This window comes from Microcebus murinus, chromosome 10, assembly GCF_040939455.1.
Source record: "Microcebus murinus isolate Inina chromosome 10, M.murinus_Inina_mat1.0, whole genome shotgun sequence".
NCBI lineage: Eukaryota > Metazoa > Chordata > Mammalia > Primates > Cheirogaleidae > Microcebus > Microcebus murinus.
In genome coordinates this window covers 53,003,076-53,073,784 of record NC_134113.1, presented here as the reverse complement: position 1 = coordinate 53,073,784, position 70,709 = coordinate 53,003,076, and the positions used below count along the sequence as shown (strand labels likewise).

Sequence of the window (70,709 nt, the reverse complement as noted above, 5' to 3'; positions counted from 1 at the left end):
GATTGCTTGAGCCCAGGAGTTTGAGGTTGCTGTGAGCTAGGCTAACGCCACAGCACTCACTCTAGCCTGGGCAACAAAGTGAGACTCTGTCTTAAAAATATATATATATATTTATTTTATATTATGTCTGAAAATTTCAATATCTGAAGATTTTGTGGGTCTGTTTCTACTGATTCTCACTCATTATGATGTATTTTCATGTGTGTTTTATGACTTTATGAGCTGTAATTATCCTTGACATTTCTTCTGTGGAGAGTCTTTGAGTACTGGGATGATGGTAAGAGTTCCTGCAGAGATTTACATTTGATTCTGCTGGTTACCTGAGCAGTAGCAAACTGGGATCATTTTAAATTAAATTTTATGCTTTGGTTTTTTCTTTTTGAATCACATAGCATATGATGTGCATATAATAACATATAATGTGGACTATAAACCTGGATAAACACTGGCTTGTGGTTGTGAATTTTAAGGGGATATTTATTATTTTTTCTACCATTCAAAATGACCCAGGTGAGTTTCCTTGCTGTCTGCTTCTGTATGAAAGTGTTGTTTTTTTTTTTTTTTTTTTTTTTTTTTGAGACAGAGTCTCACTTTGTTGTCCAGGCTAGAGTGAGTGCCGTGGCGTCAGCCTAGCTCACAGCAACCTCAAACTCCTGGGCTCAAGCAATCCTGTCTCAGCCTCCGGAGTAGCTGGGACTAGAGGCATGTGCCACCATGCCCGGCTAATTTTTTCTATATACATTAGTTAGCCAATTAATTTCTTTCTATTTATAGTAGAGATGGGGTCTCGCTCTTGCTCAGGCTGATTTCGAACTCCTGACCTGGAGCAATCCGTCCGCCTCGGCCTTCCAGAGTGCTAGGATTACAGGCGTGAGCCACCGCGCCTGGCCTGTATGAAAGTTTATTTCTCTTTCTCCTTATAAAGAGAGTCCTGGGATGTACCCTTTGAAGGCTAACTTCATGTGGAATGATCCTTTGGTTTTATCTCCTGTCCCCATGCCTTGTGAAGCCATTAAAGTAAAACAAAGCTCAAAATTCCCAGGGTCAGGTGAGCTTTGGTTCGGGTTACCAACCTGTGTTCCTACTTTCACTTCATTTTGAGTTCTGCAGATTTCTTTCTTTAGTGCCAGCTTGGTGATACATTTAAGATTTTAATAAACTGTTGTTGCAAATGGGAGGATCATTCAGGGCGCCTAATTCACTGTACTGTTCGAAATCTTTTTCAAGGCTGGGTTAAAAGGAAGGTGACGCAACCTTGACATATCTTTGTCGGTTGTTCTGGTTCCAACACCACTGGTTCCCAAATGCCCTGTACTTAAAGAGTAGATGCTATTTGGGAGAAAGAAACACAGCCATAAATCCTTAATTACTGCAGATCAAATGTTAACAAATCCTCTAACACAGTAAGATAAGAGTTTAGAGAGGAGACGATTATTAACTACAAAGCAGGAATTGTGTCTCCTCACATTCGGAGCTTTGACAAGGAAGTAAACTGGCCACAGGCACCAAATCAGCCTCTCTCCCAGGCCAGATTGCATTGTCACAATCAACGGGGTATATCGCGTCAGTCCAAAGTTTAAGACTCTTGGAATGGGCGCGAAGGTGGGGGAGGGAAAGATTATGTAGAAACACTTGATTCTCTAGCCGTCCAGCCCCCAGCAAGGTAGAAACTGTTGAATTACTTCAATTGTCTCTAGGAAGCAACTGTGGACATTTTGACATTTCCTCCAGGATTCACTTCTAATTCTTGTCAAGATCAAGCATAGAGTTCCTGGGAAGAGGAAAAGAGAACAGGGAACTGGGATATTTAGAATACTTCAAGGATATAGAAAAAATATTGAGTTGTTTTCATTCCTTGTGTGAGTCCAGCACTCTGCTCAGAGCCTCCACCCCAGCCCTGCCAGCACCTGACAGCTGGTGTTTTCATGACCGGGCACCTGAACCACTTGCACAAATGTTCTCTCTCTCTGCTCTTCACCCATATGTTAGGTGTCCCTTCAGGGAGAGGAAGGAGAGTTTGTGAGCAGTGTTGGCAACTGGTATTTTATCCTCCTATGTGGGCAGGTCCAAGTCCTAGGCTCACTGACATCAGCTCTGGTGGCCCTTCAACTCCTCACCACCGGACAGATGAGGAGCCCGGGGAGGAAGGGGCAGAGGCACATGAGGTATGCTGGGCAGAGGGAGGGCAGGGAAGAGAGCTCTAAGAGGGAGTGCTTGGCTTGTCTGCATAGAGCAGGAGGGCGGAGAAGAACGTCAAGGTCATCAGTCAACCGAGGTGAGGCTGTGAGGAAGATGGAAACCCCTGGTGGTTTGGGCCTCATCACCACATTCTTTCTAGACTTGGTAGCTGCCACCCAGAGGTCAGCTACACTGGACACCCCTCCTTCCCAGGTCCCAAGAACCCCAACTGAGGGACAGCTGTCCTTGAGAATATGTGTTGAAGGAAGGTCCTTGGTGGTGGACAAGGTAAGAATTGAAAGGTTACTCTCCTAATAACCTGAAAGGGGCTGCCACACCCTCTCCTGCTTGTGGCCACTGCCGGGAGAGCCTGTCCTATTTGTGTCTCTGGTTTAACCTGGTCAGGGACCCGTGGCACCAGACTCTTACTATTATTAATAGTCTCAGATATAGACCGCAGTTTGAATGCTCTCAGATCCTGCCTTAGCTTCTACTTAAATAAGCCAAGCGGGCCAAAGAATCTGGTCTCTGAGGTTTCAGTTCCTTCAGCTGTCCTGAAGAGGATCTTGACCTCGAAGTTATCTGTGGAGGCCACACTATGCACACGCATTGTCTCAGGCACTGCAGGATACAAAGACATGGTGCTTTCCCTAAAGGAGCTTCTGACCGGCTGTTGATACGCCAGTCATTACCCGCTAGTTCTCCTCACAGGAGGCAGCCCGGCTCCTTGTGCTGCCTCTGTGGAGCGGGCCACTCTGAACATCCGTTTTCCCATCTGTAAAATGAGAGTATAAGGAAAATTGTGGAGTCAGAAAGCAGCAGGAGGTGAATGTTTTATTGAAGCATCACATACTGTGAAAAGTGCACAAATCCTAAGTGCAGACCTATGCCCTCTCCCAGTCATGATCTCCAGTCCCCTTCTCGAAAGTAAGCATAGTTGTGCTTCTAACCACAGAAATGTATGTACTAGATTTTAAATGGAACCTGCAGGATGATGTGAGTTGGTATATGCCAAGCAGGGCACAGAGTCAAAGGGTGCCGTGATTCTAATTTGGTGTGATTCCTTTAATTCTGGAGCTACAGCTCCAAAGCAGATGTTCCTAGGGGCACTTCAGGAAGTTGTGAGGCGTTCTCCCAAAGAATTTGAACATCTATGAGAGCCCATTCGAACATCTGAGAGCCAGAGGACCAGACTGCAGCACGGAGGAGAGGCAGTCCAGGTCTGTGGCGTTGTGGACGCGGGCATCCTGACCTCCACGAGAAGCCGTGAGTGCCGCCTGGTTCTGCTCACACCACCAGCCCACCACTGGGAGCTCCTCCCGTCCCTGGCGTGTCCCGCAGTTGCCGCCCAGAGCTGCTGAAAGTGTGATGTGCCTTTTGGTGGAACTGGGCAATAGAAGGTAAAAGTCTTCACTCTGATAAGCCCAGGCTACAGCAAACTGGCTCTGCTATCAAAGAGAAGGACTCCCACTGCCGGAGGGGGTCCGTCTTGAGAAGGAAGTAGTCTGAGCCTTGGATGCTAACTGAATAGGTCCTGCAGCCTCCCCAGATGGCTTTTTAAGTCCTAATTGATGCTTATCTGTGACCTTCAAAAAGCAATCTGAACACAGTCTTTACCGAGTTGGAAGAAAACATCTTTTTTCTGCTATACAAACCACACTTCATATATCCTAAGGTCTTCAGTTAACTTTCGTCTGCACATGCAAAATGGGGATATAAACGCCATTCACCTCATGTAATCAAGAGATAAGGTCCCCAAAGGGCAGGATCCTTCCTGGATAAAGAGTACAGTTAGCATAAAGCACAAAACATTATTATCTCTAAAAATGCTCCTGATTTGGTAGCCCCAGTGCATACAGCTCCCATTGTTGGGTTTGACTCTGTGCCCCAAATGGCAATGGGCAACCCAGACCCCAGAGGGCTTACAGACCTCCTGAGACACACGAGAGATACAGTCTTGGAGATTCTTTCTAGTTGAGTCTCTTCTTGGTTTTGTGAGATGGATTTAACTCCCTTTCCTGGTGTCTCTCGCAAAAAGGAAGTGACCTGTCCAGGTCTGTGGCGTTGTGGACTCGGGCATCCTGACCTCCACGAGAAGCCGTGAGTGCCGCCTGGTTCTGCTCACACCACCAGCCCACCTGTTGGAGGCAATCAGCAAAGGCATCATAATGTCAATGTCCCACAAGACCTCAGAGTCTGCAGTCCACTGGTTCTCTCAGATGATCAAAGGGTCCCACCTCAAGCCAAGGACCTCCAAGAATTTAGACCAAGTCTAAAATATACTGGGCAAAAGGCAAAAATAACTCAGGTTTGTATATCAGGGGTAAGGTCCTTTCAAGAATAGGTGGCAATATTGCTGATAGACCTACAAATATTTTACAAATCCCAGTAAGGCTAAGCACTTCTTTTCTCTATACCTCTCATATTTTCTTTCTTTTCTTCCTCCCTTCTATCCTTACTTTCTTCCTAATCAGAGAGATAAGAATTAAAGACCAAGGTTAAGGGTAATATCCTGTTGAGACTCCAGGGGCCATGACAGTTTTAAGGGGCTTTGCTAATGACTACAATGAATAGCTATTAGCTATTATATACTTATTATATGCCAGGCGCAGTGCTGAAGGATTTACATAGGTTATTTCACCTCATCTCCTCAGCAACAATATGACGTTAATGACCCTGTGACTGTTATTTATCCCCATTTCACTGAAGCCAAAACCAAAGCTTGGAGAGATTAAGGAATTTACCCAGCCACTCGGCCAATAAGCAGTACAAGCCCACACTCTTTACCACCACGCTATAAACTTGACATGCTGTCCCCACTCTCCTGCAGTTTCAATCCCTGGAACTTTGTGAAAACATGACAGGGATGTTGTTGGGTACGTGGAGGCCACCAATCCAAATTCCTTTATATTTCAAACCCCATTGTACGTAGGCCATACTAAAGACAGAACCTTCAGCCAGGCCATACTCAATACAGAAGCTACAACTCCCAGAGGGAGAACTTCCAGAGAGGAAGAGAATGGAATATGGTGTCTCTGAGCCAGTCTAATTCCCTTCCCTAAGACAGATGCTTCCATGACATGGAAGCCATTCGTTAATGTTGACATGGATGGCACCCTAACATGTGGTGTGACTGGAGATGTTAGCTAATGACAGTACTTTAAAAATATTATTCCTATAGGAATATTGTTTATTTTTTGCCAGTAGGGTTTTAAAATCCAAACCATTTAAAGACCACTTCTTGGCTGCAGGCCATGTGGATGGCACAAAGCAACACAACACCGCTACCATTCAGTCCAGAATAGATCCAGTTGGAAGTGGAGGTGGACACCAGAAACAGCAGTTTTAACAATGATAACATCTTTAATGACATAGGACAAGGAGGCAAATATAGCAGAAGGGGCAGCCATGCTTTATAGAAGGTTTGTCTCAGGCCAGAGGCCAAAGGCAAAGGAGAAAAGCTGTCAACAGCCACATCTTTCTGGAGTTGGGGCCCCAGGGGAGAGTTGTTTAATGCATTCCTGGGCTGCTTACGGAATGTCCTTCCTGTTCAGGACAAACAAGCAGGCGTGCCCACGATGAGGCTTGCAGGGCTTCTGCTTGGTATGAAGAAAAGGAGATCATTGCCCAATCATCTTCCCTGGAGCCTTTCTTCAGGGGAAGGGGGGCTTCTTTTGAAAAGAGTCAGCTTGTCCCTGCTGACCTCTTCAGCAGCAATGTGGCACTGACTCCATTCTCACCTCCTCCCAAGACACTCCCATGCCACAGAGCCTCTCCATTTATCTCCATCACTAGGCTCTTCCACGGGGCACTCTTCCCTAGACGAGTGAAATAAGAATTCCCCAAAGCATCGGGGATGAGGTTCGCTTTATCTCCTACAAGAGTAATCAAGGTGGTTGCAAAACTCACAGCCATAGACAGTTGTAGATGGGAAAGGACCCTGAGCCTCTACTCTATTTTGCTGCTATCAATGTTTAAATGGTTGGGGTTGGAGCTTGCAGAAGAGTCATCATTGTTTTCTGGGGTTTGGACAGGAGCCCAGCAAATACCTGGGAGCCTGGGAGAGCTCTGAGCTGCCTTTGCTTGGAGGTGCAGGTGGGAGTCTGAGCCTTTCTTCGTCCGGCCCCAAGGCTCTGCTTTGCCATGCCAGCAGACTCTACGTTGGGGGCCAGCAGGCTGGTAGCCTGGGGCTTGAGGATGTGGGAGCAGGTGAGAAAGAAAAATGCTGAAAGCCCTGAGGATGGAGACATGAGCTGGGCTACTGGGAATGGAGCCCCAGAGCCAGATGGATTTGGAGTAAATAACTGGTGGTGCCCTACTCTTTCTAGGGCAGGCTGAGTCTGCAGGCATTCACTTCTCACGGCATTGCACATGACTCCCCAGAACTGTCTGTTCTGGAGAAGTCAGGATTTCTAAGATGCCACAAAGCACCCAGAGGTTAAAGAGCCCTCCAAAGCTGGAAAATGCAGGAGAGTGGTAAGATATCAGCTGAATTAAGGCCACAAAGGCAACCATTGGGTGGATACATGTTGCCTCAGTGACCTACCTCTGACCATGTGATTTTTGAGGTAGGATCACCAACCCCCTGAATCCACCATGAGCCACTATGGGATTCTGAGGATGCTACGTGTAAACCATAGCTGGTGTCTCAAATGCCTTTCTGAGAATCTCATGTTGCAGGTGCTAAATGATGGGATCCCATGGTGAGAGGGGCTTGCTCATGTCACTCAGGAAGGCAAGATGGAGTTTTCTGTCTAACGCTTACTCAAACGATCAAGTCAGCCTAGCCCATGACCTAGGACAGGATTTTTAATGCTGTACTTTGGGTCACAATCCATAAATAGGTTATGAAATAAGAGAAAGAAAAAAGAAAAGAAGGAAGGAAGAAAGGAAGGAAGGGAGGAAGGGGGAGAAGGAAAGAAAGAAGGAAGGGAGGATACAGAAAATTATAGAAAGCATCACAGAACGTCTCTTTCTTTCATGAAACTTACATATGTGCATGAGCACACTAGGTCATGAGAAAAACTTATTTCTTATTATGGGTTTCAATTCAAAATATGAAAAACACTATCCTGGAAAGACCCTCGTGTTTGGTTTGCTTTCATTAATTACAGCTTCTTCCATTTATTTATTCTATTTTCACCATGGAACATGAATGAGGAAAATAGTCCTAGATTCTTTTTGTCCTTACATGGGTTAGGAAAGATAAATGAATTAACCTTTCTGGAATTAATGGGATTTTTCCTTTTTTGTTTTTTAATCTCTAAAACAAGGGAAATAACTGAGAAGATGATCTGTTCCCTTCTGTCTCTATGACTCCATGACTGCCTCTCAGAATGTTCTTTGAGAGTTTGCTGCATGAGAGGCTTCCCTTCAGTCCTACCCTACCCATAACCATAAAATATTTAAGGGAAAAAAAAGGGCCCTAAAAAAGTGAAAAGCAAACAGTTACATGGGAGTGTTCCAGAGAGAGCTCAAAGGGCACATTTTTACCTGCGGAACAGCCTCTGGACAGCTTAAAAACCTCTGTCCATGGGCACAAGGTCTCTGGGAACGTCACAAGGACAAGATGACCCACTCAACTTCTGGCACCACGAAAAGAGGTGCTGAGAGTGTCAGCTGGCCTTGAGGACAGTGGCCAGGCTGCAGAAAAGGGGAGCTCATTAGCTGAGGGGAGGCTGGAGCCCTGTGGCCTGACTGTAGCCACACCTGCCCAGGCCAGCCCCAGGTACCCAGAGCCTGGTGGAGAGGTTGAGAGGCCAGGCTCTGCCTTTCCCTGGATTCTGTGGAATGAAGTGAACAGGGATGGCCTCATCCTGGCATCTCTGGAATCTTTCCTCCCAGGTAGGATGCACCTGGAAGGCTCTTTTGTTTCTATACAGATCATTGAATTTCTAGCACCCTAGCATGGTACCTTACACATAGCAAGCACTTAGTAGATATTCCCTGATATAATTTATCAAAGATGAGTACTAGCCAACAGCAATCCAACCATTCCAGTGAGGACAACCACTCCTCCCAGGGACAAGTGAGAATACAAGAAATGTTAATTTCAGGGAAAAGAAAGAGAAAATCAGTGCTTTCTGCAGAGATTCTTGTGCATGGTTCATACATCAGTCAAGCTAGAGCAGTTTAAAACTATTAATTCTGTAGTGCAGGAATGCTGCCTTTTATCAAGGCTTCAAGACAGCAGGGTCCAGAATAGCAGCTTCCCTTCCTAGCCATGTATCTGGCTAGCAAGAAGTACAGTCAGGAGAAAATTAGTGATTACAACAGTACACGGAGAAGTGAATCTCATGTGATCTTGCTCTTCTACTCCTACCAAATAACCTTCCTCCTAAGAATAAAAGAAAGATCCATCTTCGTCCAATGTAAATGCAAGATGGTTCATTATCAGGTGACAAACCATGAAATACAGACAATACATGTGACAAAGACTAGAGAATTGTCAGAGCATTTTGACCTGGGGATGTTGGGAAAGGCCTGATGGGGATAGACAGGACCTGAGAGAGAACAGGGTCTGGAGCGGCAGATGAGAGAGCAGTTCAGATATTAGGGGGCAATGAGAAAAACATGGTTAGGGATATGGTGATGGAGCTGATGACAGCATGTGCCAGGGACCATGACAACATCTATAATCTGGCAGATCTGCCAAACCCAGAACCTCTGAGTTCTCCAAGGCTGGCTTATCTAGACTGTGACCCAACAGATGAAAAGTGCATGGAAATAACTTTCATTTTTTGAGAGACAGCATGGAACAGTGGTATATACAGAGGGAAGACCTGGATTCAAGTGGTTCGGTCACTCCCCAGCTGCAAGAACTTTGACAACTCTGCACATCAGTTGTACAATGGGGAGAGTATTTTCTACTCTGACTGTCTCAAAAGGCTATGATGAAGATCAAATAAGATATTTCAGAGAGTTATTTTTATACTATAAAGCATTTCACACATGTGAAGGAAGTACACATTACTTCCTTTCATCTGTTTCTCGGAATAGATGGTCCATTCCCAAGTTCAATCAGACCATGTGCATCTCTTTGGTGTTTTGCTTAAGCCTTCCCAGAAAGTTTCCATGATACCCCCTTAATGAACTGTTTCAGTGCTTAACAAACTTCACTGTTTGAGGGTTCTTCCTTCAGTTTAGCCTCAGTTCATTTCTCTTGATGCAATTACTGAGAGTTGAGAGGGGCTGGTTAAAATACAGTCTAACACAGCTGTCTCAAAATTAGTTCCTTGGCCACTGTGCCAGAGTTGCAGGGCTCTAGTACTGAATAGTTGGGTCATGTTGGGCAGATCACTTAACCTCTCTATGCCTCGGTTTCCCACCTGTTCAGCTTGCCCTCTAAGCCATGGTCTCCTCCTCCAAAGGAGGTGAATAGTAATACCTTCCCTGTTTAAAGGAGGTCATCAAATGCTGGATGACTTTGTGGGCATCTCTGTTCTAGAACATTATGTTGCTATTACGTTCTAATTACTGTTTGTTTATACATTTTCCCACTGGACAGTGAGCTCTAAGAAGGCGGGAACACCATCTTTTTCATCTCTCGGAAGGAATCTAACGCAGTGCCTAGGAAGCAGTAATTTTTAATCGAAATTTTCTATGGCGAATTTTGCTCAGCCATCCACAATTCCAGGTCTCGGGATGTACTCTTTATCTCCTCCCTTCCCTCGACATCAACGCCACTGTGGGGAAGAGGAACTGGACAAGGGAAGCTGAGAGCAAGCTCCACTTGTACGAGATTCGAGATTCGCGACAGGCCAGGAACGTGGTCTGCAGCCGTCGCTGCAGAGGGGACATCGGGTGGGAGCGAAGATGCAACTCCAGGTTCCACTTCGGCCCCGTGTGCTCTTTCATCCTAACCTGTGGGGTCGGGCTGAGCTCCCCGACCTCTGCAGAAGTAGCACGACGGTGGGCGGCGCCCAGGATTTCCCACGAGTGCTGGGAGAGCCGCTGGTACCCGTCGACAAGTGCGCCCCAGAGTCCCGCGGACGACGAAGTCCTGGCCGGGTTAGCTCAGGTGGGGATGACGCACCTGGCGGAGGCGTCCGCAGGAGGCTGGGTAGAACCACTGCGGCCGAGGTGGCGGGGATGCACCACCAAGCACCGCAGGCAGTAGCGTGGATCCGCGCACACACATAGTCATCGGAAACTCTGACCCACGCAGGGCAGAAGCATACCTTGCCCTGGGGACGGCAGTCGGAGAAAGCCTCACGAGGCGCAGTCTCCAAGGCAACAGTGCAATCAGTGGTTGAACCCGAGTCAAGATGGTTGCAGCGCCGGTGGAGCTCTTGGCAAGAGAGGACCGGACCTGTGGGCGGGGCCACGGCACGGGGCGGGGGCGGGGCGGGGCCTGCTCGAGGGGCGGGGCCAGGTGCTGGGTTGTCTCTGCTTGTCAAAAGGCGGCAGCCGAGCCGGAGCGCCGGGAGCGCGGAGCTGCCAGTCCACCCGCCGGCGGACCAGGTGCGGACCAGGGGGCTGCGGGGAAAGTGGTCTCCGGATAGGGAACCGACAGGGGTGGTGGCGTCCGGGGTAGGAGCCTGAGTGCCGGGGGTCAAGCACGAGAGTCCAAGTCTCAGGGGCAGACTTGGCGACTGCGATCCAGCCTGTCGTGCCATGAGGCTGGGACGCAGGGGCACGGAGGTCTGAGAGACCTGAAGTTCGCCCTGGCTGGCGAGGGGGTCGGCCGCATCCTGGGCGCTCGGGCGGGCAGCTTAACTCAGAAACGCTCCGCTAACACAGTGCTCCGCGCTTGGGGAACAAGAAGCATTTGTTTCCTGCCTCCGTCTGGGCGCCTTGGCGTGGAGTGGAGGAATAAGAAAGGGAGTAGCGATTGGTTGACGGCGCTAAGGTCTTCTGGGGGTGGAGTGTGTGTAGCCTTATTTATTGTCTTGTAGGGCCCACGTATGGTCACCTGCGATGGTGGATCGGGTCTTCTAAGTAGAATATTTTTCTTTTTTAACAAAACTACCAAAAATGTTAGACTTAATTGGTCCTAGTGCACGGCATTTATTTTTTCAGGGGAGCCTGTCAATAGATGTCCAGAGGAACTCAGGGGTAAGCATTTAAGCAAGGAGGGGCCTCAAGGAGTAGTTTCAGTTTGGGAAGCGAGGTGCCATGAGTCCGTGGGTGGTGAGTGAGGAGGTTAGGGGGCAGCGTCTAAGACAGAACAGCGTGTGGTCTCCAGGGCCAGTGGATAGCTGCCCCTCCTCCCCACAACCAGCTGGTGGACCAAAGGCTGAGACCCAGTCTGCGTGGCTGGGGGAACCTTGGGTCTCTGAACCCAGGCCCTTCCCGCTCTACCTCCTCCTCCCTCTCCTTCTCCTCCTCTTCCTCCTCCTCCGTGTGGTGAGTGAGTCAGCCTCCTGTCTGGGCTCAGTTGCAGCCAGAGGGGCCAGAGCCCAGGCAAGCAGTTGGGCAGGCATTTTCTGAGCGTTACAGAAGCTCTCCTGGGCAGAGTTCAGCTCTGCTCCAGCTCCCTGCTGGAAGGCAATCTTCCTCATGGGGGGGAAGGTGGGGGCAGGGGTTCAGACACCCAACCCAGCAGCAGTTATGGGATGGCTATGAGATGATTCCAGAAGGAGGTGACTGTGAAGGGTTCGTGACTTTGTGGTAATTCCACATCTCTTTTCCTTCTCCTAGCATCAGGAGGTGCATCCCAGCACTGTAAGCTTTTCTAGCTCCTCATTCCATTTCTGCCTAGTGGTCTCATTAGCTGCCCATCTCTGCTAGGAAAGTGGGTGGGCAGAAGAAATTGAGGATGTTCTGGGATCAGAGAAGGCATGGTAGTGGCAAAGAAGGTTTTAACCCAGGCTAGGGAATGGGGGTGATTTGCCAAGAGTAGAGATGGAGTATGTGGACCCTGGAGACTCAACTCTATGAACTGAGAGTGCTGTGTGTTGGGGGACCTTCAATCCCTTCCATGTCCAAGTGCTGGAGGCAATTATGGGTGTTTCTGGAATGGTTTTAGGACTGGCACGCAGCCAGATCAGGAGGTAGCAAAACTGCAAATTTCTTGTGGCTTTTGTTTTGGGTGCTAGACATCCTTGAATAGAAGTAGGGGCCCCCAGAGTCCATGCCCCTCATTCAGCAGCTTCTCTGGACCTATTTGAAAAGCATCCAGGGAGGCCAATGTGGCTGTGGGGCTGACTCAAACTGCAAAAAGCCGGGGAATTCACAGTCTGTGCCCTGGCTGGGTCCCATGGCTTCGGGTTTGGCTAGTCCTGATCAGCTATGACTTGGACCCTTACACACTAAAGGAGGGACTGGAAAATGGAGTAAGAAAGAAGAGAAACGAGGAGAGCTAGTAAACTTTCTCAACACCTCACTCCTCTTCCACTAAGGCCATCATTGTTTGTACAAATATTATGGAAATTCGGGTACTGTTTAGGGTACCCTGATAATCTGTGTTTATGGTTTCTTGGTCTTCTTCCCCTATTTGACCTCAGAACTGATCTCCTTTGGGGATTAAGTCCTAGAGGAAGCTTCAAGAAGACCTACTGGACCCCTACACTCTACCCTAGAACAGAGAGCAGGTGTCCAAAGCCCAGGCCTTCAATGGCCTGGGCCTAGTGGGCTAGACCAAGTGATTATCTAAAACAGGAGAGGTGCACCATTCTTCAGTTCTTTACCCCATATCCTAAGGAGGCAGCACCATCCTGACTGGGAAGGGCCTCTGGAACCTCTGCTAGAAGCCTGCTGTTGCCTACACAGTAGTGGGGTTCTAGTGGCTGGAGGGCCAGAGTCAGGAGTACCTGGATGGCATTCAGTTTGTTGCTGAGTAGGGAATTACAGGGTTCCAGCTTCCATCTGTCACTGCCGTAAGTCTGCTTTGGATGCAGGTAGAGGGAAGTAAGGAAATGACCAGATATGATTAAGACCCTCTTGTGTGCCCAGCATGGTTCCAGATCCTTTGAGGGGTGATGGGAAGCAGAAGCTGCTGGACCAGGCCTCTGTCCCAGGACAATCTGAACCCCCAGATGGGCATCAGCTCTCTGGCTCACCCTCCATGACTGTCCAGTTGTGAAAGGATCCACATGGGCGGAAGCCAGCCTAACTGTTGCTCTGGGCCACCAAGGCCTTGCTTCTAGTTCTGCTTCTCTCTGATTTGTCCTCAACCTTTTCCTATGTCAGTGCCCTCCTGGATATGCCAGAAAAGTGACCATGTAATGTATCGTCCTAACTGGGATGTTTTAAGCCTGAAAGGGGATGCTATGCATAGTTATGCCAGGACAACGGACACAAAGCAAAATCTTCCAGGGCAAAATGGAACATACAGTCATTCTAGTGAACATCACTCCAAACTCAGCAGAGGTCACACGCAGTGATGAGGGGTGATGGGGAGGGGGAGGCTTGATGCTAAGGGAGAGATGGGGGCAACTTAATTCTGGGGGCAGCCCCACACCCCAGCCTGTGCCCTGCTGTTATCAGCCAATTTCAGTCTTTTCCCTGAGGGAAGCACTGCTCCCAGCCACCCTGTCCCAGGACACAGCCCACCACTCACGTGACTTCCCTTCACCCTTGACTTGTAACAGCCTCACCTTTGGTTTTCCTGCCCCACCCCTACCTCAGACAGGGACAGGGAGCCCTGCCAGCTCCTCTTCAGCTTCCCCTGGGGGAATTGGGACCCATAGTGCAGCCAACACTCATCCTCATGCTTCCTCTTCCCTCTTCCCCGTATCTATAGCCTCCTCATTTTGTCCATCCAGCTTCCCAAAGCTCTGGAGACCATACTCTCCTGCAGGAAGGTCTGGCTCTGAAGCATAAACTCCAGGAAGGAGAAGGTATCAGCCTTGCCCAGATAAAGGGCACAGGTCACTTGCAATCAGGTTTCAGGGAAGTGGTGAGCAAAGTGGAGGCCAAAGCCAGAGAGAAGCTGCTTAGCAGAAGATGGAGTCAGTTCCCGTGGACACAAGAGTTTGCCTCTCTAATCTGGTCTGACTATTGGGGAAATGGTCCAGGGTGGGGACAAACTGTTCTTGCTCAATCCAAGCTCTAAGCGTTGGTGGCAGCGACTGCATCCTGCTGTGGTGACATATGGAAGAGAAACTGCCCCCCCTTTTGAGTCCTTGGTCCTCGTGGTCCAGATGCTCAGGGCGGACTCCCTGGAGAGTCCCCAGAGGTCCCATGTGCGAGTGCTTGGGCACAGGGCATGGAGGGAGTGGAGGCACTCCCGTGATTCTTGTTCACTTTGGTAGGAAGGAAGTTGTTGTCATCACCAGCAAGTGAAAAGGGCAAGTGAAGACTTCTTGGGAAGTCCTGCTGTTGAAGTGACTTGTGGGGAGTAGGAGGTGGCGAGACCCCCAGGCTGACTGGGGGAGGACGGGCTGGCTGGTTGGTAAATGGCAGCAGTAAGAGGCAGAAGCAGCCGGCATTCTGTGAGTCTGAGTGTGTGTCATGCTTTTGCAAACCTGCCCTGCAGGTCCCATGCCAAGGAATAGACTAAGCAGTGTTCCCAGAACCAGATGTCACACAAAGTCCTCATTCTGCACAAGGCCGAGTCCTGGTCCTGAGCTGGGTGTGGGCAGCTGCACCAGCGGGAAAGTGGAGTTTGGGCAGGACCCAAGTGGCTGGTTCCTGGGAAGCTGGTGCCTCTCACTGGTCTTCTGATGACAAGTTGAACCTTTGAGGTGTTATGCAAGGTGTGACATTCCAGGCACTGTGGAGTAACCATGAGGCCCAAGGCTTTGCTGGTGACACATCCAGTGTGTGCCACCTGCTGGCACTGGAGTTATAGCTCCGGGAGTAGTACTTGCTGAACACTCACCAGGTACCAGGTGCTGTGCTGTGTGCAGAACCATCACTATCTTGTAAGCTGGGAACCGCTGTTATGTTCACTTGGCAAATGGAGAGACTGAGTCTTTGTGAGGTTAAGCAATACGCCAAGGTGACACGGCGCGCAAGGGGAAGAGTCAGGACTCACACTCAGGTATGCAGAAGCCCATGCTCTTAACCTCCATGGAGATCTACCACCTCCGCATTCACAGGATGGCCACAGGGCACTTGGTGTCACATCTTGCACATTATAGGCCTGCAATAAATGTCTGTGAGTGGCAGGGTTAGATTTACTAACTAGTTTGAATCAGTTGACCTGAGAACAAGCTCAGTTTACCTAAAGGTTACTCTGGGGACAGTGGCCTCTCAGAAGGAGGCTCCTTCTGCCAGCACCTTTAGACCCTAGTGCCTCTCTGGCAGTCTTGGGCACCAGGTTAAGAATAGCAAAGAACTCCAAGAGAGAGGTAACACTGTGCAGAGAGATTGTATGGACTTGAATAAGACTTGAATGGTCTAGAAGGCAAATAAGAAACACTTTCATTTTCAAACAAGCCACTTTACTGATAACCTACTAGGTGCTAAATGATTGTCCCCTGGCCAATGGGGAGCTATTCTCACCTTGCCTACCTCTTTCCCCTCCTGGCTATCCCTTAAGGACTCCTGACCCTAGCCTGGCTGGAAAGAGAAATGGCCTCTTGCCTCCTCTGATAGTCTCCCACCAGGCCTCTGTGCTGATCACTCTGTTGTGTCCTTTAATCCTCACAGTGTCCCTTCAGGGTAAGTACTATCACTCTCGCTGGCATATATATGGGGGAAACCAAGGTTTAAAGAGATATAACAACCTGCCTATGGCTGCAAAGCCAGCCTGGAACCACTGCTTTACACTGCTTGCTGCCACTGGGCCTGGAGATGGGACCCCCCAGCTGTGGGTCCCTGGGTCCTTTGGTATATGCCTGGAATTTTAGATAGTGCTGTTAGCTGTGCTAGCAGCCGGCAGAACAGGAGTAAGGATCTGAGTTAGACACTTGGATTTGAATCCTGACTTCAACACTTTCTAGCTTGTGACCTTGGCCAAGTTTCTTAATCTCTCCAAATCTTATTTTCCTTATCTGTACATTGGGGGTAATAACAGCTCCCTTGTAGGACCCATGAGGATTAGATGATGTAAGCCAAGTGCCTGGCATGAAGTAGGCCCTTGAAAGGCACGTGCGGACATTCAGTAGATATGGGTCAAGGGCCTCCTATGTGCCGGGCACTACTCGAGACACTGGGAATCTAAAGGGGGGTGGGGAACTCCTGCAATTGTTTTCAAATTTTCTAGCCCAGAAACCCACCCTTGTGTGAGCCCCTTTAGAACTCAACAATGGCTGTCTTGGCACTTGGTTAAATTCAGATTTGGCAAATTGATTTCTCTTTCTGTCACATTTGTTAGCTGATAAGCTTGGGAAAGTTATATAGCTTCTTTGGGACTCTGGTTCTTCAATTCTTTTGTTTATATTTTTAACTGTGAAATGTATCATATGCATAAGAGTATATAATATGCTTATGTGTAGATTAAAGGGTAACATAACAACACTGTACCTACTACCTAAGTTGGGGATGAACATTTAGGGCACCTTCAAAGCCCCCTTTGCCTCTTCCCATATGCATCCCCCTTCCTCACTCCTCACCCCAAAGTGAGTTTTGGTTAACTATTTCCTTGATTTTCTTTGTAAGTTATCATTTACATAGGTTCTGCATGACCATATATTGTTTAACTTTACATGGCTTGGATGTTTATATACATGTATGTTTCTGTGATGCACTTCATTTACTCGAGATCCTGTTTCAGAGACCCACGCACGCTGAGGCACGCCTCTGCAGTTCATCAGTTTGGACTGCTGTGTGGTAGTCCATTGTAAAAGTACGCCACAATTTGTACGTCCTCCCTCCTGTTAATGGACATCTGGGTCCTTTCCAGTCGGGGCTACTATGACTTGATAGTACTGCTAGGGACATGTTATACTTGTCTCCTGGTGCATGTGTAAGAGTTTCTCTAGGGCATATAGCTAGCAATTGAATTGCTGGCTTGCATGGAATTCCATGTCCAGCATTACCGTCCGATGCCAAACTGTCTTCCATAGTGGCTGTGCCGAACAACATTGCTTTCAGCGGTGGATGAAAATTCATACTGTTCCCCATCCTTTTCAGCACTTGATCCAGACTTCATTTCTAAAATCAGAAAGTTGTATAGGACTGGTTCCTACAGTCCCTTTTAGCTATAACAGGGCTCTCAACTCTGTAATTACTCATCCAGCCTGTGCCTGTCTGCTCCGGGACAGGCGGGTGCCTCTGCCCTGGGCCTCACCAGGCCTGTGCTGGGCTCAGCAGCTTGGCCACACCTACCCTCCAGCCACCCCCTCACCTCCAGCTCCACCCAGTAACATCCATGACCTAGGGACCTGGTTTCTGGGTTATGTGTGTGCTTGTCTGATGCGTTATACACAGGTGACCCTGCATGTGCCACAGCCTGACTCTGAGGGCCCTGTGCTGGGCCTCCAGGGACACTTGAGCCCTCCCTCTCTGGCTTCTACCAGCAGTGAGTGAGGGGTCCCATGGCTCTACACCTCCTCAGCACTTGGTGATCTCTTCAGTTCAGCCCAGAGCCTGGTGTCAGCACTGAGCACATACTAGATGTTCAATAAATACCTACTGAATTGTGTTTTTGTCACATGGATTGGGAGGAATATAGATTTTCCTTGGGCATCAATTTTGAGAAAAGGACATGAAAATTTAAGAAGCATGAGTGTGCTACCTAACCAAGCACATGGGGAAGAGCGGTGATAGAGTCACCTCTGTCCAGGGCTTCTTGATCATTTAAGGCTCCAAGTGAGGTGGGCTGAAGGTTAATAATCTCCACTGGCTAATTGTTCAGAGTCTGGCCTTGTTCTTTGGCCTTCTGACTTGTCCAATCTGAGGAGCAGGGGGATCTGGAGGGATGGGGTGCAGGGAACAGAGGAGGTGCCTCAGGGAATGCAGCAGGATTCCCACAAATAATCCCTTCCCCATCTGAGGTCGAACTCCCTACCTGGGGGTGCTGTGGAATGAGGTGTTAGAGATATTCAGGGTCCTGTAGCCACATGAATGCCAGCTGCCCACCACCCAGCCACCCACAGGACAAAAGAATGTGGCTGGCTGGGCAGTTGCATGGGCCACCTCAGCCCTCAACTCCGTAATTACTCATCCAGCCCATGCCTGTCAGCTCCGGGGCAGGTGGGAGCCTCTGCCCTGGGCCTCACCTTGGCCGCCAGGCAGGTGCTGGGCTCAGCAGCTTGGCCCCACCTACTCTCCAGCCACCCCTCACCTCCAGCTCCACCCAGTGTCTCTCTCTTAACACCAACCTTTGACCCTTGTGAGGTGGCCATATTGTATAATAGTTGATAATCATAGTAAACAATGGTTATTATAACTGTGTTCCAGGCACTGTGTTTTTCAGGAATTTTCCCATTTATGTCTCTCAATAATCCTACCAGGTAGGTAATATTATGCCCATTTTACAGAAGAAAATACTGAAGTTCGAATTTCTTGCCCAAAGTAGCCCCTGAGCTACTAAATCAGAGCCAGAACCTATGCCCTTCCTCACTCGTCCACTGCTTGTCCCCGCATAATGTCCCAGTCACCAGCCCAGTCTCCCTGGCCCTTCCCATCTGAGGAGGGCTGGGAAGAGACAGCAGGTGGTGTGAGGGGGGATAGGGCAGTTCAGAGCTGGCCAGGGACATGCTGGAAAACACCTTCGGGGCAGAGTTCTTTGTTCCAAATGACTCTGAATTTCCGGACTTCTGCCAGGGGCAGGAAGTTACTCTGCCCAGCCGATTTGGCAAGCACACCCACTTCTTGGGTGCCATGATGTTAAGAAGTGGGGGATGGACTGCCTCAGGTAAAATTCCATTGTAATGAATGCCATTTGAGATCTGACCAGCTTTGTTCAGATCATGTGCGCAGCCTGGGAAACTGGAGATGAAGTGGAGCTAATTTGAGGTTGGGGGTCGCTTAGTAAAGTTCCCCAAGTGATTGGAGCCTAGAAGGAGAAGGACAAGGGTCAGACCCACCCCTGGGTCCTCCTTGAACGCCACACTCCTGAATGGTTCCAGGCAAGGCTGGGTGGGGAGAGCTTTGTGCTTAACTCCACCTGGCATGCTGTGACTGTCTGTCCCATTGTCCATTCCCCTCGCCCTGCTGTGAGCCCTTGAGAACAGGTCTGAACCCCACCTCGGAAATGTCACTGCTCAACAGACTACCTGACACATCACAGAGACGCTCAACAGATGCTTATTGGATGAATAGATGTTTGTTCGGTGAAAATATGTTTGTGGGTAGACCAGGTCCCCTGAGCTAGAAAGGAGAGTTGAAGAGCAACTACTTTGTGTGCTTAAATCTTCAAAAGCTGGGCTGCAACTCAGATGAATGCTCCTTGGTTATCGTACCAAATGTGTGCAGTGACAAGCTCTCTCCCGTGTCCTGAGCAGGGACTAAGTGCCAGGCACAATCTCACTGAATTCTCACACACCTCTGAGGTAGGTATTGCTATTTCTCTCATTTCACAGGGGAGGAAACAGAAGCTTAGAGAGGGCAGGTCACTGGATTTGGTTGCACAGCTAGTGATGGGGAGAGACCAGGTTTGGACCTGCCCAGGCAGGCTGCCAGCTCTGCTGTCCCTGTGGGCCAGGCGGGTAACGAGTGGGGCTGGAGGGATGTGAACCCTGATAAGAGGGACCAGAGGGCACTAGCGTGGTGGAGAGGGGCAGTCTGTCCCAGGCTAGCAGGGTTCCATGGGCACTGCAGTTCCGTGTGGCCAGATTACCCAATTTTTTCATAGAAAGCTGGAAAAATCATGTGAGAGAAATCACAGGGAAATAGTCAAGGAAAGGGTCTCTAGGCAAAATTAAAAAAAAAAAAGCAGGGGCACATTTGGGAACAGGCTTGGTAGGCAGGGAATGGCGTTCATGCATCATAGGAAACCCCTGCCCGTGGGGCTCTCCCGGCTGGGGCCTGTGTGCCGGGGGCAGAGGATTACGCCCCGTGTCATCCTGTAAGGTGTTTTGTCACTGTCTTCGCCTTTACATCTGAATTTATGCCTCCTCCTACTGTTGCACACCTGGGAGAATAGTAAAACAATAGCTAACATTTGTATAGAGTGTAACAACTTTTATAACATATTTTAAATATTTTATCTCAGGTGACACTATAGTTGTACAGAATGCCCTTTTGAAGCTTGGTCAAGTAGCAGTGTTTTCTTCTTCGTCCTTCCGTTCTGTGAGAGAGCTGTGGCCACGGACAATGGAGAGACCCCTGGCTCCCACAGGCTGTCCCCGACCCACCACCCTCCCGCCCCACCTTGGCCCACAGGTGGTAGCAGGTGGAGCAGACAGTTAGTCCAAGCCCTTGAGGAAGGTCCCACCTCTCTATAAATCCTGGCTCCAGGGGGAGTGCAGGAAAGGCCCTGAAAGGGCGGTGGCCGGTGGCCAGCCTCCTGCTCCCACCTGCCCGTTACCCTGAGCTATTGTTCCGAAAGCTGGGCAGAAAATAGCTCACTGGGGGAATTATTTTTGTCTCTGTTAAACTTCAACCCCTGGCTTTGGTCGAGCCTGGCAACAGAGCTGCTTTTCGGGTCAGGGAGAGTTCTGGGGGAAGGGTGGGGAGTAAGGGGAAGCAGTGGGTGGAGGGGTGTCACCTCTCCCCAGAGGTGGGGATGGACCTTGGCCACTGGCGTCCTCCCCTTGAATGCTGCCCCTCACTGCCTGGCTGCCAGCAACTCCAGCTAACCTGGTGGGGCCCAGCCAGCCGTGGGAGCTGGGCTTCACTGTGAGTCCTTTAATTGAGCCAGGCTCTAAGCTGGTGCCTCAAATTCCTTCCTCAGGATGTTTGCCTCTGCTGGAAAGAGTGTGGAGTGAAGAGAGAGGACATTCTGCTACCTGGCCTAGCTCAGGCAGCTGGGGGGCTGCAGACAGCTGACTGCCGGGAGGGAAAGAGGTTGCAGCTCTGGAGTTGTTGGCTTTAGCTCCTCCTCTGTCCTGAGGCAGCATTCATTGAAAGCTGCTCTGTGGATTAAATCTGTTCCATCTTCGCCCCAGGATACCAAAGGAAAACAAGGAAGAGGAAGATGGCCAAGGGGAAGGGTTGGGAAGGGGGAATTGCAGTTTGGAGAGGGTTCGTGGGTTAGGACAGAGGCAGCTATTGCCACTGTATGGCCCTGGGGGAGAATCTGCCTGACAGATTCTGATATTTGGCTCAAAACACTGAAATAAGAGGTTACCTTCGATTATGGCTCTAAGGCTTGTGTTCTATTGGCCAGCAGTGCACTTGAACTTGGGGTATGGACTGGCATATGCACACGTGTCCATGGTACAGGTTGTTTGTGAGCACCGTGCATTTGTACCCGGTGCCCTTCCTTAGAGCAATTCCCGGCAACAAGGAAGCGACCTTGTGGACCAGGAGAGCTGAGTGGGCTCTGTGGACCGGTGGAGGCAGGTTTCGGGATCCGGAACTTGTGTGACAGCCCAGTGCTCCCTGTGCCCAGCAACCGTATCTGGGCACTCTGGACAGATTGATGAATTAAGTAAGGATTAGACTGGTGACATGGCAGCTGAGTGGCTCACTAACTTCCCTTCCATCTGCCCTTGTTGAACCATTTGTTCTTTCTTTTGATTTTCTCTTACAAAACATATTTTTCCCTATTTTTCCAGAACTCTCTTTTCTACCTCTCCCACCTAGCTCAGTTACTGATGGTCCTAGGCTGTGGGGGTTGGTGGCTCTGTGTGTGCCCGCGTGCACTTCACTCTGCTTCGGAAGAGGCTGTCGCTTGGCTGAGCTCTCTGTGAAACTATGGGAGAGGCCCCTTTTCATTTTTTTCTTGACACTCACGGTGGATTCAGTTTGGGATGGGAATCTGAATGGGGTCTGAAAGTCTTCTGTTTCAAAATAGCATTGCAATAATTTAAAATTCCTGGTATTCAAGACGCACTGGGTTTAACTGGAAGAAGTACTCGGTAATGGAAAGAATGGAATGTACTTCCTACAGGTCTTCAAAATGAGTGTGGTCAGTTGGTTCCTCTCTTCCTGGCACCCTCTGACTCTCTCCAGCCACACTGAACTCGTTTCTCTGCCCCAAACGTGTCCTTTCTCTTTTGTTCTCAGCCTGTGCACGTGTGGCATCCTCTGTCTGCCACTCTCCTTTGCCTTCCTGCCACTACCACGTCAAACTCCTGTGCTCCTTCCTGTTTCAGTGGAGAAGTTGCAAGGGGATCTTCTCCAAAGGGCTTTCTCTTCTGTCTTTTCATCCAGATGAGGCCTGGGGCCCTCCTATGTGCCCCAGTGTGCCCCGTGCATACCTGGATCGTAGCATGTGTCGTAGGGAAGTGGAGGTTCCTGTTTGTCTCCCCCTGCAGTTCGCAAGCTTCTGGAGGCCAGGGCCTATGACTGGCTCACTGTTGCGTCTCTGACTTCTAGTACAGGCCTTGCCATGTAGTCGGCACTTAAAACTGGGCCTGGCCACCATCTAAGGGAAGGCAGCAGAGGCCAGAACCAATTCCCACCACAGTGTGATGCCAAGAAGAAATGCTGTAACTTCCCCCCAACAGGGAATGTACACAGAAGGATGGCCAGGAGCCCGACCAAACAGAAGCTCTGGAAAAACTCTGTAGGGGGAAACCATTCTAATCAGAAACCGAGGAGCAGCCGGTGTCACTTTGGGGTGACTGCTGCTGATGAAAGTGAATGGGAACCTCCCACTTGGCCTATGCCCAGAGAAGCTTCATTAACAGTGTACATGGGAACTGTCCACCCCCCACTAATAACCCAGAAGATGGAGAGGACACCTTTGAGTACACTGGCCCCTTCTGGGACTAGAGCTGCCCCGTAGAGAGTTATCCTAGCCCTGTGCATCTCAGAGTACCCTGGGGAGCCTTTGCCGATTCTGACACAGGCCTCACAATCTATCCCAGGATAAGTGAATGGTCTTCCCAGGCCTCCAAGAGCTGGGGCAGCCAGGAGTCAGGCCCACTCGGCCAGAGCCAGCCCAGAGCCTGGGAGAGGGGCCACCCTGCCACCGGGGCTGCTGCAGCCCTCACTGCCACCTCCCGGCTCCAGCCCCTTGGCCCGCACCTCAGCCTTTCCACCGAGCTCTGCCTTCTGCTGCACGCGGTAGTGGGCAGGAATGGGTGAGGAGCTGCCCTGATGACAGACAGGGGGGCCATCCCAGAGGTTGTCACGCTTCAGGTCCCTCCAGGGTGAGAACAGATGCATGATAAGGAATGGGCACTAGATGGGGGGGGGGGCTGTGGAGTAGGGACGGCACTGGGAGACAGAAGGAAAGGGCGATGGGCAGAAGGGGCTAGTAACCAGTGACCAGGTTAGTAACCAGGGAGCCACAGGCCTCGTCTTCCTTCCGAAGTCTGGATTTGTAGCTCAGCTTCTCTGCTTGCTGGGGGAGAGATTGGAATGACCGTTTCTCCCCATCCCAAGCAGTCAGAGTTTTGGAAGCCTCAGACAGTGGGTGGGATGGTCAGTTTTGTCCCAGCTCAGCAAAAATGTGGCTTCCTGGGCAATGTTTGTTTGGGGTGGAGCTTTTAGGACTGAGAACAGGCGCCCAGCCCTCCGCAGCACCTCTCTGGGGCCTACAGCTCTTCTCCTTGTTTTCCTGGGTTCTCCAGTGACTGTGCTATCAGCAGGCACCGTTCTACTACTGATAGTTAACTTTACAGAGTGTACAGCCTGCCAGGCACCCTTCAGGATGCTGCTCAGAGACCAGGTCGTTTGATCCCCATGACAGCCCTCAGGTACGTCATGTCCCTGAGGAGGATATGGGCATGGTTTGGGGGGAAGCTGGACAGTGGCTAGGTGGCCAAGGGTGGCCCAGTGGCTGGATGTAGGCAAGGGATCTGATACCAAGATGTCAAACCTCTTGGAGCTGGCAGGAGCTGGGGTTTGGATACTGACCTTTCATGTTGGTCCCAGAAGAAAAATAAGGAAAGGAAGCCTGGCCAGGATGGACTGGGGAGGGTTGGGGTAGGGTGGGCCTCCAAGAGATCTGCCTGGGCAAGAGTGGACTCAGGCCTGTGTGGATGTGGGCCAGTGGCCCCAGCATTAAGACAGATACTTAGCCTGGATAGAGGCACGCAGGGGCACTAAATGCTGGGCTTGGTGATCATTTGGAAGAAAGAAGCGGCTCTCTCTTATTTTCCTGAAGCCTTTTGTTTTTTTTAAGAAAATGAGAGAAAATTGCATTTAGCCATCAGTCACACCAGCAATAGCAGCAGTTTGAGTCTGCCCAAAGAAGGGCTGGGCCTGCTCTCCCTATATTCTTGATGCTGTCGCTTTAGGGCTGCCTCAGTTTCTGTTTCTTGATCTCCAAGTAATTAGACAAATATTCTTGGTGCCCCGTCAACTTTCCCCTGTAGCAGATACTTAGGAAGTACCCCCATCCTCGCATCCCAGGAGAACCCACCCAGAGTAGGGCAAGACCAGGCCAGGCACGTCTCTCTTCCCTCCAAAGTGTTCCCTGGCTGTCTCGAGTCCCTGTCCATGCCTTTGGCCCCAGAGGATGGAGCTGGGAGCCGGAGTTGGTCTGGCAGGAGCAAGTGGGTGAAGCTCTCCCACCTTGTGTGTGAGTTGTGAGGGTGGGGTCAGCGCTGGCTGGCCGCACTGCAGTCTGCGTCAGGGCCTCTTGTGGGGCCTTCCCGCAACTCTCCTCCTCCCAAGAATATATACACACCCCTTCCATGGGCCATTTCTCCCTCGTACCACACTCTCTCCTGGAAGCTGCTTGGGCGGGCGATTACCGTCCGCAGGACAGGGCCAGGGCGGAGGTGAGGAAGCTCGCTTCCTCACCGTGTGGCCTTGCACAAGTCACTTCCCCTCCGATGACCTGGGTTTCTTTTCGTTGGTTTTAGTTTTTTTGACTTTCCAAGAATGTTTTCCCTTTTACTTTTAGTTGATATGTAATAATTATACACATTTAGGAGATACAGACTGATACTTCAATATGTGTCTACAATGCATAATGATCAAATCAGGGATTTTTTTTTTTTTTTTTTTGAGACAGAGTCTCACTTTGTTGTCCAGGCTACAGTGAGTGCCGTGGCATCAGCCAAGCTCACAGCAACCTCACACTCCTGGGCTCAAGCGAGATCCTTCTGCCTCAGCCTCCCGAGTAGCTGGGACTACAGGCATGCACCACCACGCCCGGCTAATTTTTTTTCTATGTGTTTTTAGTTGGCCAATTAATTTCTTTCTATTTTTAGTAGACACAGGGTCTCGCTCTTGCTCAGGCTGGTTTTGAACTTCTGACCTTGAGCGATCCACCCGCCTCGGCCTCCCAGAGTGCTAGCAAATCAGGGATTTGATATAACATATCCATTACCTCAAACATTTATCATTTCTTTGTGTTGTGAATATTCAAAATCCTCTCTTCTAGCTTTCTGAAAACATACAATAAATTATAGTTAACCATGTTCACCTTGCAGTACTGCAGAATACCAGAACTCATTCCTCCTACCAACCTGTAATATTGTATCCATTAACCCTGGGGCTGTGGACCCCTAAAGGTCCCTGGCCTGTTAGGAACCCAGCTGCATGGCAGGAGGTGATTCAGTGAAGCTTCATCTGTATTTACAACTGTTCCCCATTGCTCCTATCACCGCATAAGCTCCGCCTCTTATCAGATCAGCGGTGGCATTAGATTCATAGGAGCGCAAACCCCACTGCAAACTGCACATGCGAGGGATCTAGGCTGCACACTCCACATGAGAACTACTGCCCGATGGTCTGCGGTGGAGCTGAGGTGGTGATGCTAGTGCTGGGGAGCAGCTACAAATACAGATCATCATTAGCAGAGAGGCTGACTGCACAAGAAATGTCATGCACTTGAATCATCCCCAAACCATACTCCCACCCCAGCCTACCCCCGTGGAAAAATTTGTCTTTTATGAAACCAATTGCTCATGCCAAAATTGTTGGGGTCGGCTGCATTAACCAGCCTCTCCCCACCCTCCCCGCCCCTCTCTTCTTCCCAGATTGAACCCACAATTCTACTCTCATGGCCTCGGTTTCCTCAGCTGTAAAACCCAGAGAGATTGGGCTGCAGCCTGTGCTCCCCTGTGCTTCGCCGGCCGCCGCCGGTGCCCACGCTTCCCAGCCTGTTACCTGGAGAGCAGTAATCAGCACAGAAATCTTGTTGACAAAGCTGAGGGCAGAGTTTCCACTGGAAAAAAATCAGCTTGCAGGAATAATTGTTAGCGATAAGAAGTGGAAATCTGTCTAAGTAAGCCCTGTGTCTCCTGTCCCCCTGCCTGGGGCCTCATGGGCTCCCACCTCTGAATCCTACTCTGAGAATTGCTCCTGCTCCCAGAGTGGTGGGGCAGGCGGCCAGAAAAGAGTGCTAGTGAGTGGGAGTTGGTAGCCCAGTTTCTATGGGGTGACCCACTAGCCCTGACACTGTGTGGGGTGTCAGTCTATGGCTTTTCCCAGGTTCTCAAGGTGATGTATATTCCCCAAAGGGTTAACCCAGCACCGCCTTTATGGGTAAACTCCTTCCTGCAACTGCTCAGTCATTAGCCACTTAATTTTCCCTGTACAGTCAGTTATTAAGCACGTTTGGTAAGCCTAGTAAATGTTCTTTGAGCTGCGGTGCCAGGGGCCAGCCTGCCCTGGGAACAACCGAGTGGCAGACAGAGGCAGCCATGGTGGGAGCACACCCAGCCCCACACTCTTCCACGGGGCCCTGTCCTGGGCCTGTTCTTTCCTGGTGAAGGCCACGGAGGCAGATGCTGTCTGTCTGCACTCACCGCCTTCCTTCTTGCTCTTGTGAGCATCATAATCCCCCCTGGGAAGTTCATGGGGTCTAAATCAAAATTAAATGTAGCCCGGGCCATCTTCTGCTGCTTCTCCCTTGCGATCTCATTCTCAATGGCAACTGTAGATTTTTATATTTTTTATGATAATTTTTCTGACTGATGGAAGTAAAATGTTTTGGGGAATGGGCCCCTTTTCCTACTTTGCCCAATGGTAACCTGTGGTGGCTTTGCCAAACCTCCTCTAGAGACCCTGTGTGAATGGCCCAGTAAATTTGTCTAATTGGGCTGTAAAGAGCAGGTCTAGGACCAGCAATTAAAAGCTGCAGGTGGCCGGGCAAGGGCTCACCCCTGTAGTTCCACTATTCCAGAGGCTGAGGCCAGAGGATCGCTTGAACCCAGGAGTTCAAGGTTACAGTGAGCTATGATAGCACCACTGCACCCTAGCTCTGGGAGACAGAGTGACACCCCATCTCTAAAACAGAAATAAAAAATGAAAGCTGTAGGGACCATTTCGTCTGTACATAATGAAGAGCTTTCTAAGCATAGAGCCATCCAAAGAGAGTGGATTGCTGTGGGAGATAGTTCTGCATTAGGAAAAATACTCACACACAGGCCAGAAAACCGTTTGGCTAGAATAGTATAGAAAGGATTTAAGATGCTTGGACTAGGTGGTGCTAAGGTACCTTCCAATCTTGAGATTTTCTGAGATTACTGTTATCTATTGGGTTTTACTTTGGACATTGTAGTCTGCAGAAAATAATTTCCAACCATTCTCATCCATTTTTAAAATATGTGTCTATGAAGGAGCTGAGGATAGAGTTGTAGGCAAGAAGTGGTTTGGGTAAGTTCTATTTATACAATACACCCTCTCCCCTTTCCCTCATTCCCACTCTGTTCTCCCTCAGCTTCCTCTGGGGAGGTCATGCTGAGACTGTTCTGGGCAAAGAAAGTGGGAATAAGTTGGCGTAGTGGGGAAGGTAGAAAGGGTATCCCTTTAGCTGCCCATGATATTGCTAAGCCTAAGTTATATACTAGAATAAATAAATGACAAATAGAAAGTTGGGTAGGTCACGCAGTGCTCAGCACTCTATGGGGAGAGTCAAAAGGGTGATGACATGAAAAACAGCAAGACACAGGTGTGTGTGCACAGGTGCATGTGCAGTTGTGGCTGGTGGACCACAGGCCCATCTACTCCAGAGAAAGCCCAGCATGTGGGTAATTGTGTGACAACTTTAGGAAGAAGCATTTTCTCCCCCTCTGTGGGGAAATCGCTTAGCTTGCCATTTCTTTCTAGAAGGAGTAGGAGATTTGAGCCAATGCGAACAATTAGAAAGCCCAGTTTTGATCACTTTGTCCCAACCTGGCTGAGGGAGGACCCCTCTCCTGGGCTCCCATTCTCCACTGGGGTCCGTTAGGGGCCACGTCTTCCATGCCCACTGGCACCTGGGGATGAGGGGATCTCACTCACTCGGGTGGGCATGTTGGGGCTCTTCTGGTTACCGAGGGGTCAGGGAGAAACTCTGTGAATGGCTCTTTTTCAAGGCCTCCTCACGTGGGAATTCTGGTCTTAGAGCCGCACACTTTCAGAGCTAGAGAAGACCTGAGTGGTCAGACCTCTTGTCCACCCCATGGTCTTGCTCAGAGTCACAGCCCTACCCCACTCAGTCCTCTGAGGAGGGTCCAGTCAATGTGGCAGAGTGAGCCAGGGCGACTTTGATCCTTCCCAGGGCTCCGCCCAGAGCACCTCACAGCCACCACCCAATAAGAATGTCCTGGGCTAGACCACCCGGGGATGCCCCTTTAACAGAAGCTTCTGGAAGATGAGGGTGTCTGTTGTGAGAGCTGACAGGCAGATGTGTAGGAGAGACAAAGGTTGTGGCTTCAGTGACTGGAAGGAAATATGTTATCTTCTCATTTTTGCTAAGGCAAGGTCAGGACTGAGGTCAGCAGCGGGCAAGGGCTTTGATGTGAGACACAGGCCCTGGTGGAATGGAGCCCAGGGGCTTTCTGCAGAGCTGAGCGTCTCCCTTTCTGCTTCTCTGAGGCTCAGTGCTAAGGATTCGGGTATTTCTGATGCAGGGTCGGGAGGGGGTTGCAGGACAGCCCCCGCAAAAGCAGTGGGAAATTGTATGTACTCAGAACGTGAATTGCTGGTGGGGTGGCTGTGTGACATGGCAGAGGCAGGGGATGGAGCGGTTTTCCCCCTGCCCTCCTTTTCACCCTGTGTCTTTGCCCCGTAGGTTTGCACTTGGACCTAGACGCTAAATCGAGGCTAATCTCTCCTAAAAGGACCAACCAGTAGTGAAAAGTTGAATGGGGAGAAGAGGCCCCTCTGTTGAATAGGGTTTTCCAAGAGGAGAGGAGCTGGAGGGCAGAAAGCAGATCCTGGCTGAGCCCTGCTGTCCCCTGGCCTGGGGGTCCTTGGAAGGAAAAGGGCTGCACATTCCCCCCTCATGACCTGGGGGCTGTCCTCTGCATTGTTCCCCGACTTAGTGGAAGGGAAGGGTATCCAGGGCTTAGGGAAATGAATTTGCTAAGCTTCCTAGATTCAAATTCCAGCTCTAAAGACTATCAACCTCCCTGTGCCTCAGTTTCCCCATCTCTCATATAGGGATAATAATAGCACCTACCTGACTAGGCTGGTCAATGAGTGTATAAGAAGAACTTGGAGCAGGGCCCAGCACAGAGCAGTAATGGTTATCACTGGGAGCAGGAGGAGTTAGCAGGGGGCAAAAGCATGCACGTGGGCACTGCAATCGGCCTGTCCTCTTTGGCCCCTGGCACCGCCACTCACCTGCTGTGGGACCTGGGCAAGTTGCTTCAAGTGCCCTGAACTTTGGCTTTGCCCTCTGTGAAACAGGACTGCTCCCCCTTCACGGAACTGTTGTGAGGATTAAATGGAATAATGCAGGCAGAGTTTAGCGGGCTTGGCACGTGGTAGATATAAACTTTTCTTCTGAAGTTCAAGGGTGGTGGTCTACCTGGATGTCACCTATGACCTCTGAAAACCTTAGGGGTTGAGGATAGGAGAGCAGTGGTCATTTCTGTCCCTGCTTCACCCTCATCTCAGCCTCCCTGAGCATTAGGAAGGGAGGCTGAGAAATTGATAAGGCCACAGGGTGGGGTCCAGAAGACTGTGGTCAGCTTGGGGGGCAGCTGGGCAGTGTGAGCAGAGGCAGCAAAGGGCAGCGGGCGTGGAGGTGCGTGGAGCATGCCTGTCCCCAGCAGGCACACATCCCACTCCCATGGCCCGTGGGAGGGGGCCGGCCTAGCTCAGCCCATCTTAGCTCGTTTTCCACTGAGGTTTTCCTCGGGTGTTGCCTGGGGGCTGGCAGTGCCGGAGAGGGTGCAAGTGACTTGGGCTGGTAGCTCTTGGACTGGGCCCAGGTCTTGGAAGCCCCTTGGGCTGTCCCCTTCCCTGCCTAGTCAGGCCACTGGGAGAAAGCAGTCTCTGAAGAGAGATAAAAGCTGGGGGTCTGGACCTGCTCCATCTGGGATTGGGCAAACAGGTCTTTGCCAGGGGTCAGGGTCAGGTAATTGTATATCTATGTATTTCCCCAGTGACCTCCTGTTGGCATCAGGGAAGGGAGGAAGTGCATGTGTGTGTGCGCGCGCATGTGTCCATCTGTCCATCTGTCAGTCTGTCTCTGCAGGTGACTGAGCAGGCCAGACATAGGTAGCAGTGGGAAGGGTGAAATTCTGCCAGTCCCCCACCTTGGTGACCCATCAGGCCTCTCAGACCCAGAGTCTGGGCCTGAGAGTCAGCCCACTGCAGCCTTCACTGAGGTCCGGGGTGTTAAGCATGTCTGGGGAAGAGCTAAAAGTGGCAGCAAACATCCTGTTTGAAAGCAGCGTGTTGCTGTATTTAACCCCTGCAGCACCTGTCCCGCCTACGCCCAGTCTCCGCAGACAGGAGCTCTCAGACTCCTGCCTTTGAAGCTGTCCCGCCACCTGGTCCGGCTCCTCTGCCGCTGCCCTGCAGCCTGGCTCTCAGCAATGGACATGCCACCCTGTGGCTCTGTCCTGAGCATGCCTACCACTGGGGACAGGGGGAGCATGAGGGCTCCCTTAGAAAGGGGCCCTTCCCCCGCTGACACCCTGAGCTGGGAGAGGAAGAGGAGAGCCTACAGCAGGGGTGCTATCCTTTCACCCATGCCTGGGTGCTGCCCTCACCCCTTCCCACTGCTTCTTGCTGCTCCTTGCCTCAGGGAGGGCCATTCTGGTGGCTGCCTGGCCCCGCCCCAAGCCCTGAGGGAGATGACATGGCACGCCTGTCCCCAACAAGCCACTTCTGCTTCAGTCCCTGACGTGGTGACTGAAGTCCCTGGAAAGAGCCTCTCATGCACACTCGTTGGGCTCCTTAGAGGAATGGCTGGGAGGTTGGAGCTGTGTTTTAGAGAAAACCTTTTCTCTTCCTCGTTGCAGAAGCTTTTTGGTCTGCAGTGTCTGTGAGCGCTCACAGAAGAGCACCTTGCACTCCGCTTACCTGCCCCTGCTCCTTCAGGTAGGTGTTTCCCATCAGCCACTGCCTCCCTGGCTTTCTGCGTTTGAGAGGTGGGGGGTCAGAGCAAGGTGGTGGGCAGGGAAGGAAGGGAACACTACCCGAGGCTTTGCAGCTGAGACCCACGGGTGGGGGGGTGCGTGGCTGCTCAGAGAGGCTCAGGAGAGAGAGTCTTGCTGCCTGGGGGGGGGGGGCGAGGACCCCAGGGGGCCGTCCTGCCTGTTTGGTGTTTCCTATCCACCCCCCATCTCCTGTTTCTCTCTCCTGCCTGCCCGTAGCCCCTGCCTGTCATTCGTGGGACTTTCAGCTCTCAGGCCATGGAGTCCTGGGCCTCTTCTCCACGTCTGGTCTCTGGTCCTGGGCTCTGGCTTCTTGGTACCAGCGAGTAACCAAAAGCAGGTCTGGGTCAGCTCCCCTGAAACAGTCCTGCACACTGTGGGCCTCTGGCTGCCGGATCCAGCCTTCCCGTTGAGCCTAACCCAGTGCCCCGGCCCTCACCCCAGGCCAGGAGACTTCCCGATGTCAAGGCAGTCAGTCCCTCACCCCACACAGGACTGCACTGCTGCCGTGCTGCGTAGTGTGTTGTCCAACTCGCTTGCATCATAGCATCTCCAAGTGAGCCATGTGCTGCTGAACTCTTGTTGGATACACTTGACTGATATCCCCCCCCCCACCACCACCAATTTGAGTTCTCTTTTTGCCACCAAATCCACTGAATGTTTGGGAGCCTGGATGACCCAGACTCTGCAACAACATCACGATGACTCGGAGCTGTGACATCTCAGCTGACCTGGGGTTAAGCCGCAGCATCCTAGACAGTTTCTCCAATGACCCCACCATGGAATTGGGCCTCTGGGATCCCTGCTCACATCTTGGATGTGTGCTGTGTTCTGAAACCTGTGGGAGTCAGCTGGGACTTGGGATGGTCTATAGGGACAATGTTGACAGACCCACAGGCACTTTTTCTATTTTTAGTTTCATAATTTCATAATTTGTTTTAAATTATGAAATGTCTCATATATATAGAAGGGCATATGAACATAGACATAGTGTTTTCATCATCATAATAAGATACCATAGACCTACTACTCAAAAAATAGAATACTTCTAGTGCATAGCACCTCTACATACTCCTCTCCAATCTCCACTCTTCAAAGGCTTCTGTTAATCATTCCTGTGTTCTTTTCTTATGTGAGAAAGAGAGTGAGAGAGAGAAAGAAATATATAGAAAGAGCAAGCAAGATAGAGATATGTATACACACAGAGAGAGAAAGAGAGGGTTTGTGTGTGTGTGTGTGTGTGTATAGACATTATAGTTTAGGAAGTATAAATCTAGCTATGAACGGAATGGGCAATAGTGTCACTATTATTAAATTAAGGTTTCCAGGAAAATAAAAGCTGAAAGAGGAGGTTTAGGGCTCTCCCGTGTCTGTCTGTGACCAGGATTTGCTGTGTCCCTTCAGGACTGACAATGCTCTGTCCTTCCTTATCTTCCATCCCTTGGTGTGAAGCTCTTTACGGGATTTAAAAAAAAATAGGTATTTGTTTTGTGCATTTTGCAATAGTAGTTGCTAGAGATGTCTCAAGGCTTGGGCATCTCTGGACCTCACTTGTAAACAGGGTGGTACGAAGAGGAAATGAAATGAGACTCTAATGAGTTTTGATGTTCCAAAGCCTGGATCAGAGATTGTGGCCCTTGACATGCAAAAGTAGCTCAGAGCCTCTCAAGAACCCTCAGGGATCTACCTCTGGCCTAGGGGCGGGAAAAAAATGGTACCCTGGGCTGGGGATGGGGGATGCTTGTCCCCTCATTCCTGGCTTTCTCTCCTATTTTTCTGCTGACCTGAGGGACCCTTTTGCTTTGGTCAAAGGGGCCACTTAAACCTGTAATGTCCCTTGTTAGGATTCAGATGAAACTGGGAGGCAGCAGGATCTGAAAGCATTTTAGGGAGGACTGAGGCGTCCCAGAATGAGCTCTGAGCGTGACAGCGGTCAGGATCAGAGGCAGCAGGCGACGCCAAGGGCCCAATTTGCCTAATGGAAGAGTCCAGCCAGCTGCTTCCTGAGAAGGGCCTTCCAGAGCTGTACATCGTGTTCCCTCTCCCCTTTTGCCCAAGTGGGAAATCATGTCTAGATGATAATGCCTATTTATGAAAAACGACTTTGAAAACAAAATTAGTTAATTGTGTATGACTCACATGACTCAGAAGGATAGTCAAACTAATGTTTTAAATATTATTGCAAACAAAAGGGGAAAGTATTCTGGTCACCTTGGTACCAGGACACTGGGGCATGCACCTGTTAGTCCCCAGCTGTATGGGCAGGGCTCCAGCTTGGGTGCTTGAGTCCTCTGTTCCCATCACCCTCAAGAGGACAGGAGGTGAGGGTTGTCACTGCATGTGAGGGGCTGAAGTTGTGGGAGGGCTCCTATTTTCTCTAGGAGAGGGTGCTAGGCAAGATAGAGGCCCCTGAGCTGGTTCAGGTCTGTGACGGGCAGCGCCGGTGCCAGTGGTGTGCATATGTTCATTCCCATGATCCTCACTCACACCCTAGAAGGAAAATGCCTATTCAGATGAGGACAGGGTTGGGGGGCACATCGAGGCCAGCCATCTCCTCCAAAGTAGCCCGGCAGATGCGGCATCTGTACCCAGGCAGTTGGAGTCCAGGCGGTGCTCTGAGCCAGCAACCCAGAGAAATGGTGCTCAGGCCCCGGCCCTGGGGAGCTGCCCAGCTCTGCTGAGCTCATGGGTGGGGGGGACGCTGTGGGCAGGGGAAGGGGTGGTACCAAGGATGCCAGGGGGTCCTGGCACTGACTATGGCTATGGCTATGACTTGACTGCTGTTCTTACAGGGATGGAGGCGATGGCGGCCAGCATGTCCCTGCCTGACCCTGGTGACTTTGACCGGAATGTTCCCCGGATTTGCGGGGTGTGTGGAGACCGAGCCACAGGCTTTCACTTCAATGCTATGACCTGTGAAGGCTGCAAAGGCTTCTTCAGGTGAGGCTTCCTCCCAAGCTCTCTCCAAGAATAAGGGAAGGGACGGAAGCAAGACATCCCCACGAAGAAGACCCCTGCATTTCCCATGTCTCTTCCTTCCATGTCCATGGAACATGCCAGCTCTCACAGCCATGGGGGCAATGGGGTCTTGGTGAGGGGTACCTTCTCCCCAACCCCAGCTCCAGCTGTGTCCTCTGGTCCTATTGGAAATCACTTTCCTGAGGCTGCTGTGTGGGTCTTCATCTTCCCCCTGTCACTCCTTGGACCACAGCCCCCTGCACCGACCCATGTGTCTGTCCTTCCAGAGTGGACCTCCTCCCCAGCTCATGTGCACAGCCTCCTAACCCAAGAGACCAGCGTGTCTTTGGGGAAGCCCAAGAACTTGGCTTCAGAGTGTACCTCCCCATCTGATCCAACTGCGCCCCTATTGGGCCTCCGTACCTGATCTGTACCCATATCTTCACCCGTGGCTTCTCTGTCCCAGATCTGAAAGCCAACCTCAGAATGCCCAGGCAACGTCAGGAATGCACCAGCAATCCGGTTTGGTCAGGGCCAGTTTCTCTACCAGTTCCTCTTCTCTCCTTTCATGAGCATAGGATTACAAGGGCAAATGGTGTGGGGAAAGCCCCGGAAAGGCCCAAGGAGTTTCCCAACCAAAGCCAGGGAGGGAGGATGGGAAAGTGATGGATTGCAGGTTGGAACTGGGAACCAGGAGAGATTCGCACTGGCATATACGACAGAGAGAGTAAGCAGCCTGGAAGAAGGAGGCCCAAAGAGAGCATAGGTCTAACCATCAGGGTTGGAGGTGGGTACAGTGGAGGACAGGGCTGTGACTGTCACATGGGGAAAAAGCACATCGGGTCCAAGGTGAGCACTCTGAGGTTGGCCTGGCTCCTGTCTGACCTGAAGACCTTGCTTCACCTTGAGGGCAGAGTGAATCAAGAGTCCAGGGGACTCTTGTGGTACACACTCCTCTGGCATAGGGACTCCGGGCACTCTCGACTCACCTGCCTTTCACCCCAGGAACCAGCAGGCCTGAGTTTCATGGCCTTGAGCAATTGCTGGGCAGCGGGTTTCTGTGGGTGCTAATTGTTTGCAGCTCGGGGAACCAGACCAGCAGCATCGCTGGCTCTAGGTCCTGTCAATCCTCGGGCCTAAAGCCTACACTTCCTGCAGGGTGGGCCTTCCAGAGCCCAGGCCGTGTGTCTCAGGTACCACCCGGACCCTTTCCTGCCAGGGCCTGAGAAAGGGAGCTGCCTCCCGGGTGGTAGTGGAGAAAGAATCTGGGCACACACATCAGGACCTGCTTCCTGCCATGAAACCCTCAGCAATGCGTGGGCTGGGGTGAGGCCATTAATTGACTGATGTCCTTGCTCAAACACCGTGGCTTTTCTGTGTTTCAGTTAACTCAACTAACCCTATGAGTGTATTGATATCTGACCCCCCTACTACATAGAGCTAATCTGAGGATTAATGAGATAGCATATATAAAAGTGCTTTGAAAAACATAAAGAACAATGTATTGTTTTTTAGACTGATGGGCCACTATTGCTGCCTTTAGTGGAACCATGCCCTCATAAAATAAACAAAAGTCTCTCCAGCCAGCCAGGCAGCCATCCTCATTTTGTGCTTTCTCTCACTCCCTCCCTCACCAGATTTGAATGAACACTGATGATCCAGCATTGGGCTAGGAGCTGGCAGCATGGAGATTCTCGTCAAAGGCCATAGCTCACCAATCTGCCACCAACATGTCCCCAACAGCACTTGAGGCTGTTTGGTTAATTCATTGACCAAACAGCCTCAAGCTGACCCCAAATCCTTCTCTCTTCCCAGGCCACCTAACCCCTGGTATCCGGCTCTGGGAAATGGGACCCTTGGGTGGCTGCATGTTGGATTATGACATATTGGAGGTCAGTTCCTCACTAGAGTGGCTCTAACTCCTGTTACCTGTGGTTGCTGTCCTTGGACACACCACTAGCCTCTGAATGCTTGGGACAGGACCGTGTGAGTCACCTGAGTAGAGGAAGGACAGGTCTCCTCATGCCCAGGGCCAAGTGTGGGAGGTGGCAGAATGGACAGGGATGGAACGTTTGCACATGGGTCTCACCACAGAGCAACGGTGCGGCTGTGTTGCTCGTGGGCACACGAAGGTACTGTGACCCGCCCCTCTCGGTAGGACCCCTTAGGATCTACTTCTGGTTGATGGCCACAGCCACTACCTGTGAGGTCTGGCACTATGGCCGCAGGCTGCTTTTGTCTTGTTACCCTGTCCTCAGCCTACCTGAGATCTTTACTGTCCCTGTCTGGGTGACTGAGCCAGGCTGCACTTTCCAAAGAGCCAACACATCTCTGTCATTTGGCTTGAATTTCATTTGATATATAAATAAATACACACACACACACACATCCTAATTGTTCATGGACTATATATTTGCAAATTTGCCTACTTGCTACAATTTACCAAAGTCAATACTGGCAGCGCTTTTGTGGTCATTCCTGGACACATGAAGAGCAGGGAATAATTTGATGTGCATCTTCTCAGCTGAGGTTAAACAAGGTGAAAGCCTGCCTTCCGTTTCAGCTCTCATACTATAAGCAAGTGTCCTTTTCACAGTCTATTTAGTGCTATGCTTTTTGCATTTTTGTGATTTTATTGGTGATTTTGTTGTTAAAAGTGGTTCCCACATGTGGTACAGCTGTGCTGTCTAGTGTTCTTAAGTGTAAGAGGCCATGATGTGCCTTACAGAGAAACTATGTGTTAGACAAGTTTCACTCAGACAACAGTACTATTGGCTGTTGATTCTATGTTAATAAGTCAACACTATGTATTAAATAAGGTGTCTTAAACAGAAAACCTACATAAAACAAGGTTATGTATTGATTGGTTGATGAAAATGTGTGACCAGAGGAACATAACCCTGTATCCCCCCAGGAGCAATGGTTTAGGATTCACTAATCCCCTACTCACTCACATTAAAGACCATAACCATAACCACAAATAATGAGAACCAACTGCATATATATCATTTCTCCTCTCCGTTGCTTCACCCAAATAGTATTTGGAATTTTTCTATTTTAGTGTAGTTCAAATCATGGCTTAAGAATCCTATTGTCCTTTATATCTGTTTGTTTGTGAAATTCTGATCCGAGGAAGAAGGACTATGTCCATGGCTGGTGCTTTCTCTGTGTTAGGCACTGCATCCTTGGGGACAGAGAAGAGGGCAACAAAGCTTTGCTCTCAATGAGCTCATGCTATCCTGTCACGGCAGTTCTTGGAAAGAGCATTGCTTTAACGTTGGGTCCCTGGCTGTTTTCCAAGCTCTGGAAACCGGTAATCCTGTTGGACCATTTCATATTTGGTTTGGCTTCTAAAATGGTCAAACTAAACTGCTCTAGGAGCTAGTTATAGTCATCCCAGCAAGTCCAACACTCATAATCAAACCAAAGGGTGATTACGAAGGTTGGCAGCTTGTGCAGGGACTACAGTCCTACTGATCTATGATCAGAAATTAGAGGCCATTGTTGGTCAATTCCTCCTACAAGCTATTTCATGTTGCTTCTGCTTCTTGCTCTCCTGGTATACATGGACATCCTCAGAGAAGATGATGTTTCCAATGTGAATAAAAGGTTGGCACAGGTAGGCTTGTAGACAGTCAGACACCTCCTGTCTATATGTTAACAACCAGAGCATAAGTAGGAGCCAGAGAGGGAAATTACGTAGATCTACTACAAATTATATGTATGTGTGTGTGTTTATATATATATATATAATTTGTAATATATATATATATAATTTGTAGTAGATCTACACATTCCCCCTCTGTGTGTGTGTGTGTGTGTGTGTATATATATATATATATAATGAGTGGTCCATATATGTATATGGATGTGGACAAATATAGGCATGGATGGCTTTTTCCAGGGTATAATGTAAGAGAAAGATGTAAAGGACAGAGAAGGAAGTAGAGGGACCCCTTTGATCGAGAGAATGAAGGTTGATGGTGAAGTTTAAGAGTTGATCCTGGAAAGCCGGTTGAGAGACAGATCATCCTTTACCCCTCTATCTTGTCTTCTTCCTCCCTGTTGATACTTCCTTAATCAGGATGCTGAAGCTGTGTGCTGCAAGCTCCAAGCTAAGAAAGATAGTGTGGAGAAATGTGTTTTTGTTTGCTAGTCCCAAGGTTCTCAGGGACCTTGTTAATTATGGGTCTTGTGGAATGCAGGGGGCAAAAGGCAGGCTGCCAAGGACCCAGGAACACGAGAAGTGTTCTGGCATTCAAGAAGGTTGCCCAGCTCATATCTGTAGCTCTTCTAGGAACCCTGATATGAAGTGAAGGAGAGAAATGGGGCAGATATCCAGCAACTTAAGACTCAAAGTGCTTCAAGGCAGTAAACAGAGAAAAGGGGAGGAGCAGCCACACAGGGGATTCTATGACCACAAGTAAATGAGTCACGAAGAAGTCAGCGTAGCCGGAGAGAATTTTGTCCAGGTCAGCTTGGCAGCTGACCTCCATCCACAGATGTGCAAGGAAGTAGATGAAAGAAAATGAGTAGGGTTATCTACGGATGGTCCCAGACTGATGTTCAGAAGCTTGGGTAGAGGAAGCCAGAGAATTTGGAGAGGAAAGGTCACTGGAGTTGCCAAGAAAGACAGCTAGCCACAAGGGTGTGAAGAAGATCTTACATTTCCTTTGGGTCATTTTTTTAGAAACTCAGAACTCTAATCAGGGCTTGTTTGCATGAATTCACTCTCAGCATGCACTTGGGGTCCTCTCTGTGCTCAGACAATATAGAGCCAGTGGAGAGCATGGCCAGACGTTACTTCCAAAGCATCCATCCAAGGACTGCATATCTACCAACGGCTACCTTGTCCTAGAGGAGGACAGCCTCTGCTTCGTGCTCCTGGACTTGGGGGAGGCATGTTTTTGATTGCTGCTCCAGCTTGGATTGAGAGATGGTAGATTCGTGATGAGGACCCTGGTAGGTAAGAAGACCAGATTCTTTGGAGTCAAACAGATTTAGATTCTAATCTTGTGAGCTGTGTGACATTAAGCAAGTTATCTAACTTTCAGCGCCTTCTTGTATCACTCGTAAAACAGGCATAATACCTACCCTGAAATGTTATCATCTCCAATAGCATTGGAGATAATACGTGAGGTACTGACTTGAAAGCTCTCAACAGTGATAGCTCGTATCATTATCCCCTTTTAGTTTCTAAGGGCAGACAATCCTTTCCTCTTCTTTACCACAGAACCTGGAACATGTCTGGCTGTGATGTGTTGGCAGAGGTCTCTGAAAAGAGGTCCCTGAACAGAAGGTGTTCAATATCAGGTGTGAGAAAGGAAGGGCTGGGCTGGGAGCTCTGAGAGAGCTTCATGTCAGTCAGAGACTCTGAGGGAACCGGCTGGTGCTCAGCAGAACTGGACAGTGGTCTGCGGGTGTAGACATCAGGAACAACTTATAAAACTCCACCTGCAGAGTCCTATGCTAGGCACCGGGGGCAGGTATAAGACATGGTGTCTGCCTCTAGGGTCTCAGATTCTCACTGGGATGGTTACCATCTCTGGTCACTCTTCAGCAGTTCCTGCCACTGCCTCTCCCTAGAGTTTCTCTCCCTTCCCTTTGTTTAGTGCTTCCTTTGTCCGGGTCCTGTTCCCTTTTCCTTTAATTAATCCTTACAATGACTCCCTCTGTAGGGTTGTTTCCATTTTACAGATGTGGAAACCAAGGCATGGGGAGGTTAAGTAACTTGCCAAGGTTGTGCATTAGGATTTAAACTCAGGCAAATCAATCAAACCAAATCCCATATTTCATTTTTATTCTTTATATATTTGAAGTGGATATGAATTTTTTAAAGTAATGTCTATATATGGTTTTTAAAAAGCGAACAGTTTAAAAGGGCATGTAAGTGAAAAGTAAGTCTCCCACTGAGCCCAATTCTCAGTTCTTTACCTCCTGCCAGAGCTATCACTGTTACCAGATCACTGTGTTCATTTTCAGACTCTTTATGAATGTGTATGAGTGTGTGTGTGTGTGTGTGTGCACACATGTGCGCATATAGGTGGGAGTACACTTTAGTCGCCACTCTGCTTGTTGCTTTTTTTGTTTTCTTTTGAGACTGAGTCTCACTTTCTTGCCTGGGCTAGAGTGCCGTGGCATCAGCCTAGCTCACAGCAACCCCAAACTCCTGGGCTCAAGTGATTCTCCTGCCTCAGCCTCCTGAGTAGCTGGAACTACAGGCATGCACCACCATGCCCAGCTAATTTTTTCTATTTTTGGTAGAAACGGGGGTCTCACTCTTGCTCAGGCTGGTCTTGAACTCCTAAACTCAAAGGATCCGCCTGCCTCAGCCTCCCAGAGTGCTAGGTTTACAAGTGTGACCCATGGCGCCCGGCAGTCTGCTTGTTGCTTTTATCTACTAAAGAACATTTCTTCAAGCTTGTTCCCATGTCGGCATTCTTGCCTTTTTCACAGTCATGTTGCTGTGTATGGAGGTTCTACGACATGACAAACCAGTCCTCCCTTGATGGGCATTTTCGGTGCAGTCTTTGGCTTCTCCAGGCAGGGCTGCAGTAACCACCCTTGGGCCCAAAGACTGCTCTACCTGCAAAACAAAGTCCTAGAAGTGAATTTACCATGTTAAAAGTGTCTCTGCATCTAACATGTTTGATGCATATTGCTAAATTGCCTTCCAAAAAAAAGAAGGCTATGCTCCTCAGTGCAGTGTTAGCCTTCTTTTAAAGCTTTTTAAAATTTATTTTAGTTTTTTTTTTTTTCAACCCTTTGGTCAATTTGCATAAAGCTTTTTTAAACCCACCTGCTGAGAACCCCTTGGTGCTGCCACATGCAAATTGGGCCCAATCAGGAGACATAGGTCTTTCTTTGTTTCCTCCAGCTTTACTGGGGTGTAATTAACAAATAGAAATGGCCTATATTTAAGGTGTACAGCTTGATGGTTTGCCACATGTATGCGTCGTAAAATGATCGCCACAATGAAGCTGCTAACATTCCCATCGCCTCACACAGGGCTTTCAGATCAGCAGCTCCATCTAGCTCCTGTATCCTGCCCAGGCGCTGGGATCTTTGTGACAGGCAGCTGCTGTGGAGACAGAGCCCGGAGGGAGTATTTGACCCCACACTTGGGTTACTCAAGGTGTGTCTCTGCTGGCAGAGGCCACCTGCTGGAGAAAGGCCCTCCTGTCCCAGGCCTGAGGCCCTGCCCCAGGCGCTTGACGCTTTTGTGTGCTTCTTGTCTCTTTTGTGTTTGGATAAATTGGTCTCTGGCATGAGAGTCGGTCAATGTCCTCTCTCACCCCTGGCTTTCTAGAAACTGCATCTATATTTAGCTTGGTTGCACCACCCTTACCCCCCTTCCTGAGCAGGGTATAATTGCCAACCTTCCTTCCAGAGGATGACAGGGTTCAGGCTCAGAGAGCAGCTGAGGAAATAGGCTCCCATGAAAACCCGAGGCTCTTGTTTCTCAAAACCAAACTAGTTCATAGGCAATTAGCTTTGGGAGGAAAGCAGGGTGGGGTGTGGATCTTCAGGACAAAGCGCAGAGCCTTGGCTGGGCAGTCTGGCTGCCTGACTCCCCATGGGCAGAGACTAAATGACAGCCACATGTGTGGAAGTGCCCTTAGAAGGCAGCAGAACAGGGAAGAACAGGACCTCTGAGCCAACAGGACCTGTGGTCCAGCAAATAGCCACGCTGGGCCAGACAGGGTTCCAGGAAGGACTTGAGTCTATCAGAGCCAGCGGGGCTCTCTGTCCCCAGAGCACTGGCCCCAGTCTCCAGAGTGTGAGGATGTTTTCTTCTCCTTTTTCAATGCTCTTGGACTTCAGACTATGACTCTTAAGCAGGAAGCAAGGGCACTGGGGTTTCCCCCTCCAGTATTTTCTTATAACCCAGTTCTGCATTAGTTTTTATCTCTACTGCCAGCCTCATTAGAGTCCATTCCTGTTGTCAGGTGAAGTTGAGCCCAGTGGCTATCTCTAACTTTCTGGTGTGTGGAATCCAGAGATTGGCCTGCAGGTCCCGGGAAGCTGGCAGCCCCCAGCCCAGGGCTATGAGAGGCTTTGGCTCATATCTCTGGAGGTACCTACTGGGCTTGTAGGTGCTCTTGGTGTAGGTGGCCCTGGAGGCTTAACAAGAAGAGCTCTGAGCCAGACAAGACAGTGGGTGAGAGGATAGAGCAGTCCCTCAGCCCCTGGGCAAGGTTCCTGGTTGTGAAAATATAAAAAGAAAAGAAAAGAGAGAATTATCTCTAAACTAGAAAATTCTGGTCTGTGTGTAGCTTTGGAGAATTATAGGCATTCTGGGGCCTGAGCGTTTGTGGTAACAGATGAAGCTTCAAGAGCCACCAGGTGGAAAGGAGGGAAAGGAGAAAGGAGGGCCACCAAACTCCCATCCTGGAATATACAAATGGGCCCTAAGGTAACAAGTATATCTCATACCTGGGGAGCCCTAACAGTGCACAAGGTACTTCCACATTCTCCTGTCCCTCTGGAAAGCTGCAATAGAGGTATAGAGGTGAAAGGCCAAACGCTTCTTGTTTCTGAAAAGGTCGGGGACAAAAGCCTGGCATATAATCTCTGGCTGGTTACTGCGGGGCAGGACAGGTTGCCCCCTGACAGTCTGGGGCCATTTCACCTCCTTGCAGCCCAGCTCTGCTGGTGGCCCCTGGGTGATGAAGGTTGTCACAGGAAGGTGCCAGAGCCAAATTCCAAAGCCAACAGCAGCTGCTTCCTCAACCACTGGGTCATTCTTGGCCTTGAGCTGTGCTCTAGGGCCAGCCACGTGCAGCTATTTGCCTGTGGGCTCAACTTCATTGAGCACTTTACATTTCTGGGGTTGAAAACATACTGGGGTTGAAGCTAAAAGCTGAGCCTCAGATCCCTAAGACTTCTAGACCTAGGAGCCTTAACTTCTTGCTGAATAGCCTGACTGATAAATTTCTCACTCTGGGTGAGAAAGTGAGAGGGTTACGCTAATGGTCTCTTGGGTCCCTGTGGATCTAAGAGTCTGCCTGTGACTGCCAGCAGAGCCTTATGCTGGTCTCTTCTCTACTATCCCCTTGGCCAAGCCGGTTTGGTCCCCATCTGTCCCCTCGCTGTAGCAAGTCTGTCAACTGATGAGTACGATCACCCTAAACCTTGTGTATGTTCTCAAGAACATGAGCAGGGAGTCATTTTTGTTTTACCAAGAATCGTAACTAGTGTCTGACATCTAGAGAAGGTGATGTCACTGGCTCATCTCCGGGAGGGAAAGGGTTGGGGCTGGGCCTTTGCTTCTAAGGCCTGGGCTCCTCCACACTAAGCAGCTCCTTGACAGGTGCTGCTGCTCATGCAGAAAGTGCTTTTGCCACCATCTTTCCCCAGCTAAATATGTCACCTGCTCTGGGGCAAAAAAGTGAGACCTCTGAGTAACAGGAGCCTCTAGGACATGGATGGCCAGAAGCCTCTGAGAAAGTGTCTTGTATGCAGACTCACAAACACCATGTGGCATGGCTGGCAGTGGGAGAGAATGTTAGAATTAGGAAATGAGCCCTCAAGCTTGCACATGCACACGGGGTGCACACATGTGCACACGCGTGTACACACACACATAGAGTTTTATGTAGGATACCAGGGGCAGCAGCTTCCTAGCTAAGAACCCTTTAGTAGTTTCCTGTTCTTACAGAGCCCTTGCTTCTGTTTGTCTTTCAGAAAGCCAAGGCCAAACCTCAGGGCTCCCACCTGCTTACCTGGTATCTTCCCTTTCTGGGCAGGCTCTTTAGATGTCTGCAGCTATGGCTTGGGCCTTTGCTCCCTTCCATGCACATGTCTATCCCTGGAACAGGGAATGTTCCAGTCACAGATCTCTTGGACTCTCGAAGACTGAACGCTGAGACTAGCACCCTTGCCTCTCACAATAGCTTATTATAAGACATTAAGAGGGCTACCATGCAGATTTCAGTGTTTTAACACATTTTTACTAGAAAAAATTTACTCATATATTTCCTGTGTAATTTTTAAGAGGGAGGGGAGCAGAGATCATACAAGTAAGTACAAGCCATGATGGGAGCTGAGAGGGCAGTGAGAGGAGAAGGGGCAGGGGGCGCCCAGCCCGGAAGTGAGTGTGGACAGTTGCCAAGAGAGAAGGAGGTCTGGGGGGCTCTTACACAGGTCTCTGTGGTCACAGCCCTGGTAGGCTGTTCTCTGCAGCCAGGGCTGAGGAGCCAGAAGGTCAGTGACTCAGGGCAGGGCATGTGCTCTCTCTGCAGGCGAAGCATGAAGCGGAAGGCGCTGTTCACCTGTCCCTTCAACGGGGACTGCCGCATCACCAAGGACAACCGGCGCCACTGCCAGGCCTGCCGGCTCAAGCGCTGCGTAGACATCGGCATGATGAAGGAGTGTGAGTGTCTAGGCGGCTGGGAGGGGTCAGGGGAGGGCCTTGGCCCCTGCCGGGTGGGTTTGGACAGACAGGTCTGCCTCCTTTCCTCTGTAGCCACCAGCGTCTGTGACTGGGGCATGCATGGGAGTCCAGGGTCAAATGCCCCGAGCAATCCTGTGAGCCTCTCTGGGCTCTGTGTGTGTGTCTCAGAGGCCCCCAGAGGGCCCCTCTGGAGTGAGGCCTGAGAGGAGGGAGAGGCAGGGCACGGTCTTCCTCAGTCAGGGTCTTCCTCCAGGCCATCGTCATATTCCCACAGCTGCCTGTTCTTGGACCTGGAGGAAAGAATGAGGCTCAAGGACCCCAGGACTCCCTGGACTTTTGGAGAGAGAGTCCCGTGGGCTGGGAAGGGAAGGAGTGATGGAGAGAATAAATATTCGGAGCGTTGCTGGCCTCTGTGCTCTGCCCTACTGGAGACTTCTGGCCACTCTGGCCTCATGAGCAGATCTGAGGGTTGGTGGCTGGGGGAGACCAGGGGAAAGGGTCTTTGAGGGGATACACTGGGGCTCTAGGATGGCCCATGCAATCCAGATGGAGGAAGAGGGGTGACCCTGTAGGACTTCCTGTCCAACATGGTGGATTTACAGGGATATTCTGACCCACCATTGCAAACAACACTTGGACTTTGCATCAGAGCTGTAGTACAGTTATTTGGTAACCAAAGTAGCCATTGAATTCAGCAGATGCAGGAGGAGCTCACCAGGCTGTCCCTGGGCTGGAGCAGGGCACTGGGCCAGCCCTGGCAGGGGTGATCCTGCACACTCATCCCTGCTCTGCTCCCCTCGCTTGCTGCTGTCTGCATCTGCACCCAGAACCCCGCCTGGCCTTAGGACACAGCCCAGGCCCTGCCAGCAGGGGGCCTGAGGTGCCTTGGCAGGGTGCTCAGATGCAGGCCCTCCTGGCTAAGGGACCTTTCTTGGGGGATGGAGAGAAGAAGGTACCAGGAAGATGCGTCAGGAAGAGGGGAAGAGTCATAGGACGGGGCTTAGAAGATGGGAAATTTCTTCCTTAAGAGGAAAGCTAATTCTCTGTTGTTGGAGAAGAGAGGCAGAGTGGAGGCTCTCACCTCCGGCCTCCTCCTCTGGCCTGGACCGAGGCTCCTCTCCTGGGGGCTCCTCTCCTCCTCACTGAGGATCCGGCTTCCCAGCCAATGCTGGCGCCCTGGCAGGAGTCACCAGGCTTCCGCTCCTCCTCACCCCCACAGGAGCACTCAGGCCTGGACACGCCGACCTCGCCTACCCCAGTCCTGCCCCGCCCGACTCCGGTGTTTATCCTGGAGAGAATGAGAAGTGGCGTGCCCGTGGGCCTTTGCACACATTCTCCATGGGGCCTGCTCAGCGTGACACCAGGGCGGACATAAACAGGTGCACTAGGGCAGCCCCTGTCTTGGTGCATAGCACAGGCCTCTGCATGGAACGGAGCCTGGGTTCTGAGGCTGCTGCTGACCAAGCACGGCACGGGGTTTCACTGTTGGGGTTCAGTAAGGCACTGCCGCAGAAGTCCCCAATAGGGCCAAGCTCCCCGATCCACGAGAGGCCCCACTCCCATGTCCTATTAGGGAGTGTCCTATTAACTTAGAATAGGAAGAACATCTGGTACTCAGAGAGGTAAAAACACCAGGATTGGGGTCACAAATGCTGAGGCTGAGCTGGGTCTAGAATCCAACTCCATGCACCCTCCTCGACCCCTCCTTGTGCCAGCAGAGAGCACTGTGTCCATGGTGAAGACCAGCACCAGGCCCTGGGTGACTTGGGGCCCCTGCCCTAAGAGCACCCCACCATGTGCTAGGGCCAGCAGCCCAGAAGTGCATCTCTAAGTCATCTGAGTGCCTCAGCCCCCCCACCCCAGCCTAGTCTCCAGGCCTGCTGTATACCCAGGGGAGGCCCTTGTTCACAGCATTCCTGTGACCCTAGTACAGGGAGCTGTACCAAGCTGTGGACGGGCTGCTGGAGCAGGGCTCCCAGGGCTGGGCCCTAGAGCTCCAGCTAAAATAGAAACATTGGATTGTCCAGGAAGGGATACAGTTCCCTGCCTCAAGTTAGTGCAGCTTCAGGGGATTTGATAGTATATCTGCTTATTTATCACCTGGGATGGCTGTTGTCCCAGAGGCAACTGAATGTCTTAACATTTGTAAAAAAAAACACATTTGTAAAAACCCGGGCTCCCTGTTGGCCAGGGCAGGGAACGGGCCCTTGCACAGAGGAGGCACAGGAAGGAAACCAAAGTTTTTTTGACTCTCTCCTGTGTATCAGATATCATGTCAGGAACGTGCATTTTCTCCCCCAATTCTCACAACACTCCCTAAATGTGTAAATACTTCTACTTTTTTAATAGCTGAGAGGAAGCTTGGAGGAATTAAAATACCATGCCTTTCAGCTAATAAGATGATAGTGCCAGCATTCATTCCAACCTAGGTCTTTCTACTTCCAAAGGCCAGGCTTGTGGGCTGCACCCCAGGCCAGCCCCTCGGGCGCCCCCAGTGCACCAGAGCTCACTCTGTTGTGCATTTCTGGGCGCTTCCTGGGGCCCTAAGAGATGGGCTGAAGAGAGCTTTGTTCCCATGGAAGACTACTTTCCTTCCCTTTCAAGTCCTTATTAACTTTATGGCCTTAGAACCCAAGAAATTCCATAGTTGAGTTTCTGCTTATGCTACATCTGTTCTGCACAGAACCATCTATTATGTTAACTTGTTTAATGTTTTTACATATATGTATCTCCCCAGCATCAGCACAGCACCTGGCACATAGTAGGTGCTCAATAAGTGCAAATTGAATGAATGAATGAATGAATATTAGCTCCCCCTTATGCTTCTTTGTATCACTGTACCTCCCACTGGTTTAGAGATCAGTAAGATTCTCCCAAACCTGACAGTGTCTGTGTCATTCATCTGGAAAAATTTTATGTCTTCTTCCCTGTTGTCGTCCTTAGGCCACCCTTGGCATCTTGAAATATGTTTAAATTGTTTATGTTTGCAGATCTTGACTTCCCAACTTGATTTCAACTTTGTTAAGCAGGGAACATATCTTGCATGGCAGTAACTCTCACAGAGTTATTTCACACTCAACAAGGAGCTTAGGAGGAAGTCACAAAAGCTACTGAGCAGCCAGGTGGGTTTTACAAAGTCCACATGCCAAAGCTCATGCACATTATTCACTGGAGAGCCCAGCACTCTTTCAGAGCCTGTTTGCTCTCATTCTAGGTCAGTGCCTTTTAACTTCAAAACGTGTCTTCCCACATGATAGTCATAGCATTTTAGTATCAATTCATTCAGAAAATGATTGTAAATTTCCTATGAAATTAATGACCCCTTGAAACAAATCATTTCATACATCGCAATAGCATCTGCACACGTAAGAGACTTAGGACTTATTCAGTCCCAAAACAGTCTTGCCTTGCAGGAGGCCCGTGAGTGGGCGCCCAGTTTGAAACCGGCAGATCTCAGCATTTCCTTCTCTCTTACCCACACAGAGGATGGTGGCTGCTATTGGATACAAGTGACTTGGAGGAAGGATGTTGTAAGGTTAACCTTGAATCTTCTTTCTCTTTTTAAAGTAAATCCTTTACAAGCTTTGCAACTTTATTTCATTTGCACACTCTTCAGAGGGATTGGAGCCCCTCGTGGGCAGGACCGCACAGCTGAGAGCCAAGTTCTGCGGATCAGTTCTAACTGGTTATAAGCAGACACGGTATAGGGCAGTGGTTACGACCATTGGCTCTGGAACAGACTGCCCAGGTCCGAATGCCATGTCCATCCCTGGTTAGCTGTGTGACTTTGAGCAAGACATATAGCCTCTCAGGGCCTCAGTTCCCACGTCTGCTGAATGGGGATAACACTAGCACCTGCCTTAAAGGGCTGTTATGAGGACTGAATATATGAGTTAATACACAACAAGCACTTAGAATAGTGCCTGGTGCATAGCAAAACTCTGTATGTATTATCCATGATTATTACTATTAGCTTTTTATTACATCAAACTCGATCACCAGAATTTCTAGCTCAGAATCAGAAGTCACTCCTAAGGGGAAGGAAAGCACGCTTCTAGAGGCAGGCACCAATAAGAAGAGACAACCCACAGCTAACGCTGAAAGCTGTGAAGAGCGGCACAAGGACTGCAAGGCACAGCAGGCTGAGCCACACGGTGGAGGGCAACGAGCCCCAGACAACGCTGAGGTCATAACCTTGCCCTGCAGAGTTCAGCTCTGAATCATCAGGAAAAGGTTACAAGTGTTCCGTTACAAGGTTTTTTGTCTTGAAAAGATTTTAATCACAGCTATTAAGATGAAAGAGGTCATCTTTGCTCAGCTATGAGCAAAGGAAGGAGGAGGAGGCCTTGAAGGACAGTCTGGATGGCATGCTGAGTGCCATTCCCGGCATTGCAGGGCACAGGCAAAACTACAGCACTGCTCACTGTCCCCTCTGAGCCAGTAAAGTGACTGGCACACTGTAGTTGCCAGTGCTGAGTTGATGTGCTTGTTGTCCGGTGTCAGACTATGGAGCAAGAACCATGGCCAGGCAGCCCCACTGCACTAGCCTTTGTGGGGAAACGTAAGAGTCATAAGATGTGGCTCCCGCCCTTAAGTAACCTACAGTCTAGGGAGACCTTGGACTTCCTAGGCTCTTTCTGCAGGCATCGACTGAAACCTGTACTAACCATGAGTCTAGAGAGTGGAAGGCAACTGGGCACCAACGTGCGTGGGAAATATGCAGCAGGCATAAGAGACGAGGCTCATGCAGATCAGGGCAATCATGAAGGGCTTCATGGCAAAAGAAGGCTGGCTGTGGCTGGGCACTGAAGAACCAATAGCGCTCATGTGGTTACGGGGGAGACCCAGCTGGACAGGCACCCAGCACAGGTGGAAAGGCAGGGCAAGAGTGAGCAGGCCGCGCTCATAGGTCAGCAATGCCAGCATGCCTAGAGCAGGAGAATCACATCATAGAATCATATAGAAAAGTCCAGTAAGGCCAAGGGACATGCCTGTAGACAGCCCTGGCAGGGAGTGTCATGCCAGGTCTCCCTAGCTCCAGTGTCACCAACTCCTCTGCCTCACCCCTCAGGTGAGCAGGAAAGACCAGACACCTAATCTTGGATTCCCCAGGCTAGGACCTTACACCCTGCCTCTCCCTGGGGTGCTCTCTGCCCCTTCCACCCCCACCCTGCCTGACCCCGTAGGGTCTTGGCAGACACCCTCCGTGGGAGGAGAGCTGGCAGTGCTCTGGGCAGGTGAGTCAGTCTCCTGGGCGTGGCCTCCTCCCAGGCCCTCTCTTGGTAGGGCTTACCCCAGCTGTGCAGGGACGTTCCGTCTTTGCGGTAGGCTTCCCCTTCCTGCCATGCCTGTGGCACCCGCTGTCCACGCCCTCCACCAACTTTTCTTGTCCTCCCGCTACCTGAGGGGCCCCGGCCAGTGGGCCTTTCTTGAAGCCTGGCACTCACGTACTCTGAGGTTCTGGTTCCTTTGCCTGCTCTTGTGAAACTCCCCAGCTCTGTGGGCAGATGCCCTGGCAGCACCAGCACCAAGCAAGTAGCTACAGGCCAAGGGCCCTGGTGCCCACTCCTGCCGCCAGCACTCTACAAGCCCTGGCCAGGAGGTCTGTTTGCCTGGCACGGGGGCCAGGCATCCCTGTTCCCAGCCCCACCTGCCCAGGCAGCTGCCCCAGCACCGGGAGTCAGGCACATGCCCCTGTACAAGCCCACAGGTGGCAGAGGGGCTCCCTGTGGCCCAACACCCTAAGTAGCGGATGGAGAGAACTTCCAAGATTGGAACTGTGAGGCCTCAGCCTTCAGGGCCTGCAAGAGGACTCAAGAAACTCCCACGGGCAGAAATGTCAATACTGTACAAGCTGCAGAAGGGGTTGTCCTGCAGAGAACCAAAGAGGCCAAGTCTTCCTCCATTGGTTAGAGTGGACTAGATGCCCGAGTTCCATGTCTGGAAACTTGGATGTGGGAACAGCCATGCAGAGTCTTCTCAGCATCTCGCAGCCTCCAGCCCCACAAGCATCCACAGTTACTCTCTCCCCCTCTCTCCACCCTGATGTCTTCTTCAGGATCATGCAGCACGGTGGGGAGAGGGCTGTGGGGAAGGGAGAGAACTAACGTTCAGTGAGCCTCTGCTCTGTGCCAGGCAGGCGTGCAGTTCTCAAATCAGGTGATCCTCTGAGGTGGGTGTTATCACTTGCTCCACCTGCGCACAAACACATGCTTTATGGAGGAAGGTGTAAGAAAAGGACCTTAGAAGAGATTGTCTGGTCCAAACCTCTCATTTTCCAAGCTAGAGAGTGAAAGTCCAGAGAGCTGAAACAGTTCGCCCCAGGTCTCACAATGCATTCTTGAGAACCCAGCCTCCCAGGTGCCCAGACCATCTTGCCCCTTAAATTCTCTCTCTTTTTTCTCCTGCATGTACCTCCCTTTTCATCATAGAGAACCCCATTTTCCTCCATACAGTGGAGTCGGAGTCCCCGTGGCAGGGGCCCCCCAGGGAGCCCCGAGTGTTGAAGCCCCTCCCATCTTGGGCCTTTAATCATGGAGAAAGGTTTCTTGGAGGGGCTGCGGCCCTCCTGACCCCCCTCCCGCCCCCACAGTCATCCTGACGGATGAGGAGGTGCAGCGGAAGCGCGAGATGATCCTGAAGCGGAAGGAGGAGGAGGCCTTGAAGGATAGTCTGCGGCCCAAGCTGTCCGAGGAGCAGCAGCGCATCATCACCATCCTGCTGGACGCCCACCACAAGACCTACGACCCCACCTATGCCGACTTCAGCCAGTTCCGGGTGCGTCCGCCTGCTGGCCGGCAGGATGAGCCGACTTGGAGGAGACAGGGAGTGGGTGTGGAGGGCGAGGGGTGTCCTGGCACAGAGCCAGTGGAAGGCCGGAGGCTGGTCTGCCCCTGGGTACCAGGAGGCCTCCCCTCCCGTGGACCTTCCTTGAAGCCATTCCTATGAGAGATCCAGGGCCAAGGGCCAGGCCGGGCACCGTGGCTCACGCCTGTAATCCTAGCACTCTGGGAGGCTGAGGCAGGCGGATCATTTGAGCTCAGAATTTCAAGACCAGCCTGAGCAAGAACAAGACCGCACCTCTACTAAAAAAACATAGAAAGAAATTAGCTGGACAACTAAAAATATATATAGAGAAAAAATTAGCACATGCCTGTAGTCCCAGCTACTCGGGAGGCTGAGGCAGATGATCACCTGAGCCCAGGAGTTTGAGGTTGCTGTGAGCTAGGCTGATGCCACAGCACTCTAGTCTGGGCAACGGAGTGAGACTCTGTCACCAAAAAAAAAAAAAAAAGAGCCAAGAGCCAAAGTAGGAATGTGGCCCCAAAATATGAGTCTTTGAGACCCTGCCTTTCCCTTCCAGCCTCCAGTTCGCGAAGGCGAGGGTGGAGGGAGCCTTCCTTCCAGGCCCAACTCGAGACACACCGCCAGCTTCTCCGGGGACTCCTCTTCCTCCTGCTCAGATCACTACATCACCTCTCCAGGTAAGCAGGACCCACCTGCCCTTGGGCTGTGGACTGAAAGAGGCAGAAGGCTCCCTGACATGAACAGCACTTATATACTGAGTGCCGCACAGTGTCCTCAAATCAGCCCCTCTTGTACAGATGAGGGGCCCATGCTGGGGAAGGGGCCAAGCTGGGGTCCCCGCTGTGCAGGGGCCTCCCAAGCCGTGCTCTCCCCTCTAAGCCAGGGTTCTGGCCGAGGCCCCTCCCTGGGGATGGCCTCATTTGTTGAAATGGTGTTTTGATCCTGGGCTGTTTGGAAGGTGAAATTTGGGGTGGGAGGGAGAGTGTGTGGGTCCCATTGCGGCCCACACTCCACCTGAGCCCTGAGGGACCGCTGTGGGACTGGAAGACCTGTCACCTCCAGCTCACCAGAGAGTCTGGGAGGTATTGTGCTTTTCTTCATACAGCCCTTTTCTACCTTCCTCTTCATCATCTTGCCTCATCCTCCCCCTGTCCTTGTCCTTCCTCTCTGTGCCTGTCGCCCAACCCTGGTGTCCTCTGGTTGAGGCCTGGAGGAGGGCAGAGATTCAAAAACCCCCTCCTGTGAGGACAGCTCGAACCCTGAGATATGGTACTTCCAGATTCAGAACAGGCAGAAGGGGTCCAAGTGCCTGGTCCCCCAGCCAGAGATAGTGGTTAGAGCCAGACATATGTCCACCCACCCAGAAGTGACAGGAGGGAAGTGGGGGGCACTGCAGAGGAGCACCGACAGCTGCACGGACCCTCCCAGACCCTCACCTGGTAGGAGCCTTCCTGCTTTTTCCACGTGGTGGCATATTCATTTGTACCAATGAGGAGCAATCTGTATAATCTATACATTGGCCTGTACTTCACTTTTTAATAATACTTTCATATTATTTAGGAGTTTTGATGTCCTCTCATGGGTTAATTGATTCAGAGTGCTCACTCCCAGCGATGGTATGTTCAGTATAGCATATAGTTATTTAAAAATTAAATAACTATGTATTAATACTATAGTTATTTAATTATAAAAATTATAAAAGCTATACAAATTAAACAAGTTAACTTTTTAAATTTTTTAAACATTGTTATACAAAAGTAATACATGTTCAGCATAGACATTTAGAAAATATAAACTAAATTATATATATATATATAATCTTTAATCCTACTACCCAAAGATAATCATGGTTAACACTATGATATATTTTTTTCCTATCTTTTTTTTAAAACATGTATGTATATTCAGAAATGGAATTGTGCTGTATACAGACTGATGACTTGCTTTTCTTCTCTTAATGGTATATTGTATCATATTTCCATATCATTGGGTATACATCTAGAATATCTTTTTTAAAAGATAGGGTATCTAGAATGTTTCCCAGCTTTTCAGTAAGATAGTATATGTGTGGCTAAATATTTACACTTATTCTGGATTTTTTCCTTGTGATGATTTCATGGAAGTTGGCTTACCAGTCAGAGAGTATATACAACTGTGGGCTTTCGACCCATAGTGCCAGATGGTTTTCTAGATTACCTGCACAAAGTACAGCTCCCTTAGCACCCCAGCCCTTTGTAAGGATTGCCTAATTCCCTGCATCTCTACAAATACTGATACCAACATGTAAACCTACTTGTTTCTGGCTTACAGGTGAAAAGTGTAAATGTTCTACTTTGCAGTTCTTCGATCACTAGTGAGGTTGAACATTTTCCCCCATGGGTTGCTTGGACCCAAATTCATTTTTGATTGAGATCATGGGAAACAACACGTGGTCCGAAAAATCCTGGCTCTAGGGAGTCTCATTTCTCTGAGTACGTCTGGCTCTTTGATTTCACTGCTTCCCACTGCTGAAAGAAGAGACTGGGAGAGTTGCAGAGGGAACCTAGGGCTAAAGAGTGACCTGTGGAGAGAGGTGGTCACTGTGGGATCCCAGCTGGCCCTGCTGCCAGAGCATACGGGGTCCACACAGCGGCAGGCAGGAGGGGCCTGGCCTGAATGTCCTCAAATAGCTCCTTCTCTTCCCTCGTCTTTCCCAGACATGATGGAGCCGTCCAGCTTCTCCAACCTGGATCTGAACGAAGAGGACTCAGATGACCCTTCTGTGACCCTGGACCTGTCCCAGCTCTCCATGCTGCCCCACCTGGCTGACCTGGTCAGTTACAGCATCCAAAAGGTCATCGGCTTTGCCAAGATGATCCCAGGATTCAGGTAAGAAGCTTCTATGACTTCTGGGGAGCAGAGTCAGAACCCTAGACTGAGGAGGAAGAAGCCTTGGAGACCACCAGTCCACTGCTTTCCCCAAATAGACTCAGGCCCCACCCAGACCTAAATCAGCGTCTCTGGGATAGGTACAGGAATCTGTATTTTAGGAAGTGCAGCCCATTCTGTATTACTCTGTGGGCCAGTGCTGGAGAGCTAGCCCATCCTCTCACTTTCTGGATGATGGGGTGAAAGCCCAGAGAGGTTTGATGGCCAGCCAGGGTCCCATCCCCGAGGTGCAGACAGCTGAGCCAGGCCTGGAACTCCCAGTTCACTGCTGTGCCTACTTCCTCTGGCTTGACTCTAATCCTCATGTTATCCCTTTAAATTCAGCCTGCATTATTCCTCCACACCCAATTGCAAGACCAGAATAAACGATAGAGAAGAGAAAGCCTGGCCATGTGGACTTGTGAAATAGTCTAGGGGTACTAGAGGGGGACACGTTTGCTGGCACATATGACCTGGGCATCTGTCACCAAAATTTACATTTAAAGACCATTTCCTAACCAAACTAAAACCTTTTTGCCAAAATAGTTAGGAATAAGGATTTCTACTGGAGTAGGGACCCTTCTCTATGAATTCATTCATACGAATTTCACACATTCGTTCCCATGTTTTATTGTATTAATACCAATGTTAAAATATTTATGCAGTGTTAAATATTCTTAAAACAATAGAGTATTGGCAGGTTTAGTAGATCTGTTGGTAAATAGTTATATCTGTATTTATGCAAATTTATATCCTTATTCTTTCCAAATGGTCATTTGGTACATTGCCATAAAAAACATACACGATGATAGGCCAGGCGCGGTGGCTCACGCCTGTAATCCTAGCTCTTGGGAGGCCGAGGCGGGCGGATTGCTCAAGGTCAGGAGTTCAAAACCAGCCTGAGCAAGAGCGAGACCCCGTCTCTACTATAAATAGAAATAAATTAATTGGCCAACTGATATATATATATAAAAAATTAGCCGGGCATGGTGGCACATGCCTGTAGTCCCAGCTACTCGGGAGGCTGAGGCAGAAGGATCGCTCGAGCCCAGGAGTTTGAGGTTGCTGTGAGCTAGGCTGACGCCACGGCACTCACTCTAGCCTGGGCAACAAAGCGAGACTCTGTCTCAAAAAAAAAAAAAAAAAAAAAAAAAAAAACATACACGATGTAGTTCAGCAATAGACAGAAATAAATCAATATCAGGCAATATTGTTAGCATTTCAAGTAGTAGCAATAGTTGTAGTTACAGCAGAAGGCAGAATGCCTCCTAGATACTGGTGCTCAGACTCAGTGCTGGAATATTGGTAGCTGGAAAATGCACTAACATCGGCCAGCTCTGGATAGGAACTAATACGAGGTGCCATTTATTGTTTTGAGGACCCCTCTGCTATGCCGGGAGGCCATTCGTTATTGTCTAAATCCCCACCTTGCCAGCTAGTTGATGATAATTCACAGGACTAGACCCAGCACTTCCCAGTTTGTTTCTGCCTGAAAACGACTGGCTCCCTGTTACTTTATGCCTCTCACCAACCCAAACACCAGAAACTCTCCAATGCTGTTTCCCTGGAATTAACGTGAAAATCATGAAGAAGAGAAAAACATCAAATGGTGTTGAGACACTCTTGCTGCATGGCACATTTTGGTTGTAATAGCAGGAGTCAGAGCCCCTCTGGCAGGCAGGCAGGAGCAAATGACTGATCTGCGAGCCCGGCATTGTGCTGGGCCCGCGGTTTACCCTCCGAGCCTTTCCTTGGAACTGAAGACACATTCCACCGAGCACAAGTTCCGACTCCTTCCTCCATCCTTTACATCATTGTTTGCAAAGTATTCCAAAGTATTCCATGTATTCCAAAGTCTTGTTTTGTGTAAACAGCTGGGGGGAAAACACCGTAGCACTGGCATCCATCCTGATGCCAGGCAGCTGTCCTCACCTACACAGGACTCATCGTTCCCTGCTCCGGTGGGGAATTGGACAGAGGGCCCCCAAGCTCCAGATACCAAGGTTCAGAGATTCTAGGTGGTGGCTGGGATGGCACACATGCGAAAAAGGTCCTAAAGGGAAAGTTATGTATTAAACCAGATCCCTCCAATGCTGCCCCTATCACCAAGTAACCCTAGCTTCCATTTTACCCCATGCCCTTGGTCATTGTCCCTTACCCTCCCCCATACCTTACATGAATAGCACCACCCTCCCCTCAATTTCTCTCCCCAAGGTGGAGGTGAAACATGCCACCTTCCTTTCCTCACTGTCCCCAAGGTTCCCCAGTCTAGCCCTGCAGTCATGGCCAAAGCGAGGCGCATATGGGCAGGTACTGGAGCTGCCCAGCCATTGATGCAAAATGGGTTAAATTGATCCTGAACATCCCTGAGTTGGCTTCTCTCTCTTCAGCATAGCTTGAAAAGTCCCAGAGCAGAATGTTGTCCAGTGAAAATGGCTCCAGCTTTGGCAAGAGCTCCTGGAGGGTGGGAGGGGGACACACTGATGAGGACACTCTCTGTGGCTGGACAGAGGTGATGCCAAGCCTGGACTGGAGCCCAAGCCCAGGCTTCAGTTGGGCCCAGGTGGGGCCAGCCCAGCAGCTCTCTGGTTCTGCTGGGTTCTGTTTTTCCAAGAACTGAAAGAACAGTGGCTGCCTCCCTGGTGGCTTTGATCTCACTGCCTGTAGGCGGGGGCAGAGGGTGTGGGGAAGGCAGGATGAGACTCCTGTGTGGGTGAGTGGGGAGGGGGCAGGATGAGTCTCCCATGCAAGCGTGAGACCAACGTGGGGCAGGACTGGATGGGCTGTTCTGGGCGTGAACTGCGGCCTTGGCCTTGTTCCCTCCTCCCACCTCCCTCCCTCAGCCTCTCAGCCTCACCCCACAAATCTCTCTCCTTGTTGGCACTGCCGCAAAAGAAAGGCATGGAGGAGGTGCCGTCAGTAGCAGCACCCAAATGGCCAGGAGCAGCCTTAGACTGGAGGACTTAGGACCTTCAGGCTTCACTCCTGAGTAAAGTGCACAAGAGATAAGGCCACATCAGCTGGAGCCCAACCCCGGGCTAAATACCTTTCACTTCACTGCCATTCCATTTCCAGGGCTCCTTCTCAGGCCAAAGTCCTGGGAGTCACCATGCTTCCCTCATCCTATGCCCCTTTCTCTACATTTGTTTACTCATCTGTCCAACAAATTGCCTTCTTATATAAACTGCGAAGGATAAAAGTCAACTAGGTCCCAGGCCCTGGCATCCAGAGATCCAGTGTCTGATGAAAGAGACAGACATGTAAACAATTGCTGCAGAGAGATAAGAGCTCTGCTAGAAACCTGCTAGAGGTACCGTGGGAATCCCGGGGAGGAGGGGCTGGGCTCTGCCTGTGGGGGTGGCGAGGACGCGGCAGCCGCACGGTGCCAGGGTGTGGACATCACACAGGTCAGGCAGGAGGCACAGAGCCCGGGCTGAGCCTGCCATCGCAGGACAAGCTCTGACTGGTTTCCCCCATGCCCCTTCGACTCCCACCCCACCACTATCCCTGCTTCTGGCTGTGACCTGCACTTAGAAAGTCCCTGTTCTTCCAGGCTGTGGGTGGTAATTTGAGGTCGTTTTAGGTTTGCTTTGATCACAGTAGTGTTCTGGATCACCATAAGCAGCGATCCGCTGAAATCTCTCTGGCCACACACCCATGCAACGTGTGTTCACCATGGGCCGTCCATTCTGAGTGGGCATCGAACAAAGTGTTATGTACGAAGATTCCCACACAGAATTACCTAGCAAAAGTTTGGAAGCAACCAAAATGTCCAAAAATAGGCACATGGGAGACTGATTAAATAACGTCTAGTATATTGCTATGATGTAACATTATGGAACCCACTGAGCATTGGGCTAAAGGATGTTAAGTGATATAGGAAGTGGGATACAGAGTTAGTATGAACTCAAGTATGTTCAAAACATATATATTTTTCATAGAAAAAGCATAGGAAGGAAATACACCAAAATGTTAACTGTGGTTGTGAGCAATTTTCATTTGCTTTTATGTTTTTTCTGTATTTTCCGAAGATGTGATAATAAATGTTTTACTTGCATAACAAGTTAAGACTAAAATAGAGGTGGTGTTAGTTTTTATATTTCAAATGTGGATTGACCATCTAGAGAAAAGTGACAAGGATGGTGAGAGGTTTAGACACCATGTCATTAGACTGTCTGTCCTGGAGAAGACAGAAGGAGGACGTAGTAGTTTTCTTTCAAAAGAAAATTTCCACTAGCCATGGGTGAAGGGAAGTCCCACCGCTAGTGGAGAAGTCTGGTTCTGTGTTCCTCGAGAGACTATAAGCAACGAATGAGTACATCACCATGTGGGTTGTAGCTCGACAGAAGAAGAGGCCATTAACCCAGGCGCTGACAACCTGTGGCTGTATCCACAGGCGTGAGCTCCCTGACACCAGGAGAACCCTGCAGGGGCTGCGTCAGAGCCATCGTCAGGAATGCTGGAGGAGGAATTGGACCACACAGGCTCTAGGAGGAGCCTTCCAACTCCAGCACTTTGTGATTTTTTCCATACAGATGCTTTGCCGGCGCCCTGATCACACCAGCCTTTTCATGCCCCGTCATCTGTCCCCTGCTAATACGAAACTCTCATCAGTTGATATCTGCTTTCTGCCTTACACACCAACATTCAGCCGCAGGGGGATGGCAGCCCATCTACAGCATGTCCAGGAGGAAGCAGACAGGAAGAGAACGGGAATAAAAGCTTGGAAGCAAGTTGAAATATGGGCCCTGTTTTTTCCTTGCTATTGTTCGAACAAGCCCAATGTGACTCGTGATTCAGAATAGCGCATTTTCCTCTCCACTCATTAGCAATATTTATTGATCCTCTTGTTGTGCTCAAGGTTCAATGATCAGTGTGTGAACAACATTTATGTAATTAAGATCTGGTGCTAGCCTTCAAGTACCTTACAAATAAGAGTCAGACGCTGGGTGCGGTGGCTTATGCCTATCATCCCAGCACTTTGGGAGGCCAAGACAGGAGGATCGCTTGAGGCCAGGAGTCTGAGACCAGTCTGGGCAACATAGTGAGATCCTGTCTCTACAAAAACTAGAAAAAATTTTGACATGGTGATGTATTCCTATAGTCCCATCTATTTGGGAGGCTGGGGCAGGAGGATCACTTGAGCCCAGGAGTTGGAGGTTGCAGTGAGTTTGATCATGCCACTGCATTCCAGCCTAAACATCAGAACAAGACCCTGTCTCTAAAAAAACAAATTTAATTAAAAAAAAGAGCCAGAGACAAGCCTATAAATAACAGAGCTGAGGGGAAAGGGCAAAATAGGAGCAGCAGCAATGTGCAATGGGTCAGAAAGAAATGGCTCTACTTACGCTGGAGAGAGTAGGCTCCCGGGGCCTACTATTGGAGAGCGGGGGCTCCAGGGACCAGAAGGACAGGATAGAGCATTAGAAGGATATCCCTGGCTGGAGTCGCAGTATGCTCAAAGGCATGGTGGTGCAAGAACGCACAGCATCTGAATTCAGAGTAGCCTGATGTTGCTAGAATGGACGGTCCATAGAGTTTGCAATGGGAGAGGGGGCAGGAAAGACAGGTTGGTGCCGAGTTATGGAGTATGGGCTTGATCCTGGCGTGTTTGAGAGTCATTAAGGATTTCTGAGCACAGGAGTGACATTCACCTGTGTCGGCAATAAGAAAGATGGATGAGACCTGAGACTTGAGTCCAAGATTCCGGAGGAGGCTGTTGTAAAAGAGGATGGAGCTCTAAGCCAGAGCAGTCCTGGGGTGAGGGAGCCCAAGGTCAAGGGCTCGAGAGATGGCCTGGAGACAGAGTTGGCTGAATTTGCTACTAAGAAGGACTGGAGGACAGGAGGAAGGAGAAGAAAACAAAATGTGGGAGTTGTTGAAGGTGACCCTGCCCATACCATTTGGAGACCACCATGTTATACCACAGCACTGGAGCTTTCTCAGGCTTTATCTTCCTGTCTCTAAAAGCTCTGGCTGTGCAGTCACTGGGTTTTCCTTGTCTTGGTAACTGAGCTACTTCCCTGATCACCTCGACACATGATCACATCCTTCGCTGTGCTCTCTCAAGGAACACTCTTGTCCTTTCCAACGAGGCTGGAAGCTCCTCGATGGAGGACTCAGGGCACATGCTGGTCACCTGGCAGGTGTATACCTGTCAAAACACCAAACTGATTTGTATGTCTTGAAAGTCTTGACCTGACCTCCTCCCCTGCCCTCCCTGGCAGAGACCTCACCTCTGAGGACCAGATCGTGCTGCTGAAGTCAAGCGCCATCGAAGTCATCATGTTGCGTTCTAATCAGTCCTTCACCATGGACGACATGTCCTGGACCTGTGGCAGCCACGACTACAAGTACGATGTCCGTGATGTGGCCAAAGGTGCGTCTGGACTCTCCCTGCACCCCTTGGCCGTGGGCCCCGGTCAGGCACATGGGCGGGGGCTTGGCAAAAACAAGGAGAGAAGGGTGAGGGGTAGGCCCAGTCAGGGTTGGTGGTGGGGTGAGTGGCTCCTCAGTCCTGCCCACAGCACCTGGTCATTGTCTCCACAGCTGGACACAGCCTGGAGCTGATTGAACCCCTCATCAAGTTCCAGGTGGGGCTAAAGAAGCTGAACTTGCATGAGGAGGAGCATGTCCTGCTCATGGCCATCTGCATTGTCTCCCCAGGTATGGGCCTAGCAAGGAAGAACTTGGGGACCTGGGAAGTGGGCAGGGTGACAAAGACTGCTGAGGGCCAGCAGGGCTAGCTGCAAGGAGAAGTGAGCAGAAGGAGTGGTGGACAAGGAAACGCCCACTTTGCTGGGTTTGCACAGCCCATTGGGTGTGTGTTGAGGGGTCCCTCGCTGCCCTTGGCTTTGCCCTACAGAGACTGTAGGTGGTCCACAGGGAGGGTTCTGAGGAACGAGAGGAACAGGGTTCCTCAGGCCACAGAAACACCGGAGTCTTCCCATACTCAGGCTCTGCTCTTGTGTGAACTGAGCCAAACCTTCCTGTTACATGAGGCTCTTCAGAGGCAGGGTCAAAACCCTGGGCCTGATGGACGTTCTGCCTAGACAGTTTACTGGACTCATTTTGGAAACAATGTGCTGTGACACTTGGCTTCTTCTGCTTCTTTGGGGTGAGAAGAGGGAGAAAAGGCTGAAGAGGAAGTTATTGTGGCTTTAGGCCTGTTATGTGTTTGTGATGAGTCCCAAAGGGAGACAGCTCTGCCTCTGCCTAGATAGTGTTCAGGGTACAAGCCAGTGGCCTCTGCCCAGGGGTGTTTTCCAGGGCTGGGAGCCCAAGGAATGGACACAGGCTCCCCTCCCCCTGCCCGGCCGGCATTCACACACTCATTCACTCATACACTCAGTGATTTATTGAGCACCTATGAGGTACCAGGCACTGAGCTAGGCATAAGGATTCAGCAGCAAATAGGACACACTTCTTTCCCATGAAGCTTAGGAGGAGACATAAAACAGGTGCTGTTTAACAACTAATTCCTAATATGATGAGAGTTTACAAAAAACAAAGACATGATGCTACAGGAGAGTATAATAGAGGGAGGGAATCTGATGTCGTCTGGGGCGTGGAGGTAGAGGGTTGTCAGGAGCAGCCTTCTTGAGGGAACTGGCACCTGAAGGGTCAGTCCGAGTCAGGCAGAAATGAAGAGCTGAGTTCCAGGCAGAGGGCACACACATGAAGCCTGAGGCCAGGTAGCGTGGCGCATCCGGACACTAATGGAAGGACAGAGCAGAGAGACAGGGAGCCAGGTGAGGCGGGGACAGGGGACCCGGGATCCTAAATGCAATGGGAAGTTGTTGTGGGGCTTTGGATTGGGCAGTGGTGTCACAGGTCAGCAGCCCTACAGCAGTGACCTGGGGGTGCCGTGGTTGGGTGTCTGCGTAGATGGGGGTGGCGGCGAGGTTGAGTAGTGAGGGGCCCGGCTCAGAGCTCCTGTGTCTCCTCCTCCACCCCGTGCCCACAGACCGGCCTGGGGTACAGGATGCCGCGCTGGTCGAGGCCATCCAGGACCGCCTGTCCAACACGCTGCAGACCTATATCCGCTGCCGCCACCCACCCCCGGGCAGCCACCTGCTCTATGCCAAGATGATCCAGAAGCTGGCTGACCTGCGCAGCCTCAACGAGGAGCACTCCAAGCAGTACCGCTGCCTCTCCTTCCAGCCCGAGTGCAGCATGAAGCTCACGCCTCTCGTGCTGGAGGTGTTTGGCAATGAGATCTCCTGACTAGGGCAGCCTGCGGTGGCGCCTGGGCAGGGCTGCTTCTCCCGGGCAGATGTGCGCCCAGGCCCGGGGCTGGCTACTGCCCAGCGGCCCTCCCCACCCCCTCTCCCTCCGCCAGGAGAAGGTGGCCCCTGCTCCACCACCTCCCCTCTCCGCCCTGCCCAGCCTCTCTCCTGTCCCACCTAAGCCCAGGTCCCCCTTTCCTCAGGCCACGGGCTGCCCCCAGCCCCTCCAGACCTCAGTCATAAGGACTTGCTGTTTATTTGACAGAGAAACTCAAGTGGGGGCAGAGGGCAGAGGCTGAAGGCAGGACCTCGTCCAGGGACACCCCCACCTCTCCACAGGTGGCTGCTGGCTGGTGCTGAGGGAACAGGCAGACAGGAGAAGTGCACCCAAGCCTCAGGGACAGAGTACCTCCCCCACTCCAGGCCCACGTGTCCAGAGCCTGGTGGGGATCTCCCTCCCCCTGCCCACCCACGACAAATAACTGGCCCACGGCCCCACCCACCCCCATCTCACCTGCTGCCAGACGGTGGCTGTTTGTCCCCAGGCAGCATGCCCCGACAGGGTCTCCTTCCTCTGCCTCCCCACCTCTGGCCTGTCTAGGATACTCACTGCCAAGGATGACCAGAAACAAGGTGACTAAGGGCCTAACTCCTCCCTCCCCCACCTCTGCTGGCCAAAGGGCACTTGTCTAGCCCCTTGGTGCCCACCTTCGTCCCATTGTCACAGACATACTCTCTCGGGCAACAGGTCTGGGGAGGTGGGCTTTCTCCCCAGTGCTGGAGCCACGGGCACAGAACCCACCTGTTGGGAGGCCCAAGGAGGAAGAATGCAGGGCCTGGGCGGTGGGGAACAGACAAAACCAGCCTCTCAGAAGAGTAGTGTGTGGCCACAGGCTGTCCCTGTCACCAAGCCCATAGCTCCTCGGCCTGGGTCTAAGGGCTTGCTTGACATGGGAGTGCTCCTTCCAGCAATTCACGATTCACGTGGCAGACTGAATTGCCCCCAGCTTGCAGAAACTCCCCATCCGACTCTTCACTCCTCCCCCTGCCAGTGCCTTAGCTCCCACCTGGTAAGAGTGGAGAATGAACCCTCCCCCTTGGAAGTCGCTGATCTCCCAGCAGCTCAGTGTGGAGAAGCAGTGCCTCCCTCTCTGCTCACCAGTGGGGGCTGCATCTTCTCTCCCGGGCAGGGTGGGGTGCAGGAGAAGACCTTTCCCAGTCCCAGCAGCTGAGCCTGCCCTTCCTGCTGCCTAGGTGTAGTTCTCTGCTCACTGCAGAGCCTGGAGCCTGCACTCCAGCACCCCACAGGGCAGGTGGAGGGAGAGTGGGGCATCCTCTGGGGGCTCATCAGAGAGAGCGTTGAGGGTTCAGGGGCATGGGGCGTGGGGCTGGTTCACTTCTTATCCTCACTCTGCCACCCAAAAGTCAAAAGGGGCCTGTGAGGCAGGGGTGGGGGAATATAACTTCAGACTCCATGTCTTCCTCTATAGCCAGCCCAGCGGGGAGGTGGAAGTACTTGATCCACTTCCTCCAGGGTGGTCTTTCTGCATGAGAGTGGGTTGCAGGTGTGTGGGACCAGCCCAGAAGGGGGTTCTTCCAGGAGGGTCGTAGAAGGTTCTTCAGATCATTGCTTCAGTTTGGGGACATGGCTGCATTTGCTGTACCGCCAGGGAGGTAATGTCAGTGGGAATATGATCGCCAGACCCCTGGAAGATGTGCTTCCTGCCTGCATTTGCAGTTCCCTGAAAATCCCAGGAGGAATCAGACTTACCACTGCAAGGGCCATCAGTGTCCACCTGGCCCTGTGTCTCTCAGAATTTTTTAGGTGGGAAAATCATCTGAAAGCCACATTCCTTATTGTGGAATAGCATATATATGGCTTAATCTTAAATTTATTAGATATGTGTTGTTTTCAGAATCGGACTCCATTTGTACTATATTCTAATATAAAGGGTAGCAGGCACCACTGATTCAGAGATATTTATGGAGGAAAAACTTACATTGTGAAAATTCTGTACATTATTGTTGTTGTTATTTTACAACGGTCTAGGGAGAGACCCTTGTTTGATTTTCGCTGCAAAACACATTTGTCCAGCTTGCTACTCAGTAAGAGAAAAAGCTTGAAAATTGCTAAACTAGTTCAACCCCCTTGTTAAAGAAAACTAACACTTAGAGGAGGGCATGACTTGCCTGAGCTCACAGGACTAGTTAGAAGTAGTGCCAGGACTGGGCCAGACTTTGAACTCAAGGTCCAGTGCTCTTTTCACTACACCACACTTGAGCTTAGACCCCCGTTCCCTTCCCTTGGTGGCTGACCCAGTCCCTTGGGGGAAGCCCTGAGTTTCAGACAGAGCAAGTCTAGATCTGGGACCCCTTCCTTCCTTCCTTCCTTCCTTCCTTCCTTCCTTCCTTCCTTCCTTCCTTCCTTCCTTCCTCCCTCCCTCCCTCCCTCCCTCCCTCCCTCCCTCCCTCCCTCCCTTCCTCCCTTCCTCCCTTCCTCCCTTCCTCCCTTCCTTCCTTCCCTGGGTTGTAACGCCATCCACCCATCAGAAGGAAGAGGAAGGACACTCAGCCTCTGCCTCCATGTGAATCAGACCCCCTCTCTGTGTGGCCCTGGCCCCCTGGGCGCTTTGCCACAGCCCTGTATTATGCTGTTGCCTTATCAATAAAGTGCATTTGTCTTTGTTGTCTCTCCACCTTCCCGCTCTCCCTCGGGCCCTGCCTTTTCCAGGAAACTCAACTGGACTCTCTAGAACGTTGGTTCCCCAGTCTCGGGCCCACCCAGGACACTCCCAAAGGGAAGTCTGGGAGCTGGAAGCAAAAGAAAAGAGGGAAAAGTGAGGTTTCGTGGGGCTGTATTGATAGAAAACGCTATCATCTATTCTGTTTTAGAATGACAGTGTAAAAATAGACGTTTATAAGTCTAAAACTCATAAAGTATATTATTGGAACTGAAGGAAAGTGTGCACCAAAAAGCAAAACAAACAAGATTCCCAGAGATAGAAAAATCCTCCTGCTGCCTAACTGGAATCGAGAGAGGCCCACAGAGAAGATCGGATTGTGCGACAGATTTGGTGAAAGCTAGAGATATAGCCGCCAAAGAAGGCCATAGAGAGTGCCTGCTGAGTGATTTCCAAAGAGAAAAAAAGTTTGCCAAAAGTTTGTCAAATAAACCAGTGAAAAAAGTTCTGCTTATGGTAATAAAAATGGCTCATACTTACATAACACTTACTTTGTTGCAAGTACTGCTGTAAATAAACGCTTTATGCAAACCAACTTGCCTTATCCTTATAAGGACCCCAAGGGAGATGGACTATTATTACCCTCATAGACAGAGGGCACAACTTGCCCAAAGCCACACTGTGGGAGGGGAGAGAACTGGGATTTGCTCTCTTGGCAGCTAGCTCCAGAAGCCATTAATTAACGACTACATTATACTGCTTCCTACCGAGTTGAGAGGCCTGACAAATGACAGACAGTCCGGCCAGCTCTCTCCTCAAGAGGACGTAAAGGAGGTTCCCATTCCCCAAAGTGGGTCCTGAGATGGGAAAATCAGAGGTGCTGGATCGGACAGCGCTCTACTCTCAGGAAGTGTTCAGACAAGCGTGTTGGGCCCAATCAAATGTGGCACTTCCCTGAGAACCTCAAGAATTAAAACCAGGCAACTGTTGGCAAAGCCGTGTCTTGCATCGGAGACGGCTGCTATGTCAGTGACTCAAAGGATTGCAAATGACTCCTGTGCAGAAACAGGACTCCCAAGGGGCCCAGTGGAGTTTCAGCCAATGCACCCCTCACCCCCGCTTCCCAATTAAGTGGGGTTTATGGTGAAGGGTAGCGTCGCTAAGCACAGCAAGCAGAAATAACCAACCCAGATCAGAGCATCACGATCCATACATGGGGAAATCATGCCCAACCAATGTGTTTATTTAGAATAAGTTTGCCTGGGAACCTGTGAGTGTGATTCATTTTAATTTTTCAGAAGCGTCTGAAAAGATTTCAAGCCAAAGTCTAAAATGTGTCAATGTGGGATGAGATGGGAGTAGAGGAATTGGGCACAGAGCTTGAGGGCTATTTTGTCATGAAAAATGAACGGACCTAGAGAGAGGAAATTAACAGCTGTCTAGATGGGCATGTCTCCGGCTGGGGAAGTGCAAAGAACGGAGTTCTGAGGAACCGTTAGGAGACTCTCATTTAACATCTTTACAGATGATCTAGAGTAACACAGAATCTCCAGGGCTACGTGTTATAATCAGTTTTCTCAGGTAAACTGAGAGGAATGTACCCCAGGACAATCTTATAATTAGAATCAAGCGATTTTAAGTCTTCACATTCTCACTTGGGTTCTACACCTGCACTGTTCAATAAAGTAGCAACTGGCCACATGAGACTATTTAAATTAATTAAAATGAAATAAAAGTAAATGTCAAGCTCCTTAGCCGCACAAAGCACAGTTCCAGTGCTCAGTAGCCTCAGGGCAACTGCAAGGGACACTGCAGATACAGGACATTCTCGCCATTGCAAAAGGTTCTATTGCACAGCTGGTCTACACAATGCAGTCTTATCTGGCACTAATTGTGGATGGCTCCCTGAGGTTACTGGCCCACCATGCTTCTGTTTATCCGTTGGACAAAACAGCCACCAGACTGTTTGACATCCTGGGAAAGATAAATAGGAAACATCCTCCCTTTACACCGGACTGTGCTGCACCTGGGCTACTGTGAGCAAATCTGCTCCTCAAATGACACAGAAAGCAAAAACACCTCATAGGCCACAGGGCTGACAGGCTCAGAGCATCATATGGTATAAAATAGGTCACTGGTGTGCTGGGAAATATTGATTCCTTCAGCCCTGCGGGCAAACAAACAGGGCCTGCCTGGGGTGGCCAGAATCTCCCCGTTTCTTTAGCTTCTATCATGCTCCTTGCTGTCTGCCTAAGCAGTGTAGGTCTGTCTGCCCACCCCATGGCCCCTGCAGGTGACAGGAGGTAGGTGATATCTGACAATCCCAGCGTGGCCAAGGAGACGCCTCATCACACGTACATCCTATCGGCTACGTATGCACGCATGTCATACATGATATACGGGATGGTTCCAGGGGAGTAGACTCTGAAATATAGACTGACATGTAGGGAGTTAATAGGGGAAAGAGGTAGAGGGAGAAGTTGGGGTCAACAGAGGTCTCAATTAACCTCCTGGCGTGGAGCCTCTGAAGCTAGGACAGCCCTCTGGCTTGCCCCAAGTTGGGGTGACAGAGACGGGCCTCTGTGTTCCTGAGTGAAGTAGTCGCTGGGTGCAGGCTGTCCCCGAGGAGGTTGAGATCTTGATATGACCTTGAGCTCAGTAGGTTTTTTTCAGCCAAGGGCTGGTAGGAATGAGGGGTGTTTTTTTCACATTTTGTACAACCGGGTGAGCCCTTTTGGAGTGAACTGCTCTGGCTTGGAGAGGGGCCGGAAGAGTTCCAGGCCCTCCCCTGTGGCTCTGTGGAGGGGACAGCAACAGTTCCAGGAGCTACTTCCAAAGGAGGGTGTTACTGCTCAGCTGTGGATTAGCTGGTGTTTTCCTAAATCATCTTGAGCTTCAGCACTAGGTGGTGCTACTGCCCGACACGGACAGGTTTGAGCTACCCGCCTCTCCCCCACCCCGTCCTATCCTTCCCCTTCCGCCCTTGCTCCATCTCTGTGATGCTGACTGAGGCCCCCATGGCCCTGAGTCCCTGCTACTGAGGGCCCCTGGTGGTGTTCGCTGCTCCTCGTGCCAAGGACATGGATGAGAGACCTGCTCTCTGGCTTCCCAGGCCACCTCTGGAGTCACAGCAGCGGGAGGAGCTGACACTCTCGCGCCTCAGCCACGGGCCTCCCAAGGCTGAGATCTGGTGCCTGGGGCCTCTGAGCACAGTGGGCGCTGAGAGTGCGGGGGGCCGAGGGTTCCCTCCGGGGTCCAGCCTGGCGTAGTCCTTCCCGTGCTTCCCAGCACAGACACGCCGCTGAGCTCAGTGCTGGGGATATCGCCATGAGCAAGACGGTCACAGTCCAGAGGGAGAAGACAGACCTAAAAAACACACAGTCACAAAGCAGCGGAAGCCGCAACAGTATAACTGTTAACGGTGTGAACTGCCCACCCCAGTCCTGGCTCTGCCACTCGCTCCTTGTATGGCCTTGGGCAAGTTACTTAACATTTTTGAGCCTCGGTTTCATCTATAAAACGGCAACTATAATAGTACCTACCTCGCAGGTTTGCTGTTGTCGTGAACTCTGTGGAAAGCACTGAGCACAGTACTGCCGTGTGGTCGGCCGTCACGAGACACATGCTGGCCAGCGTCGGTACTAGGCTGCAGAGTGGAGGGGTGGCCACGTAAGTTTTCATCAGGCAGGTGACACTGCCCCCATGCTCTGGCCACTGATGCTTGCGGGGCCCTCTGGACTAGCCCCAGACTGATCTTTCTGGCCTTCCTCCAGATCTCAGCCTCTGTGGCTGGGGCCTCCTGCTCCGTGGGTATCTGCAGGCGCTGGGGAAAGTGTCATTGTGCCATATGGCCACCAGGGGGCAAGTGTGCCACTTAATAAGCCAAACTGGCCCCAACTGAAAGCTGCCTGGGGAAAGAAGTGTGGGAAAGAGATGGGAAGGTAGGAATATAAATCTGAAACACATGAACTCTAGTCATCCCTGTCCCCAACTTCTTTCAATTATGTTATTTCTTTGCCAATATCACCCTCCAGAACAATGACCTCCACCCAGACTTGCATATTACTGAGCCATAATTAAGGTCAGTATTCTCTGGTAAGGAGTGGCTTGTGCCCAGAAAGGGGATGGACACAAGTGTCAAGAATCAGGTTTGATTCAGGCTATGTATTCGTAGTGTCATTGCTCCTCATTCATTTATCCCAGCGTTTATTGGACCCCTGCTCCCTTGGTGAGGTATAATCCCATCACGATCTGTCCATCTCCAACACCGTATGTCATCTTTCCAGACAATGAAGCTCAAGCCACCGCTCTGTCCGACTGCATGCAGCTCTCTGAACCTGCACCTTGGTGGCCTGCCTCTAGACCAGCGGTTCTCCTAAAAATAAGGACCGCAAAGAACTTTGGTTGGCCAGGTGTGGTGGCTCGTGCCTGTAATCCCAAAGCTTTGGGACACCAAGGTGGGAGGATTGCTTGAGCCTAGGGATTTGAGACCAGCCTGGGCAACATAGTGAGACCCTATCTCTATAAAAAATAAAAATAAGAAAATTAGCTGGGTGTGGTGGCTTGAACTTGTAGTCCCAGCTATTCAAGAGGCTGAGGCAAGAGGATCCTTCGAGCTCAGGAGTTCAAGGCTGCAGTGAGCCATGATCGCCCCAATGCACTCTAGCCTGGGCAACAGAGTGAGACACTGTCTCTAAAAAAGAAAAAAAGAACTTTTGATTATGTAAGTAATATCTATCAATATTCATGTTAGAAATTAAAACTGAGAAAATTTTCAAATATATTTATGAAATCTTTAAAAATAACAATGAATCTATTCAAAGTTAACATAAATAACACAATTTTTATTAAAAATAACCATGTTTCCAAGTGAAACTAAATTAACGACAAGAGGGTATTGTTTTACAGTTTGGCATGTCTCTTTAATGTCCGGCTTAATAGAAGGCAGTCAGAGTCTCATACTGGCTTCTGCATTCAACCTGGTATGATACCACATGTCAAGGAGCCTCCAGAAAACTCCACTGTACACTTATGAGAGAATGAGAACAAAAAGGGCAAATAATATCTTAGTATTATTATGAAAATAGTTTTGATCTTGAAGACCCCCTGAGTCTCAGGGACCCAGAGGGGTCCACTTTGAAACCCCTGTTATACATCTTTCTACATGATTTTCCTTGGCCTGACATGCCCTCTCCTTGTTCCTTGTAGCCCAGTTTTCTCAATAAGACAAGCTCCTACTGCTCCTTAAATTCCCAGCTCGGGCTTCATGCCTTTCACAAATTCTCTCCCCTACCTTCACCATCCTGCACCCCTCCTCCGACTTGCCCCCTTTAGGTAGAATTGCTGCCCTACTCTATTATAGCATGAACTGTACATTGTGGTGTGTTTTAAA

At 50.5% G+C, this 70,709-nt stretch overlaps 1 protein-coding gene across 1 annotated transcript; it reads left to right on the top strand.

The window, feature by feature from the left end:
- The first annotated feature begins 10,564 nt into the window (after nucleotides 1–10,564).
- Nucleotides 10,565–65,328, top strand: VDR (vitamin D receptor). The gene is made up of 10 exons (XM_012754100.3): nucleotides 10,565–10,641; nucleotides 31,206–31,284; nucleotides 34,133–34,280; nucleotides 44,543–44,673; nucleotides 51,287–51,471; nucleotides 52,058–52,178; nucleotides 54,198–54,369; nucleotides 60,636–60,787; nucleotides 60,958–61,074; nucleotides 62,375–65,328. Exons 3-10 carry the CDS (start codon nucleotides 34,135–34,137, stop codon nucleotides 62,632–62,634), a joined length of 1,284 nt encoding a protein of 427 aa, XP_012609554.1. The 5' UTR covers nucleotides 10,565–10,641; nucleotides 31,206–31,284; nucleotides 34,133–34,134; the 3' UTR covers nucleotides 62,635–65,328.
- Nucleotides 65,329–70,709: the final 5,381 nt, after the last annotated feature.

What these genes read in the sequence shown, in the direction of transcription:
- VDR (XM_012754100.3), top strand. Translation starts at nt 34,135, where the DNA reads ATGGAGGCGATGGCGGCCAGCATGTCCCTGCCTGACCCTGGTGACTTT. An exon ending in TGTCCGTGATGTGGCCAAAG is followed by an intron (nt 60,788 to 60,957) that starts GTGCGTCTGGAC and finishes TTGTCTCCACAG; the next exon opens with CTGGACACAGCCTGGAGCTG. An exon ending in CATCTGCATTGTCTCCCCAG is followed by an intron (nt 61,075 to 62,374) that starts GTATGGGCCTAG and finishes CCGTGCCCACAG; the next exon opens with ACCGGCCTGGGGTACAGGAT.